Raw genomic sequence first — 72089 nt, 5'->3', positions numbered from 1 at the left:
TGAATTATATTTAATTTGTTATTATATCCATGGGTGATGTATTTTCCTTGAAATAGATAGGCCAAATTTAGAAATTTGACTTAGCATTATCATAATCTAATGATAAAGGGGTATGTGTTTGATTCAGTCCTAAATTAAAATTATATATTAATAAAAGTAGGAAAATTGTCAATGGATAGGAAAATTGTAATATACACTTTATTAAAAAAAAACATATGCATTTTTTTAAAAAACTACATTATAATTATTCATAATAATTTTCTAACGTTCATAACAAAATTATAATACCACTTTGGTAACTATTTCAATTAAGGAAATTATTATTTCTAATAATCTCAACCATTTTAGGGGGCTTACATAGACATATATGAAGTAATGAGAGAATTAGAAAAGAAAAAAAAATTGAAGTAGAAGAAAATAATGTGGAGCAATTAAGAAAAACATATTTACAAAATAAGTGTAGCTGAAATGAAAATGTTTAGATGGATAGGTGGGGACTGAATCAAGAAAAAATAAGAAGAAGAAAGAAGAAAAATGCAAATAAGTTTTTTAAGTGTACAAGAAAAAATAAAATAAGAAATGAAACTATTAGAAAGAAGAAAGAAGAGAGAAGTTTTTTGGGTGAATAAGAAGAAGAAAGAAGTTGGGAACATAAAATGCAAATAAGTTTTTTACGTTGAAATGGCAAATAAGTTGAAAATCTGATAAGTTGTTAGGTGGTGCAAGTCTCTTGTGTATATAGTGCAAGTTGTTTGGTGCAAGTCTTTCATGTGTATCAGACTTGTACCAAAAAGGATTCCACCTGTTGTCCAGTTATTTTAAGACTCCCACTTATTTGCAATTTCCTCTAAAAAAAATTTAGGCCTTGTTTGGTTTGTGTTTCTCAAAAAATTTTGAGAAAAATTCTCTACAAATAAATTTTCAAAAGTAATCAAACCAAACAAATTTTTTCAAATTTTTTTTCCAAAACTTGTTTGGTTTACAAATTTTCCAAACAAATCTCTCTCTCATACACATCAAATCAATCACTTTTTCCAAAACTCTCTCTCAAAATAATTTTTCAAAACATCTTTTGAAAAAAAACCAAACCAAACAAAATTTCGTACTTTTTATCTCAAAACATGTTTCTCAAATACAAACGTGTTTCTTTTAGAATCTTCATGTTTCTTTTACCTCAAAACATGTTTCTTTTAGAATCTTCATCTGATTGGACGTGAGCATATCTATGCTTGATTCTTAAACATTTCCTTTTTCTTGTACTATACTTCTCACAATTACAATGAGCTTATTTTTGTTTCTAACATTTTTATGATCCACAATAGCAACTAAAGGTTGTAATCAATTTGGCAGACTTCTGAATTTGGAAATCAATTTTACCGGACTTACTTCGTGACGATAGAGCAAGAAATTTTTGCTGTCTTAACAGACATTTCATAAACCTGGGTTCAAGTTGCATGTCTTGGTGTTGCAGCACTTGTTCTGCCTGGTAGTTAATCTTGTTTTCCCTTCTCCTTTCACTATTTACTTAGAAACAAGTTCATTACATTTTTTTACCCCAAATAGAGTTAATTGGAGTTAGGGTGTGTTTCTAGGTGGAGTCTGGTTCGTTGACAAAACCTTTGTGGGATTTAACAACTGTTCCTTATCCATATCCAAACAATGCAATGTTAGAATTATGATTGTTGCTGATATATCTGATGCTTCTCAGGAATCTTGAGGCTTTAACTTTGGGAAAAGGACAAATAGGGGAAACTTTTTTTCAAGCCCTAACAGATTGCCAACTGTTGAAGGGTCTGGTTATCCATGATGCTACCCTTGGTAATGGTATTCAAGAGACACCTATATACCATGATAGACTGAGACAACTTCAAATTGTGAAATGCCGAGTGCTCCGTATTTCTGTCAGGTGGTACAGTTGTAAATAATTGGAAAAAGTTTCATACATAGTAATCTGTTCAGAATTTGTGCTAAAGTTTCTTGTTTTGCAGGTGCCCCCAACTCGAAACCTTGTCTTTAAAGCGCTGTAGTATGGCTCATGCTGTGCTCAACTGCCCTCTTTTGCATGATCTTGATATAGCCTCTTTCCCTAAGTTTTCAAATGCTGCAATTCATTCGGCACCAACATCTTGCCCACTTTTGGAGTCTTTAGATATGTCCAATTGTTCATGTGTGAATGATGAAACACTATGCAAAATCGCCCTTACTTGTGGTAATCTCCATGTTCTTAATGCTTCGAACTGCCCAAACATCTCTCTTAAGGTCAGTGTTTTAGCTTTTCACCATGCTTGTTCTGGTGATGTTTGAAAATGCTTCCATTTGTTGACTTGATGTTTTGCTTTTCTTGGAAGTCTGTAAGACTGCCCATGTTGATAGTTCTCAAGCTTCACAGTTGCGAGGGCATTACTTCTGCTTCCATGGCAGCAATATCTCATAGTTATATGTTGGAGGTTTGAAGCCTCTTATCTCAGAAGTTGGCATTGCCTAGACTTGATTCAATGTACGAATAGTCTAAAACTAATGAAATCAATTTTATTGAGAAGTAGGTCTTGGAGCTTGCAATTGCAGTTTATTGGCGTAGGTGTCCTTGGATCTCCCATGCCTGCAGAATATAAGACTTGTCCATTGTCGCAAGTAAATTATGCTACTCCGATCTCAAAGTCTTGTAGGGGAACTATTTTGGTGGTACTTGTTAGTTAGTGCGACTAACGTTATAATATTGCTTGCAGGTTTGTTGTTTTAAATATACGAAGTATCATGTTGTCATTTGTTACAGTGTCAAATTGCCCTTCACTCCAACGAATTAACATCACATCTTATTTGGTGAAAAATGCACACGTAATTCTAACACCATTTTCTCTTAAGATATCACTTATTTGGTGAGCTTTGTAGGTAACCCAATTTGTAAGTGGACTGTTTGAGTCAAGAAATGATCTTTCCACATTTAAAAATCACATATAAGACTTCCTTGTGCAGTCAAAGGAGTTCTCAGCATAGGTAAACACCAGCATAACTTATTTCCATTGCTTAATTTTCTTAGAAATGCAGCTATTCTCATTGTTGATTGAGATGTTTAATTATCCATGTGGGATTTGATGACTAACAAAAAAAAAATGTTGTATTTGACGTTGTTGGGAGTTAGAGCCGGATTTTGGTCTAGGCAAACTAGTTCTTTAAGAAACTTAGAATTCGAGGTGTTGACGCCCCAAAATCACCAAATGGTGTCGGATTAGCACGAAACTTGGCACACATGACCGCCTAGGAAAGAGAGACTTGTGGAAGAAGACGGACTCAAATTGAGTTCTCAGTTTGAGAATTAGAGCCGGATTTCGGTCTAGGCAAACTAGTTCCTTAAGAAACCTTGAATTCGAGCTGTTGACGCCCCAAAATCACCAAATAGTGTCGGATTAGCACGAAACTTGGCACACATGACCGCCTAGGCATGAGAGACTTGTGGAAGAAAACAGGACTCAAATCGGATTCCTAGTTTGGGAGTTAGAGTCGAATTTCACTCTAGGCAAACTAGTTCCTCAAGAAATTTAGAATTTGAGGTGTTGATGTCCCAAAATCACCAAACAACGTAGGATTAGCATGAAACTTGGCACACACGACCGCTTAGGCATGAGAGACTTGGGGGAGAAGATGGGACTCAAATCGGGTTCCCGATTTGGGAGTTATAGTCGGATTTCACTCTAGACAAACTAGTTCCCTAAGAAACTTGAATTCAAGGTGTTGACGCCCCAAAATCACCAATCGGCATCGAATTAGCACAAAACTTGGTTCACACGACCGCCTAGGCACGAAAGACTTGTGGGAGAAGACGGGACTCGAATCGGGTTCCTAGTTTGGGAGTCAGAGCCAGATTTCACTCTAGACAAACTAGTTCCATAAAAAATTTGAATTCGAGGTGTTGACGCCCCAAAATCACCAAAAGGCGTCGGATTAACATGAAACTTGGCACACACGACCGCCTAGGCACGAGAGACTTGTGGGAGAATACGGGGCTCGAATCGGGTTCCCGGTTTGGGAGTTAGAACTAGATTTCGCTCTAGGCAAACTAGTTCCTTAAGAAACTTGAATTCGAGGTGTTGACACCCCAAAATCACAAAACAGCGTCGGAATAGCACGAAACTTGGCACACACGACCGCCTAGGCACGAGAGCCTTGTGAGAGAAGACAGGGCTCGAATCGGGTTCCTAGTTTGGGAGTTAGAGCTGGATTTCGCTCTAGGCAAACTAGTTCCTTAAGAAACTTAAATTCAATGTGTTGACGCCCCAAAATCACCAAACGGCGTCGGAATAGCACGAAACTTGGCACACACGACCATTTAGGCATGAGAGACTTGTGGGAGAACACAGGACTCGAATTGGGTTCCCGGTTTGGGAGTTAGAGCCGGATTTCGCTCTAAGCAAACTAGTTCCTTAAGAAACTTGAATTCGAGATGTTAACGCTCCAAAATCACCAAACGGCATCAAAATAGCACAAAACTTGGCACACACGACCGCCTAGGCATGAGAGACTTGTGGGAGAAGACGGGACTCGAATCGGGTTCCCGATTTTGGAGTTAGAGCCAGATTTCACTCTAGGCAAACTAATTTCTTAAAAAACTTGAATTGGAGGTGTTGACACCCCAAAATTACCAAATGGCGTCAGAATAGCATGAAACTTGGCACACACGACCGCCTAGGCACGAGAGACTTGTGGGAGAAGACAGGACTCGAATCGGATTTCCGGTTTGGGAGTTAGAGCCGGATTTCACTCTAGGTAAATTAGTTTCTTAAGAAACTTGAATTCGAGGTGCTGACACCCCAAAATCACCAAAAGATGTCGGAATAGCACGAAACTTGGCACACACGACCGCCTAGGCATGAAAGACTTGTGAGAGAAGACGGGACTCGAATCGGGTTCCTGGTTTGGGAGTTGGAGCTGGATTTCTATTTAGCCAAAATTATTTACTTAATTATCTTTGTAATTATATAGTAGTTATAATTTTTATTTTTTTTTATAATTAAAATATTAACATATAATTATATTGTCATTAATTATTTTTATTTTTTGTTTTCAGATATTTCCCGAGTAGGAGTTTGTTTCTTGTGGAGTGCAGTCGTGTGAAGAATGTGATTAACTTTTATTTTTGTTACCCACAGAAGAATCACGAGGAAAACTTTTGTTATTGATTTACATTATTTTGAATTGTGAACAATATTATATATTTAAACATTATATTTGTATTATGCAACATTATGTAGTGGGATAATTTTGTTGATGTGTTGTTATGAATGCAAGAATATTTTTATTATTGATGAATTGTTACTTTTATACTGAAATTTTTATATTATTATGTAATTATTGGTTTTTTTTTAGTTATTTTTCATTTAATACAAGTAATTTTCATATTTTTAATAATTTTTTTTTTCGACGGCACCACGCTATCTCAAAAAACATTAGAACTAAAAGTATTTTGTTAAAACAAAAAACCTTTTGTGACGGCATTTTTTACCATCTCAAATAATCTTTAGCGACGCCATGTTTTGCTGTCTCAAATAATCTTTAACGACGGCAGGTATCCCATCGCAATAAAAACCCTTTAGCGACGACATTTTTGATAGTTAATCTAAAAATAAAAAAGATAAAACTACTGAGTAAGGCTTTCAATGGCAAGATCTCTAAAACCTTAAAGCTATATGAAATTTTTTTTTTTATTTATTTATTTAAAATATTTGTTAAGTGTTTTTATATTTTTCTTATCTTCTTTATCCTCTTTGATTGATTTGCAATTTACCAACTCATGATTCACTATATTAGGATCACACAACACAAATTTTAAACTACACTCACTACAATAAATTACACTTTTGGCGACCAAATTTGGCTACTAAAATTAATTTAGTCACCAAAAGTCAGCCCTTTGGTGACTAAAATTTGATTTGGTCGGCAATGTTTCATGTTTTAGCTACTAAAATTTTTTAGTAGCCGCATATTACTTATTAGCGACTAAAACATAATTAGTAGCTAAAAAATGACCCAATTAGCGACTAAAAAATAGTTAGTGGCTAAAAATAGCCCAATAGGCGACTAAAATACAATTAGTAGCTAAAAAGTTACTCAATAGGCGACTAAAAATTACTTAGTCGCTAAAAGATTACCCTATAGGCGACTAAAAAAATTTTGGTCCCTAAATGTATAATCTTTAGCTACTAAAAATAATTTAGTCGATATTAATATACTTTTAGCGACTAAATTTTAGTTGGCGATTATAATCAAAAAATTTTAAAATTAGACTTCAGATTTTTGGAGGGAAAATTAATTGGCTACTAAAGTCGATAGTCGGGAAAAACATCTTTATATATTATTGGCGACTACAAAAATTGGTCGGGAAAGAAAATAAACTAAAATACACTTCCACACGCTCAAACTCTCTCATACGTTGTCTGTCTCTCACTCTGTGACTCTCTCTCTCTCTTTCTCACTCTCTCACGCCTCTAACCTCCGCCAGCTCTCTCCCTCGCTTTTGTCCCCATCGTCGTCGGATACGGGAGCATCACCGCTATCGCACATGAGCACCACCATTAGAGCATTGCCCCAGGTATGTCCTCTCTCTATTTTGCCCTCTCTCTATCTTTCGGTCTCTCTTCCCCTAATTTCAGCCTCTAGGGTTTTCTTCTTCCATTTGCATACCTTCACACATACCTGACCCCAAATCGATGGGGTTTCTTCTTCTAGGGTTTTCTACTCTGTTTTGATCTTAGGATTGTGGGTTTGATGGCTGCATTTGTTCTTGTTTATCATTTAGATTTTTTTTTAATTTTTTTTTAATGCTTCTGTTGTATACAACGCGAATCCATTGGAAGATTATTCGAGCAATCTCATTTTTTCGTCACGCCAGATTTTGAAGTGAATGTTTTCTTTTTTGTATTTTGATTCATTGTTGAATTTATGCTTTTCTTCGTAACTACGATGGCTCAGAAGCAATTTGAAACAATGCCACTCTTAGTCCAGAACACCATATGGGTATCTCTCAAAAGACATAAATCCATATGGGTTCTTCTATTTTCTCAATATCTTTGTATGTGCAGTTCAAATTAACGGTTTGGATTTGATTCTTAGCTTTGACTCTGCTTTTTAGTAGTTATTCATTCTGTTTTAACGTGATTTTTATTGGATTGGTTTGAAATGGTGTTTTCTCTGTTTGTGTTGGTGTGTATACATAGTGTGTATATATAAATCTGTAGTATGTATGATTTAAAATCTGTTTGTATGTATAAAATCTGTTTATGTGTATATATAAATTTGGTTGTATAATTCTGTTTGTATATATATAAATATGTTTATATATATGAATTTTGTGTATAATAAAAGAGTGCGAAATAAATTAAGAGAAGTATACAAATAGAGAAGAAAAGCCATAGGGGTATTATGGTCATTTTAAGCCTGTCGTTAACAGAGTTTGAGTTACAATTTAATTCAAAATTACAAGAGAGTTCTCCGTATATTTTTAAATCATAAGGTATAAAACGTTTCAATCATAAGGATAAAATGTTGCAGACCTTAATACAAAGGGGTAAAGTAAGTTTAGTTTACAAAATAAAGGTAAAGGGTGAGTGTTCACACGTGAATTTCATTCATTATTTCTATTCTGTGATACATTCTATAATTTACTTATAATATAAAAACTTAAAAAAAGCTCTTCATTCCTTCTCAGAAAAGTGCATACTATTTGTAAGCATTTTCCAAGGGAAATGTTGCAGACAAAGTAGTATTTGGCCAAGTTTATCTAACTTGGCCGGACCCAAGCCAAGACACAACTTCTCACATAGATAACCCTCCTGCTCTTTATTTTTATCATGCTAACTTGTATAATCGGCAGTGGCGCCCTTGTATCGCATGCTTTTGAATTGGAGTCCGAAGTACAAGCATTGTTCTATAGTGCACCAGCAGTTATCGCATTCCGTATCCCACAAAGGCTGCTCTACAGGTTTGGCATTCTAGCCATTTCATTTGTATATATAGGTATACCTAGTAAGTTATCATCCTCTTATCACTCAAGCTGTTAGTTTTTTTAGAACCATTTGATCCCTCGTCATCCATAATCAAGATAAAGTTAGTTAAGCATCAAAAACTTGTAAACTCACTTTATTTTAGTAAATTAACAAATGTTGAATTCTACAGTAGGAATAACCAACACGCATAACCAAAAATTATAATTAAAATGTTGTCATGACGAAAATTAATCCTACCGAAAGAATAAGAAGAAAATAGCATAAGTGTTATCTAGTCGGTCTCTCAACTTTGGTGGGAAATAAGTATGGAGGATAAACTAGAACTTCAATTCTTCAATTTGTGAACTATAGCAGATTGCCTTTTAAATCTGATTGGGTAAGAGAAATTGTAGGTAAATGGGAATTAAAAAGATATAAAATATCCCTTATTGAATAGTTCAACCATATTTTGATGCTTGTTTTATTCAACTCAGCTTAAACTCGACTTGAGAGGTCGATAATTTTATGAGACTAACCAAGAAACCAAGCTCTATTTGCTTGGTTTTTTATGGGCTTGAGTAGAATCTTACTTAAGATCATTCATGCAATAAACTAGTAAACCTCAATCTTCATTTTATATCTCACCAAATTTTCTAATCAAGGTTGAGCAACCCATTACTTGGTTCAGCTAGTATTGTTTTCATTGAACAATTTTGAACAGTCTAAAAAAGGATAACCCTGTGATTCTATGTCCCACTTCAATGCTAACGGATCAGGACTTGAATCATGGATTGTCTTGTAAACACTCTTGAGAATGCAGTGCTCTCATAATATTGAGAATGCAGTTCATTGTCTACTTGTTGTTTGACTCCTCGTAATCTTAAGGGGAGTTGCTTGGATATATGATGCTTCTAATGCAGACTCTTGTGGTTTATAGAAGGGGATGGGTAGGTTGTACATTGTACAGCTGATGTTGTTCATCTGAGTTTGACTAGCTTATACTAAGTTAGAAACTGATGGATAATTTGAAATTATTAATTTGTTCTTCTAAATGAATTCAGTATAAGATGACATGAATCTTCTGTTCTCTTTTTATGGCTTGTTGGCTTTGACAAAAAATATTTTTTCTTCCTTTTTATTTTTATTTTTTTGTATTGGCCTCTGTTTATTTCTTATGGGTACTGTGACAATGTTCCAAACCTTTATAGTTTATCATATAATTTTTCGTTGTTATTGTCGAAGTTGCCTCACAAATGGGGAGAATAAAGAGGCATGGCAGAGAGAGTTTTTGGGGTTGCTAAACTTATAATATTGTTGTCATGCTATTTGGTTGACAGTGAGTTAGTGTCCCATTGGATTTCATTAACACTAAGATGCAGAATATAAAGTTATACTGTGATTTCACAAGCTTTTTTGGATGATAATTCTATTTTTGTCCCTCTTTAACTCCTTAAGCCTGTAGGCCGTTTCATCTCATCTATAGTGGTAAGTGTTCATACCAAGCTCACACTTGTAGTACAATTATTTGTTTCCTCACTGAGATGGTTTTAGAAAAGATTTCATGCTGGATCTTAGACCAATATGGGAATTTTTCAGAAGCTTTTAATGTTGGCGGGCTATTTTAGTAATTACAATTAATTGATTTTTTTTTTTTTAAGTAGCTATTAGGTTTGTTGTTGATTTTGGGTCAATAAGGAAGGAACTTAACGAGATTGACTTGTGGACATTTGATGTTTGAAGGGGACCACACTTTGCAATCCGGTATTTAGGTCAACTGGCTGTCATTGTGATTTTGTTGTGTGTTTTGCCCTTTCTTACACAACATGTTGTTAAGTTTCAGATAATTTTCATAATTCCTCAAACCTATGCCTCAAATATTATTTAAAGAAAAAGGGAGCCAGACTTTGTTGCATATTCTCAAGTTTGCCAAACTTTTACTATTTTGACTTTGTGGCCACAAAAATGTAGCACTGTAGGGAACATTTTCTTGGGCATATTTTCTATTACTGTTCTTCATTTCTATACTTCAAAAAAACCTGGAGCTTACATTTAGGCTTTTTATTATAGGAAAAAATGGGCTTAAACTTGCAGAATATCTACATGTTTTTTTAGAGATATGTTCTAATAATTTAGAAGCTAATCAATTTTGGTTTTTGCCTTAAGTCTTGATTTGCTTGCTCTTAAATGTACTCTCTTCCTGCCTCACTCACTCAGTAACTATCTATCTATAATACAGAAGTAGTCTTTTGGACTTGCAGAATTTTTTATAAATATTATATATGAATTACTGTGCTTCGTTTGTGGAGTTTAAAAAAAAAACATGATCATCTTTATATATGCTTTTTTAATGTTTGTGTTTTGTGGATACTCTCTCAATCAATTTCTTCTTTTTTGTCATCCAGGTACTCTCTTTATATAAATCTATACCACATAGATTACATATACGAAGGTAAGTTTCTTTGCTCCTCATAAATCTGTCTTCATTTATTTATTCTAAGTATTTGATATAGATTCAGGTCATTATTTTCATTTGTCTTGAGATCCTTGATTGACCTCTGATCTATGCATTAGCAAATTGGGTCTTCATTTATTTGTTCTAAGAACTTTTATTTGATATAGATTTAGGTTGTTCTTTTCATTAGTCATGAGACCTTTGATTTGAAACTCTGATCTATGCTTAGGAAATTTGGGAATTCATTCATTTGTTCTGAGCAACTTCTATTGGATATAATAATTATTAGGACAAATCTACAATGTGTGTGCACCCCTAAAAAGGGTATATCGTAAGAAGATTTACAATTTTTTGTTGTGAAAATTATTAATATTTGTGGTGATTGATGCCAGTTTGTGGTGATTTAGAGTTGAAAATGTCATAAATGTAATCAGAAAAAGGCGTTCGGGGGGTGAAAATGCAAAACAGCCACCGAACCCCTGCTTTAACGTAACGGGAAGCTTCTCGGTGGGAAATGTGACATGTAGGGATAGACGGTACGTAAATAGGACACCTACGTTGGGAGTTAGAGTTGAAAATGTCATTAATTTTAGTCGACAAAAAGGGGTTCGAGGGGCGAAAATACAAAACAGTCCCCGAGACACTGTTTTTTTTTGTAATGGGAAGCTTCCCGAGTCCAAATATGACATGTAAGGATAGACGGTACGTAAATAGGACACCTACGTTGAGAGTTAGAGTTAAAAATGTCATAAATTTAATCGGAAAAAGGCGGTCAGGGGGCGAAAATGCAAAACAACCCCCGAACCTCTGGTTTAACATAACGGGAAGCTTCCCGATACCAAATATGACATGTAGGGATAGATGGTACGTAAATAGGACACCTACGTTGGGAGTTAGAGTTGAAAATGTCATTAATGTAGTCAACAAAAAGGGGTTCAGGGGGCGAAAATGCAAAACAGCATCATAGCCACTGTTTTTACATAACGGGAAGCTTCCCCGTGAAAAATGTGACATGTAAGGACAGACGGTACGTAAATAGGACACCTACGTTGAGAGTTAGAGTTGAAAATGTCATAAATTTAATCGAAAAAAGGCGATCGGGGGGCAAAAATGCAAAACAGCCCCGAAACAATTGTTTTTACGTAACGGGAAGCTTCCCGGGTCCAAATGTGACATGTAGGGATGGGCGGTACGTAAATAGGACACCTAGGTTGGGAGTTAGAGTTGAAAATATCATAACAATAGTCGAAAAAATCGTGTGGGTGGCAACAATTTGTTTATGTGGTAGAACATGAAATGCCCATGTCATGGGTAACTATTTTGGTACTACCATCTTAAACTATAGTTTGTTTAACTCTTTCTTTATTAGTTTATGTACGGTTATATTTTGGGGAAATTGTTTACTGCTTTTGTTGACTGTGGCCCCTTTAATTGCCATAAACATAACTTTTGGCATTCATTCATAGAATCGATGTTCGTCTACCATTCCGTGTTTGGGTGTCTTTCATTAGTTAATAGCTATTACTCTCCTTGTCTTTTCATGTTTGAAATTAATACAGTTGTTATATGTCGTCTAGAAGTGCCTTTATAGGCACCAAACTAATGACATTTTTTTTTATTTGCAGATGGTTTTGGACATACAAATATGGATATGATTTTTTTTTGACAAGTACGGAAGGGCATTGTTTTTATACGTCTACCCGTATATATAGTGGTTTGTACAAATTACTTTTTTGGTGTGGTAAATATCAGCTAATTTGGCATGGTAGAATTTAGCATATATGCTAATTTAGGTTGTGGTACATATGTCCTTTTTGTTAATTAATTTGGTTAGTCCCTAGTTATGTATGGAATTAAATTATTGACGTTGGATTATACTTGGTTCGTATGAAATTTGTATTATATATAGAATTGGACGTTCAATATTAATTTTTTGGATGGTTGGAACTGAAATGTGTGCACGTTGTTGAATGCTTGAATGGTTGATAATATATTTAGCGTTGATGGATTATATTATTTATACAGGGTACAGGTTGTACTAATAATATTATGGATGCAGGTTGTTTAGCAACAATTTTTTTATAAACAAAAAAAAAAAGTATTTGGCCACCAAATATTTTGGTAGCCAAATACGTGATCAAATGTTCTGGCGACTAATAATTTAGTAGCAAAAACATAACCACAAAAGTGTTTGTGACCAAACAGTTAGTAGCTAAACAAATTGAGAATGAGAGAATTTCACTATTGGCCACTACATTTTTTAGTCACGGAAAAAAAGCGTATCATTTAGCAACTAAAACATTTGGTGGCAAAAAGTAACAAAGTGAAACTTAAGAGATTTTTGGCTACGACCAATTTTAGTCGCCAAAAGTTACCACGACAAAAATGACATGGTCGCTAAAAATATGTATTCTATTGGTGACCAAAATATTTAGTCTCTAATAGTTGGTTAAAATTTTCATGTAGAACTTTTAGTGACTAAAAAATTAGTGGCCGAAATGTCACGTTTGCCGACTAAGTACAGATTCGTAGCCAAATGTTCACTTTTGGTGACTAATTCCTTCGTAGCAAAAAAGTAACACCTTCCCCGACCACACGAATATTAGTAGCCAAAAGTCACATTCGACGACTAATTGTTTTAGTGGCGAAAAGCTAACATTTGTTGACTAACGGAAATTTAGTAGGCAAATGTAACGCTTTCGGCGACCAAATAAAGTTTAGTCGCCAATACTATCGCCGACAGGTTATAGGTGACTAACTTGGCGACAGAACTTTTTAGTCACTAAATCCTTTCAGCGACCAAATTTCGGATGTTTGGCGACCAATATTTTGGTAACTAAAAGTGACATTTCTTGTAGTGACTACAATCTTGGTGTCACGACACAACCCCGATACTTGGGTTGGATTCGCAACTAGCTAAATTCTTTAATTCTAAAGCTAACAAGTTTTTAATTTTAGATTTAACAAATTAAATAACGTAGCAAGATAAAATAAATAAATAAAAAGTGCATATAAATGTCTAAGGTATACATGAGAACCCTTATTGATGTAACATGACCTAGTTAATAATTACAAGTAAACACCAAAAAAGAAAGAAGAACAAAAAAAACGATATTCAACTCAAGTCAAGATCTCGATTTGAGGGGTAAAACAATTCCTCCTTAGGTTTCTTCACCTGAAAAGCGGTTTAACAGCTATAAGCACATGACAGAGTGATGAATGTTATACTAAGAGTATAAGGGTACACAAATCACCATGGATAATTATTTAGGCTAAATAGTGAAATTGTTTGGTTTGAATAAATCAATTATTTTAAATAGTAGACATATAATATAGAAATTATATAAACGAAATAACCATAATCACAGTACAGAGCAGAACAGAGGGTCAATGGATCCATAATAGATAGAGGGTCACAAAGTGACTAATCAGAGGGTCAATGATTTTTTAAGTTCCCCAAGGCGTGAGATTGTCAGAGAGTTACTAAAGTAACTAATCAGAGAGTCAGTGATTATTTAAGTCTCCCAAGACATGGTACCTATGTGGTAGTATTTACAAAATAATTATTCCAAAACATATTTAATAAACAGTTTTATCCATGGGTTTCTATGTTTAAGCGAATAGGGTTCATAAAATAAATAACATAATTGTGATGCTAATTTTAAAAAAAAAATGATTTGCATAAAATAATTCATAAAATAATAAAATAATTTTATGATTATTCAAAGTATAATATAACTCACCTTAGGGGTTGTTTAGGGTGTCCTAAATAAGTGCACTTTTTGTCTTTTTGGACTAAAAAGTTGAGAAAAAAAATATGAATATTTGGGTTAACTTTTTGACTTTTTACGAAAAAATGTGTATTAAAAAATTGCATAAATAAGTGTGTAAGAGAAGTTAGTGGATTCAGCCGTACATGTTGGGCAGGCTAGTAGGTTGGTTATGAGATGGGAAATGATTGCCTCCTTTTCGGGCTTGAATTAGACGGCGTTGTTCGGCCCGTTGAGGCCCACCACAGGTCCCGTTTTGCTAATCGGAACCGTTCAATGTGTAGAACTCGTCGAGTGCTATATGTTTGTAAAAAATCACATTGATTGGATATCGATAGCTATCTGATTGTGTTAGTTTTTCTTGTCAACTGTTAACTATAACACTATCCATTTTTTATACAAAACTGATTTGATCATGTAGTTAGCGATTTTCGATCCATGTGATTTTTTGTAGACATATAGTTCTAGACGAGTTCTACATACTGAACGGTTCGGATTATCAAAATGGGACCTGTGGTGGGCCCCCATGGGCCCAACATTTCTTTCCAACTTAGTGATTTTATATATGTAATTCTTTTTTTTTTCCTCTCACAGTACTAAAGGGTCAATTCAGCCCCGAAAATTGTGTAAAATTTGCTTGATTAAAATATTATGTATATTAATTTTTTAATATTTTTAATTTGTGAATACTAATAACCTTTTTTCTTTTTTGGTAACTTCTTGATTTTTTTGAAACACCCAAAACCAGGCCTTAGTATTGAATCTCCCTCTTTTTTTTTTCTTTTTTTTTTTCCTCCCTTCCCGTTTTCCATTTCCATTTTCTTCGCTTACCAACTTTCTTCTCCTTTTATCTTTGTTTTGATTGCCAACGTTTACTACACTATTTATACTCAAGCTCATTGCTGGTGTGTCATATATCAATTCCGCATGATTTCTCAATCAATTTGCCATCTTCGGGAGTGATTTAGAGCTCTAATAGTAGAGCTCTAATCAGAGCTCTACTAACATGGAAAAGAAAAAAAAAAAAAAGAAAAAAAAAAACTAAAACAAAAATACAGACTAAAACATCACATCACATGGTGGGGCCCACCATTAAAGCTCTTTCTAGAGCTCTCAATCATTTTTTCTTCCATCTTTTTGATTAGCTCCCTCTTATTTCCATGTGTACAACCTAGGCGACTACCTATGGTCTAGGTGCTTGCATAATTTAACCTTGGTAATTTTGCTATTTTATACAATATTTTAATACATAATTTTTCGTAAACCTTCATCCACAGGCATTCATGCAGGTAATCATTTAAGCAGTTAGCCTCATGGAAAGCATGCTATCATGGCAGTCACTTACATACATGCAAGATGCTAAAGCGTAAAAGCTTACCTAGTACTCCGAGCCAAAATAAAAGCTAGTTAGTAATCATGCATGATCCTAGCTATGTTAAGATGGCTAATGCAACACATGCAAAATGCAACTAAAAATAGGCTCGGCTAATCTAAGATAGCATATGAGATGTAACTTGATAACATGCAGTTGAACACATATTCAAGTAAATGTATTGAATATAATGCGGTTTGTATGATGCGCCGAGCCCGGTGCATGCAAAACAGATGAATGAATGCAAACATGCATAGCATAAGGATGCTAATCTAAACATGCCCTAAAACTAACCATCAAAAGCTTATAAGTAAAAAGGAGAAAGACATGGGGTTGGAAGACATTCACACACACTTACGCACACTTATTACAAAATTCGCCCTCTCGACGGAAGGTCCGAATGAATAATACAAGCTAGCTACGCCAAGCTAAGCAACTACTCTAATTTAAGCTAATTTGGACTAGTTATTACAACACCGACTTGAAAATTAGCTATGCTAAGCTAATTAAGAATTTACAATGATGAATTAATTTAGCTAACACATTAACTAATCAATTACAAATTAACTAACTATACAAAGCAGTTAAAACAGCCTCGAGAAGAGGGGTATATGCATGCTTAGTCGGCTTCGCTCGGAAATCCAATGCCATGCCTCATGTTGCCTCTGTTTGCACACTTTTGTTCTTCTGAAAATTATGCAAACTTCTATGGTGCTTCTGATCCACCTTAGGAACCATCTGAGGGGTGGTCTGCCAAGAGGAAAGGCCATCAGCCAAGTGAAATGGTCATCGGCCAAATTTCATGGTTATCGGCCAATTTTTTATAGCCGATCGGCAGACTAAGTGGTCGATCGACCACTTCTTCCTGCAAACTTCTCCTTTTGCTGCAACAGAGCACTCACAGAGGCATGGCAGTGTATTTGCAAGAAAATGTGTGTGCAACCACACTCCTTATCATGTCTAAGGCTCAAATGTGTGTAGTGATTGGCTCTCAAGCCATCAATCACGCATTTCGATGCATGATGGCCAAAGAGGCCGAGTTGCACAAATCAATATCACATGAATGCACAAAAATACACAAATGCCTTAACCTTTATCATGCATGATCAAGAGGGTCGGCGACCGAGAATTGAGGCACGTTTCATCACTTCAAGTATGAAACGTCCCTCGTTTCTCATGTTTGGCTTAACACCCAAACCAAACACAATGCAATGCATGCACAACTTAACAAAGCTAATGGCATGCAAACAATGTAATGTAACATGAGCATGCAAGCACCATGCAATGCAAGTCAAGCATGCAACAACAATACAACGGAACAAGCATGCAACAACATGCTATCTAATCAACATGCTAAACATCATGAACATGCAACAACATGCAAATAATAATGTCATGCAACAATATGCAAACAACAATGCAATGGCAAGGACCATGTAATGCAACACTTAGTGGACTTAAATCGCATATGGACAGACCTAAGAGGGTCCAAAGCAGTGGCCAAAATGTTGAAATGATGGCATGAAATGCAAGACAATGCATGCACATGCTCTAGCCCACCAACTAAGCATAAAAGCATAACTCTCAAAAGTGCTCAAGGAGTGACAAATGTAAGAGTGTAGTAACACTATAAGCACTGAAATAATGTATGAAATGATGCCAAATCATTCGATCAATACAAGCATGGCATGCTAGGGTCCTTAAAGCATAAAGCTACCAAAAAGGACTACAAATGAGGCATGCAATACATGGTACAAAGGCATGAACCAATCATGGATAGAGTTCAAATAGGTCTAAACAAAGACCAAAATATGCTAAGATTGAGGCACAAATGCCTAGGCATGCATGCATACACACTAAGCCACAAACAAGGTAACAAATACACAACCCTTAGAGACACTCAAAGGGTGAATGAAATGGGAACATGAAAATGCTACATGCTCTGAAATGTCATGTGGAATGATGCAAAATCATGTACATGATACAAATGAAGCATGCTATGGTGCCCTAAAGCTTAAGGCTAGCAAGGCATTTGCACTACAACTATGCAAAACATGAAGCATATGGCAAGGTCAACCCAAAATAGTCCTAGAACATGTTAAAATGAGTCTAAAACATGCATGGAAGGAAGCCAAAATATTGTAGCATGAAGGGCATAAGGTATGATGGATGCAAGGCAAATAAAGTGGACTACACTACACCTATCAAGACCAAGCATGAGATGGCTTCGCCAAAAAAAATCAGAGCTTAAGCATGCTAAAACATGACCAAAAGCTTCTTAGAGTTAAGCCAAAATCATGCTAGAATGACATGTTAAAGCATGATACACATTAGGCTAATTCATGGAATTGCACTACAAGTACATGGAGCATGCAAGGGCCAACAAAACCAAACATTAACAGAGGTATGACATGGCAAAACATCACAAAAAATATGCTGAAATAGAATCAAATCATGCTAGAAAGGCATGATACTTCATGAAGCATACAAGACTAGTTTGTGAGAAATACACTACAAGTGTATAAACCATGCAAGGAGTGAGTCCACCAATCAAAATCGAAGTTATAACATGTCAAAATAACACCAAAAACATACTTGAACTAAGCTAATTCAAACCCCAAAAGCATGCTACTTTGTAAGGCTAACAAGGCTAGCAAAGAGGATTTACACTACAAGTGCAATAAGCATGCAAAAGGTGACCAAGACAGCCAAAAATAGAGTTATGGAAGGTCTAATAAGTCACAAAAATGAGCCTAAACAAAGCCATAAAGAAGTAAGAACACATGCTCATTTGGTTGGCCATCAACACTAACAAGCAAGACAAGAGAAGAGGGGACCACCCTCTTCTATTTGGGCCCTCAAAACAGGGTTTTTACCACTGAAAATCCTCTAGATTTCAGTGGTTCTAAGACCAAAAAGAAGTTGTTTGAAAAGTTTGAAAGTTAGCTCACAAGGCCTTACAAGCCAAGGAGCAAAAGGGAGGACAACCCCCTAGCCAACCATGGCACAAACCAAGACTTTTAAGACTGAAAAACAGAGGAAAAACAGATATTTTTGTAGTTCAACAGCACCCCAAAAAACAGCCCCAAAGTAGTTAAAAACTATGGCAAAGCTAGTATGCAAAACAAGCTAAAAGGGGTGAATGGTTACCTTTGGAGCACAGCAGCAAAATGGCCTCTTTCTTGGCTCAAATAACCTTCTATCAACCCAAAAATAAGCTCCAAGGGACCTCAGCCCATAGATATGCAACCTTGATGAAGGATGCCTAGACAAACTAGAAGTATTTCTCTACTTCTAGGCACTTCTATGCACAAAAGGGTAAGAGAGAGAGCAAACTAGAGAGAAAGAGGCAGAGGCAGAGATTTAGCTCTAGAAATTGTAGAGAGAGAGAGAGAGAGAGTTTAGTGTGAGAAGCTCCCAAACTTGTTCAAGAAGTTCTAACCCTTCAAAAATATGAGATATAGGTTCATATATAGCAACTCAAGAGCTTTTGTTTGAAAATATCTAAGTTGGGACAGCTGGAGCATACTGGAAACAGCTAGAGATGAAATATCTTCAAAAAATCTGAGTTTGGATCACTCTTGGCTGATTGGCCATCTTTGGTGCCGATCTGCTACTTTTTTGGCCGATCGGCCACAAAAATCTACTTTTCAGGCCCAACTTTAAATGGGCATAACTCCTTCATATGAACTCCTTTTCTGGTCATTCTTATGTCCAAATTGAATTCCCAGAAGTAAGCTTTCCAATGGTGGAAACCTTGCATAAAAATTCTAAATGTGTAAAAATTTATGCCTCTTTTAGTGAAGACTGTTCAGTTTCAGTCCAACCGAAATGATGCCCAACTTCAACCAATCATATCTCCCCTATCCGGACTCAGTTTTAGGAGATTCGTGAGTGAAAAATGAAGCCCCGGAAGTAAGATTTTCAATGGTGGTGGCCTCATAGCTTAAATCCAAGTGCATAGACAGATAGACCTGATTTAGCGAGGACCGCTCGACTTTCTCTTAGCAATTCATACCCAACTTCTTCCTCAACTAGGTTTCTTCCCTCCACTCCTCTTTTCTTCAACTCCAAACCTCTAAACAAGGTATTTTGAAAGATTTTTCAAAGATTTCATCTCTCTTTCATTAATTTCCACTTTGTCCTTGCTCGGTTTACTGAAAAGCGCAACATTTGACAAAATGCGAGCCTTGGAACATCGTAGAAACCTTTTTCAAAATATTTTGAAAGAAAGGAGTTTAAGATCTAAAATCTTGTTGGTCCAAAAATGAGGTGTGAGGTTTGGATTTGACTCTCTCCTTGCCTGAGAAATCGAACTTTTGCACTGCACACATTTCATCACCAAGTAAACCATCAGTAACACCCAAGTCTTAAAGGCGATCAAAAATGGGATGTCTACAGTAGTATTTACAAATAATTATTCCAAAACACATTTAATAAACAGTTTTATCCATGAGTTTCTATTTTTAAGTGAATAGGGTTCATAAAATAAATAACATAATTGTGATACTAATTTTAAAAAAAATGATTTGCATAAAATAATTCATAAAATAATAAAATAATTTTATGATTATTCAAAGTATAATATAACTCACCTTAGTATTGAATCTCCCTCTTTTCTTTTTTCTTTTTTTTTCCCCTCCCTTCCCGTTTTCCATTTCCATTTTCTTCGCTTACCAACTTTCTTCCCCTTTTATCTTTGTTCTAATTGCCAACGATTACTACGCTATTTATACTCGAGCTCATCACCGGTGTGTCATATATCAATTCCACGTGGTTTCTCAATCAATTTGCCATCTTCAACAGTGATTTAGACCTCTAATAGTAGACCTCTAATCAGAGCTCTACTGACGTGGAAAAGAAAGAAAAAAAAAACTAAAACAAAAACACAGACCAAAACATCACATCACATCACGTGGTGGGGCCCACCATTAGAGCTCTTTCTAGAGCTCCTTTTCTAGAGCTCTCAATCATTTTTCTACTATCTTTTTGATTAGCTCCCTCTTATTTCCATGAGTACAACCTGGGCTACTACCTATGGTCTAGGTGCTTGCATAATTTAACCTTGGCCCATATGCCAAAGTTATTACGTTGTCACCTTTTTTTTTTCTTCCACTACACAATGACCCCTAGTGTAAATTAAATTATACTTTAGCACATACCATCATAAAATTAAATATTTTATTTTACTAGTACTACCATTATTATTATTATTAGTTATGGTATTAATTAAATATTTAGGGTGTCATATTTCTCTCATTCTAAATAGAAGTTTGTCTTCAAATTTTTCGTACCTTAGTTTTCGAAAAGGTGTGGATATCGAGCCTATATTTGATTCTCAGTTTCCCACATAGCTTCTTGGACACGATGATTCCACCATAAGATTTTTAGCAGAAATATAGTCTTGTTTCAGAGAATCTGATCACGACGGTCGAGGATCTGTACTGGTTGTTTTTCATAAGACAGATTGTCTTGAACTTCTAGGTTTTCATGATCAATGACATGTTTTGAGTCTTGAAGATATCGTCGGAGCATCGACACATGAAATACAATGTGAACATTGGACAATTCTGGTGGAAGGGCAAGACTGTATGCGACAGGGCCAACCATTTCCAATATTTCAAATGGTTTGATGTAACGTGGATTCAATTTTCCTCGTTTTTCAAATTGAATGACTCCCCTTATTGGTGAGACCTTTAAGAAAACATGTTCTCCTACTTAAAACTCCAAGTCCCATCTTCATGTATCCGTATAGCTTTTCTGACAGCTTTGGGCAGTGTGAATTCGCTGTTGGATGAGTTGAATTTTGTCACTAGTTATCTGCACAATTTCTGGACCTAATAACTTTTGGTCTCCTACCTCTGTCCGACATATAGGCGATCGACATTTCCTCTCATATAGCGCTTTTATACAATGTCATTCTGATGCTTGTTTGGTAACTGTTGTTATAAGCGAATTCTACTAATGGCATATGCTCGTCCCAATTACCTTGAATATCCAATACGCATACCCGCAATATGTCCTCTAATGTTTGGATCGTTCTTTCGGATTGTCCATCGGTTTGCGGGTGATAAGTGGTGTTAAACTTTAGTGTTGTTCCCAAAGCTGCCTATAACTTGTACCAGAATTGAGATACGAAACGAGGGTCTGGATCTGAAACAATTGATACCGGGACACCATGCAGTCGAATGATCTCCGTGATATATAAAGTGACAAATTTGTTAAGAGAGTACGTGACTCTGACGGGTAGGAAATGTGTTGATTTCGTTAATACTATGACCGATATTGCATCGTTCTTTGAGGCTAATTGTGGTAATCCAATAACGAAATCCATAATAATGTGTTCCCATTTCCATTCAAGAATAGGGAGTGGTTGTAGCAGTTTTGCAGGTCTCTGATGCTCTGTCTTAACTCGTTGACATTAGAAGCATTTAGAAACATGATTTGCTATGTCTCTCTTCATTCCCGTCCACCAATAATGCTCTTTTAGATCGTGGTACATTTTCCTATTTTCAAGATGAGCTGCGAATCTTGAGCTATGGGCTTCCATCAATATATTCTTTTTGATTTCTAGAATGTCAAGTACACAAATTTGGTTTCGAAACTTTAGTATCCCACTATCTATGTTGAAATCGGAATTGGGCATGCTTCTTTGCTCATCGTACATTTTCTTTAAAAACTTGCCCTCACATTGATGCACCCTAATTTCATTAATTATCGTAGGTTCCATGACTATATTAGTGACAAACCCATCAGCCCTGTGTGGGGTCAACTCCAAGTCTAGTTTTCCTAAGTCTTCAATAAGTGATTTCTTGTCAGTAAGGAAGTATGCCAAGCTTTGGGTGGTCTTCCGACTCAGTGCATCTACTACCTCGTTAGCCTTGCCTGGGTGGTGTTGAATCTTCACGTCATGATCTTTCATAAACTCTAACTACCATCATTGCCTCATGTTTAGTTCATTCTGTGTGAATAGATATTTAAGATTCTTGTAATTGGTATAAATTTCGCATGTTACTTCGTAAAGTTAATGGCGCCAAATTTTAAGAGCGAAAATCACCGCAACCAATTCCAGATTATGAGTCGGGTAGTTCTTCTCATGAGTCTTTAGTTAACGTGAGGTGTATGCAATAACTTTCCCATTTTGCATAAGTATACAACCCAATCCATTATATGATGCTTCGCTATAGATTACAAATCCATCCATTCCAGTAGGGAGTGCCAAAATGGGCACTGTCACAAGTCTACTTTTCAACTCCTGGAAGCAACGTTCTCATTTGTCAGTCCACTCGAACGGTGTGTTCTTCTAGGTTAATTGAATCAATGGTGACGCAATTTTCAAAAAATCTTGAATGAAATGTCAATAATATCCTAGTAATCCCAAGAAACTCTGAACTTCGGATACATTAGTGGGTCGTGGCCAATCCGTAATAACTGCAACCTTTTGTGGATCGACAAAGGCGCCGTTATTATCAATGACATGGCCGAGCAAGTATATACTAGTGATCCAGAATTTTCATTTCTTCAACTTGGCATAAATTTAGTGATCACGTAATGTCTACACAACTGATCGTAAGTGTTGTTCATGGTCCTCCTATGTTTTAGAATATACGAGAATGTCATCAATGAAGACAGTAACGAACTCATCGAGGCAAGGTTTGAACACCCGATTTGTGAGGTCCATAAAGGCCACTGGAGCATTGCTGACGCCAAATGGCATGACAAGGAACTCGTAGTGTCCATAACGTGTTCTGAACGCAGTTTTCTCAATGCTTCCACCTTCGACCTTCACTTGATGGTAGCCAGACCTCAAGTCGATCTTCGAGAATACTTGAGCGCCTTGAAGTTGATCAAATAAGTCATCGATTCGCGGCAAAGGGTACCGATTCTTGATGGTAACCTTGTTCAATTCTCGATAATCGATACATAATCTCATCGTACTATCTTTTTTCTTTACGAATAGTACCGAAGCTCCCTATGGGGAGGTACTTGGTCATATGAAGCCCTTGTCAAACAATTCCTGGAGTTGCATTTTCAACTTTTCAATTGCACAATTGACATGCAATAAGAGGTTTTTGATATTGGTTGCATACCGGGTTGAGTTTTAATGGTGAACTCGACTTCTCGGTCAACTAAAGTACTAGGTAAGTATTTAGGAAAGACGTTAGGAAACTCCCGAACTACAAGTATTGAATCGAGTATTGGGTTTACTTATTGAGTGTCGACCACATAACAAATATAACCACAACAACCTTTTCTCAACAGTCATTGGGTTATCGTGGAGGATATTAAACTTGAAGGGGTAGAAATTCTGGTTCCTTCAAAGATAAGCTAGCGTTTGTCGAGTAACAAGTGAAACACTTTTTTGGTTGTACAATCAATAGAGGCATGGTTGGCAGTAAGCCAATCTATTTTTAAGATTATATCAAAACTACTAATCAGATTTACATATAAGGTTTCATCTTTTAGGGATATAGCATAGGATTTATGTACTTCTGTACTAAGTACGGAACCACCAGATGGAAAAGACACAGATAATGTATATCCAAGGGGTTTAAATATTGATGTCAATTTGGAAGTAAAGTGTGGAGAAACAAAAGAATGAGTTGATTTAGAATCAATGACAATATGAGCTGAATGTTCACATATTATGGGTGTTAATTTTTGACCACACAACCAAACGTGGAACTCAGCTGGAGAGTACTGACAGAATAGATTAAACTCAACAACCTGTAACAAGAAGACAAAAATACCGTCGTGGTTTGCTACCCGAGAGCACCCCAACGATCAAGTCAGTAATCAATATCTCTCAAAAATAGCAAATTGTGCTTAAACTTACAAGAAAGAAGTTACCTCAGACCCACGATCCCTTTCGAAGCCTTGCTTCAATGGACATACTCAATACTCATCCTAGACCCTCATCTAGATAGAGATAAACTCTTCTTGAGCCTTATTTTTATCTAAACTGAGATCCTCCTCTATTCTGGGACTCTTATCCCTTATTTGCTTATCTCAGATTCTGACATCTCCGCAGATAACCTCGGTCTAGCCGAGATCATCTCAGCAACATGAGCTAGCCACGTGGCACCTTTTTATGTTTTTTAGTAAAAAAAAAAAGTATTAAGATTATTTGTTTTAATTTATAATTTTATTACTTATATTTTTATTTAAATATAATTTTAATATATTTATGACGTCACGGTTCGATTCCGATTCAACCTGACGGTTGAACTGGTGACCCGTCCACCCAATCCTTTTTTTAGTTCACTCACTGCTCCGGTTTTCAAAACATTGATTGGAGTATTACTTTATTGGAGTGTTACATTAGAATGTTACGTTTTTGTTCAAAATGTGAAATTTGTTCCAAAAGGAGAGAAATCCAAAACCTTTATAATGCAGATTGTCTAAATGTATAATTTATTTAAATATAAACATGTAAGTGACTATCATTTTGTGTAATTTTTACTTGAATGAGACCTTTGGATTTATAAAAAAAAATGAGGGACTAAACAGTTCACAAGATCACATTTTGATATTTATTAGTGTTTCACCTAAAAAAAATTACTACTTTTAACTTTAAGAAGATGGTAATACTTTGCAATTATAATAATATAAATAAATATATATATATATATATATATATATATATGGATATGGAACTTCATGATTAGATGATGATATAATATATCAATAATGATATAGTACAACCGTTGTAATAAATATTTGGAAAATATTATGGTAGATATCTCTCAAAGAGTATGTACCGTATATATTTTATAATTAAAAAAAAATAACATGACTTTATACTTTTTAAATCATAACTAATAAAATAAAAAATTGTCATAAGTAAACATAACATGAATCATAACTAAAATAATATAATGATTAAAGAAGAAAATTGTTTATAAGAAGACATGAAAATGACATATTATAAGGTGTATACGGTATACCTTTTTAGAATTTCCCTAAATATTTTGTCCTCAAAATTTGGATATCAATTTTTTTTTTTTTTTGAATTAAATTTTTTTTTTTTTGTCCCTATTGTGCTGAGCGTGCAGTGCCCTATAGTGGGGTTCATTTTAGATCCACTTATGTAATTTAAGTCCTTGTTTAGTTTTTATTTTAGGGTTAAAAAAAATATAAAAAGACAAAATAAATTATATATAAATCAATAAGATAAAACATCATATTCAAATTATAATTATTATATTTTTTTCTCACAATAGTCAAAAAAGCCCAAAAATAAAAATTAAAGGCAAAATTTTCAGAACACTTTTTAAAATTCATAACCAAACACACAATACAAAACTCAATTGAAAACTATTTTCAAAACTCTTTTGATAATATAGTATTGAAGATAGTTAGTAATGAGATTGTTAAATTATTTTTATAAAAAATCTAAAAAAAATAATTTCTATATTTAAAAAATATCTAAATTAAATATTTTTTTTCTAAATAACATGTTGTAATTGAAAAAAATAATAATAATAAAAATAAAAATTCACTGTTCTAGTCGACCGGGCCCAATCCACTGTTTTCTTTTTTTTGGTTACAAAGGAAATAACAGTCTGCTCTTTTCAAAATTCAAAAATACATTTCAAAACACTTTTCAAAATTTATAACTAAACAAATTTCTCTTTTCAAAATTCAACTCATAATTTTACATTCAAATCACAATTCTAAAAAGAAAATCACAATTTCAAAACTAAACCAAACCTAACCTTTAACTTTCTAACTAAAATTTTAAGTTGCTAGGCCTTAGTAGTCATATGATAAAATTATATTTCTTTTAAAAGAAAAAATAAATTATTTTTAAAATCATATTTGATGTTAATGTTTTTTAAAAATAAATATATTCTGATTATTTAGGTACCAATCAAAACACGTTCATCAGTATTCCTTGATAAATATGTATAGAGTGATCCGCACGCACGCAGGTGGAGTCAGAAAATTAAATTAGAAACGGCATTTTTTAATTATAACTTTAACTCTCTTTTTTCATAATTAATAATAAAAAGATAATAACAATTTTTGAATTAGTGTTAAGTATAAAACCTTAAATAAATTATTACAAAAGTATTACACATAAAATTTTAATATTAATTTCGACTAAAATCGAAAAGAAAATATTGCGTATAACTAATATATTATGGATAATATAAAAATAGTCATATATTTAAGTCTTAAAATAAATTATATAATAGTAAGATAAATCAAATTTTTACAAAATTTGAATAAAAATTTCATATAATAGTGATATCACGTCATTATTGACATATAATATCACCAACCAGTAGTAAAGTAACATATGAAGGGTGAACTCCACATGCAAATATAACTAACACTCTTAATAATTTTTACATATATATATATAGTGATATTAATTATATTTACATATCAATAATGATGAATATTATCTTTATATTGAGATTTTTTCATAAAATTTTTATACATAAAAATATAATTTATTGTAGTCACTTCATTTTCAATAAAACAATCATTATTGTTTTCATAAATTTAAAAATACCCTGGACATTTTATTCTAAATATTATTTTTATTTAAAATTTTATTTATATACATATGTTAAAAAAACAAAATCAAAAATATTGAGGCGGCACGTGACCCTGGGCCCTATGTGTCTCTGTCACTGAGTACACGTATAGGCCCCGTTTATTTTGGGAGATAGAATGGAGGAGATTGATAGTAAGAGGATTAATAGTGAGGGAATTGTTAGTGAGGGGATTAATAGTGAGGGGATTGATAGTGAGGGGTTTAATAGTGAGGAATTGTTAAATTATTTTTATATAAAATAATAAAACAAATAAAAAATATAAAAATTAAATATTAATATTTAAAAAAAATTCCCAATATATAAAAAATAAAAAATATATAAAAATTTCTAATCCCCTCACTATTTTTCTAATACCATCTCTACCTCCTTCTTACCAATCCTCCTTCCTCCCCCTTACTAGTCCCAAGGGATTACTAGTCTCCTCCCTATCTCTCAAAACAAACACCTCATTCTTAATCCCCTCCTTACTATCAAATCCAATCCCCTCCCTATAACCCCAAACAAACGGGCCATAAGGACTGATTATTTACTTAGTTTTGGAATATTGTTTCAAATTATTTATTAGTTGACATTTGTGGAGTTATTTTCTAACAATACAACAAAATGTATTAGATTTTATTATTTTAACCAATTAATTTAAAATTAGAACACCAAGTGACATTGCCTTCAGAGTAAAAAAATAATTTCTTCCAATAGAACTTATTAACGTGTCGTTTGGTAATATTTACGTTTTCAATTTTTTGTTTATATTTATAAAAATTTTAAAAATTCAAATAAAAACTTGTTTGGTAAATTTTTGATTTATAAGTCAATGCTCTCAATTTATAAATTTGGCCAAAAAATATAAACTCAAAAAATGAGTTTATGTTTTGAGTTTTCAATTTTTTTTTTTTTTACCACCTAACACTAGCTACCACCCGCCACCATTCCACCACCGTCTTCCGCCACCACCACCCACCACTGGCCACCACGACCCATTTGCCAGCCACCACGACCCACCACCCACTCGCTACCATAACCTATTCCTTGCCGCCACCACCACGACCCACCACCCACCTGCCACCCACTCGGTACCACCGCCCATCCCTCGCCGCCACCACCACCACCCACCACCCACCTGCCACCCACTCGCCACCACCCACCACCCGCCACTACCATCCACAGCCTGCCACCACCACTCACCACCTACCATCCACCACCAGCCACCCGCCACCACCAACCACCTACCACAACCACCCACCACTACCACCACCATCACCCACCCGCCACCCAACTGCTACCACCACCCACCACCCGCCGCCACCACCACCACCCACTCACTATCACCTGCCACCACCACTCACCACCCACCTGCCACCACCACCCGCCACCACCACCATCACCATCACCCACCACCCACCTGTCACCACTGCCCATCACCCGCCACCACCACCACCACCACCACCACCACCACCACCACCACTACCCACTCGCTACCACCTACCACCCGCCACCGTCACCCATCTACCCATCACCACCACCTGCCACCCACCACCCACCGTCACCACTTTCCACCACCGTCTTCCGCCACCGCCACCACCACCACCCATCCACCCTCCACTTGCCACCACTTTCCACCACCCACCCACCGCCACTTTCCATTTCTCACTCTTTTTTATATTTTTAAAATTTTTTAAACATTTTGTCTAAACCAAACGCGTTTGTAGTTTATATTTTTCTAAAAATAAACAAAAAATAAACAAAAACAAGTTTATAAAATTTTTGTAAATATAAACTGAAAACGTAAACGTTACCAAATAGGTCACCAAACGTCACCTAAGCGTTTGCAATGATGTCACTTTCACTTTCACTTAAATTCGTTTGGGAAAAGATTTTTTTTAGTCAAAAAAAATAAAGGGATGGCTTGAAAAGTTGGTTAAAAGTTAATTTTTTAGTTTTTTTCATTTTGTTTTATCCTTTTATATATAAAAAAATGTGAGAGGTGGTATGATCCAAAATGGATTAAAAGTAAAAAGCTAACCTTTAGCTAGCTTCCCAAATTGTTCCAAAATGTCAAAGAATAAGTATGTTTGGCATGTATTTAAAAATCTTGACTTGGGAATGGCATGTCTCTAATTGAAATTTCAACTGGACAAAATAATTGAGATATCTAATCAGTAAGAATCATTAAACGAAAAACCCTTACCGGTTAGAGTCTTTGAAAAAATTTAATTGGGCCATACTTTCATATACTCTTATCGGTAAGAATTTTTCATTTAATGACTCTTACCGGTTAGAGATCTCAACTGTTTGGCTCATTTTAACTTTCAACTAGAGATAAATCAAATCATTTTGACTTATGCCAATGTAAAAAGACAAATGGAGTTTTATATCAACTTTTTCCATACAACTAAAAAAACGGAAGTGATTGAGGGCCCGAAATGGGGGAGCCCGAATGCCCCGAAATTCCATTTCAAGTAAAAAAAAAAAAAAAGGAAAAAAAAAAGAAAAAAAGAAAACAGTTTCCAAAATTGGAAATTAGGGATATTAGGGGCAACTTTTTTAGGGTTACAAATCATTTTCCCTAAAAAAAATGGTAAAATGAGAATTTCATACTTTTTAAAAAAAAATTAAATAAAGTATCACATCAACTTTTCATAATTTTTTACACAACTAAAAATGTCACTATAAAAATTATCGTCAAACATATGGCTTGGTTGGGTTTTCTAAAAATATTTTTCAAAAAAATTTACTTTTTTATTTTTTGTATTTTTTACTGAATTTTTTAATATTTTAAATAATTTTTTTTTAATTTTTAGATACACCTAACATAAATACACTTAAAAAGTATAATTTTCATAGAAAAAATCTTTAAAAAATTCACTAAATACCAAAAATATAAAAAAATAAAAATAAAAAATTTAGTATATTTTTCATATTTTTTTGTATTTATTATTTTTTAAAATATTTTTTCACAAATATTTTACTTTTTAGATATATCAAAGTAAGGTGTATTTAAAAAAGTAAAAAAAAAATGCTTAAAATTTTAAAAATATTTACTAAAAAAAACTCAATTTTTAAAAAAACTGAATTCAAAAAACTGAAACCAAACACACTAATTAATTTTTTTCAATTCATAAAAAAATCAAAAAATTAAAAAATACTAAAAAAAGGCTCCTCATTACATCCTTTTGCTCTCTTCTACCAAAGCAGAAATCGTTCCCCCACAAAATAAATAAATAAATAAATAATAATAATAATAATAATAATAATAATAATAATAATAATAATAATAATAATAATAATTTGCTAAGGCTAAGCTAAGAGCCCAATCAAATATTCATCAGATTATTTACTATTGTTACATTTTTTTTTTCTTTATCATTTAGCAAGAAAAAACATATGAGGACTGGCATGAACTGCAAATTATTTTTTGAAAAAATTAGTAAAACATTTCTCTTTAATTTTGGATAATAAAAGAGGTCTAATATATATTTTTTTTAATTAGTTAAGGTCCCCTAATAATATTATTAGAAAATTTTCTTTATGAAAAACTGAAAATTTTTATGTGAAAATGTTGAGGGACCTCAACTATTATGAAAATATTGCATATCCTTTATCTTATAAAATTTCAATATCAGAGACTTTAAACTAAAAATCTCTTATTTTTTAAATTATTTTTTTGTCTTCTTTGTGTAGATTTTAAAAGTATTTCAAAAAAATTTCATTTTAGGTTGTACTATATTAAAAGGTTATAAAAATAAAAAAATTGAAAAAAAATCTACTTAAGATAAATTTTTTTAAAATAAAATGTTTTTTTCCTAAAATTTTCATGTCTTTAATAAAGTTGTAACTATACTTCTCGCATCATTCTATACTAAACAGAGCTGAAACATAAAAATAAAAATAAAAATTTAATACAATTTAAAAAATAAAGACAATTTTTTTAGTTGTTGCCAAACTAAATTAAAATATTTTGAGTCAATGTTACTATTGAGTTAAAATATATATTTTTTCTTTTTAAAAAATTAAAATTAAAAAAACCAACTAAAATTTTGAATTAGTTATTTTTATTTTTTAGTAATTTTTTTATTTAAATAAAAAAAATATATATGTTCACGTTTTAAAAGTTGAGTCAAAAGAATTGTCTAAAAGGATGCAACATTCCTCAGAAGGAAGAATTCATGGAAAATGTTATGAATTTTAAATAATTTATTAAATTTTTTATTATGGGTTATTCAGGATGAATTATATAAGTGTACTTTTTAATTTTTTAGATAAAAAATTAAAGGAAAAAAATATGATTATTCGATATAACTTTTTAATTTTTTACGAAAAAATATGTATTGAAATATTATATAAAAATAACAAAATTACCAAATTACCCCTAATGTCCCAAGACGTGTACTGCAGTGATTGTTTAAAAGGCCAATTAGCTGCTTTGCTTTGAAGTTGTGTGGTGGATTGGACGATGTTGTTCGGTCTGTGGTGCCCGCCCACGAGTCTCGTTTTAATAATTTGAACAGTTCAATATGTAGAATTCATCGAGTACTATATGTTTGTAAAAAATCAAGTTGATCGGATATCGATAGTTATCTCATCGGATCAATTTTTTATCAACTGTTAATTTGAGTCCATTTTTTTTATACAAAATAATTTGATTATCGATATCCGATCAACATGATTTTTTACATACATATACTATTCGACGAATTCTATACATTGAATAGTTCAGATTATCAAAACGAGACCCGTGATGAGCCCTTATGGGCTGAACAACACTGTCCTGCGTAACTTTTTTGTACATTGCCTGTGTATATTTGTACTATCACTTCACAGTGTACTATTATCATTATAGTGGCCACAGTTGGCTTCTACTTTTTTCGTGTGTAAATTTGTTGTTTTTATATATATTTTTTTGAATAGTGATAATTTTTTGATTTTTCTAATAATTTTTTGACTTTTTATCTTTTATAGATTATGCCAAACAAGGGATAAATCTTTCACATGCATGTAAGATCCATACAAACCCACATATATGTAGATCTTATACCATGTGAGAGATTTAATAAAAATTTTGATAAATTATTTGAAATTCCTAATATCAATCACTATTTATTTGTCCGAATTTTCTCTCTTGTGGGGCCCACGCAAAGACAATAATATTCGTAGGGCCACCTGCCAGTTAAACGTGTGCAAGCCACCGATTTATTTGTTTAGCCAATATCAGGCTACTTTAGTCCATTATTTTATTTGAATTATAATTATTATTTTTTAAATATTAGTTTTTTATTTTTTATTTTATTGTTTTAAAATATTAGTATATTTTTAAAAGTTAAAAAATAAAATAATATAAATTTATTATTTTGTTATTCTTTTAAATTTATTAACACTACAAAAAGTACAATCATGATCATTGATATTACCAAAAAAAAATATTATCAAAAGATAATTTTAAAAAATTAATATTTTTAAAATGTAATAATTGTACTATAAAAAAAATTAAATTTCCTAAAAGATACTATTATTTTGGGATGGAGGCAATATTTTATTTAGATCACATTACTTTTTATTTGGGTTGCATTATCTCTTTTTATCATCACTTCAATCTCAACTTATATTTTATATTTTTTCAAAAAAAATCAAAAAGTATATTAATTTGGCACTTCTCAAACAACCCCTTAATATCACCGCACTATATTAATAATTTCCTCACTTAATTTCACTGTACTCTTAATCATATCTAACTTAATTCACCAAATAAACCAGGCCTAATAGTTTTGCTACATCACTTTCTTTTACTCCCAAGTACACCTATAATGAAGTACGGTGTAGAGTAGGGGTGGGCGCGGGTCGGTTGCGGCCACAGAACCTCCAATCCGCCATCCGTCCGCCAGATTGGCGGATTGGAGAAAACCAATCCGCATCTGTCCGCTAATCCGGCGGATGTGGATTGAGCGGATTGGCGGTTTGGCGGATGGATGCGAATCGGTTTGGCGGTTTAAAATTTTATAAATTTTCAACATAATTCAACTTGTACACTTCCTCAAAAAAAAAAGAAAAAAAAGAAAAAAAAAAAGGTATTACAGTCAATGACTTAAAAAAGTATTCCAATCACTGTATGTCTTATCTAAAGAAAGAAAGTTTAAAACTTTAGAATATCACGATCACTGCATGCCTCATCCACATATTACAATCACAGCATGATTTATCCACATGAAGTATTACAATCTGTGATTCTTAAAATATAATAACAATTCAAACCACCAAAACTATGAACAGAGCAGTAGTAGAGATTGTATGTCTCTGTATTGTTACATCTATATATGTTTTTGAAAACAAAAACCAACCAGCATATATGATATTTTCTATTTATTATTTTTAGAGTTAGATTTAAAAACCAAAAAATATAGATAAATAATACGTTTATTTTTTTCAATTCAAAAAATATATTCAAATTGAAAACTTTTTTTTAACAGAATATTTAAACTCTTTTTCAATTGAAAACACAAACATAATATTTAAACAAATTGAAAACACAAAGTCTTATAAATTACTAGGGGATGCTTGCGGTTTGGCGGTTTGGCGGTTCGGTTGCGGCCAAAGAAATCTCAAATCCGCCATCCGTCCGCCAAATTGGCGGATTGGAGAAAATCAATCCACAACCGTCCGCTCGTCATCACGCATCCGTCCAAAATGCGGCGGATCGGTTCGGTTCGGTCGGTTTTGGCGGATCGGTATATCCGCTGCTCACCCCTAGTGTAGAGTCTCACATAATTGAGTATGTGATAAATTAAAAATTGACACTTATCATTTCACATCATTAAGAGTAAAATTGTGAGGATTTTCTTAGGAGTCTCAAATATTTTTCATAATACTAATCAACGTTTCAATTAAGGGAAAATACTAATAAGTGGTATTGTCAAAAAATTATTATAAATTAATAAAAAAAAATATACTATATTTTTAATTATTAATTCTTATATACCTATTTATAATTTTTTGTAAAAGCATTCAGTGTGTTTGGTTTGAATTTTTTGAATTAAGTTTTTTGAAAACTCAGTTTTTTGGTTTTCGTGTTCTTTTGTTTTTAGTGAATATTTTTAAAATTTTAAATATTTTTTTTTACTTTTTTAGATGCACTTTACTTAGATGTATCTAAAAAGTAAAAAATTTGTGAAAAAATATTTTAAAAATTTAATAAATACATAAAAATGTACTGAATTCTCGCATTTTTTTATATTTTTGGTATTTAGTGAATTTTTAAAAGGTTTTTTTCACATTTTTTTTGCTTTTTAGGTATATTTATGTTAGGTATGTCTAAAAAGTAAAAAAAAAAAAATTGCTTAAAATATTAAAAAAATTCAGTAAAAACAAAAAAATACAGAAAACAAGAAAGTAGAATTTTCTGAAAAGTGTTTTTGAAAAAACACAACCAAGCAAGCTAATTGAAATTTGAGGAAATTACAATTCAGTTAACTTTTGAAAAAATATTTATAAACAAATGAAAAATTTTAAATTTTAATTATTAATATTTATAAAATTTATCACTGATATGTAATTATTTTTCTAAATTTATACTGAATAGTAGTAATTTTCCCTTGGAAACTTCCCCTTTCAATTAAACCATTCCAGTGCAGGACTTGGGTGCCCTAACCTTTCCCCAGAATGTACTCTTTGGTTTGGAATTTACGGAGGCGAATGACGTGAAATTACTTATCTTTGTTCCTCAAGAATGCTACAAACTCAAAAAATAATAAATAATAAATAAGAAAATATCAAGAACTTTCAAGATTCACTCTAGAAGTGACCTTTCAACAATAATTTTAAATATATACCATTAATTTATCATTTTGGGTAAATTTTTGAAATTTTTTCTATTATCAGAAATTTACAGGTTGAATGGTTCGAATATTAAAATAAGACATATGATGGGCCTTAGGAGCTTGAACAATTGTTGCAAATTCATATTTAAATTGAAGAGAAGCCCAATCTTTTTTGAAAATTACAGTGTGTTTGGTTTGAGTTTTTTGGATTAAGTTTTTTGAAAACTGACTTTTTTGATTTTCGTATTTTTTTGTTTTTAGTAAATATTTTTTAAATTTTAAACATTTTTTTATTTTTTTTGATGCACCTTACTTAGATGTATCTAAAAATTAAAAAATTTGTGAAAAAATATTTTAAAAAATTAATAAATACATAAAAATACAAAAAATGTACTGAATTCTTGTATTTTTTTTTATATTTTTGGTATTTTGTGAATTTTTTTTAAAAAAAATTTACAAGTTTTTTTACTTTTTAGATGTATTTATGTTAGGTGTATCTAAAAAGTAAAAAAATTACTTAAAATATTAAAAAAATTCAGTAAAAACAAAAAAATATGAAAAATAAGAAAGTAAAATTTTCTGAAAAGTGTTTTTTGAAAAGTGGAAACAAGCAAGGTGTGTTCACTACTATTAGAGCCTCCGTGTATATCGTTCATGAGAAAAATTATAATTTTTTTTTTTGAAAATTAGTATAAAAAAGGATTAGGCTGATCTCAAGTATAAATATGAGCAAGAATTGTTCGACCTTGTGAGGCCCACTATATGTCTTGTTTTAATAATTCTAATAGTTCATTTTTCATTTTGTAGAGACTCCGTGTATATTATTCATAAAAATAAAAAAATAAAAAAAAATTAGAAAAATTGTAATTCGATGTATGTTTTCAAAAAAAAAAAATTCAAATCAATGGTAAACTTTAACAACTTTAATAATTAAAGATAGAATTTTTTCATAAATTTATAAATATTTTGGAAAAAAAAACCCTAATTTGCAATTTTTTTAAAAATAATTAAGTCGATCTATTAATTTTTTAAAAATTTTATACTTTTAAAGGTACATAAATTAAATGAATATAAAAAGTAATTTTTTTAATTAAAATATTTAAAAATTTTATTAAAAATAAAAAAAAGATAAATTGATATTTTCAAAACTATTTTTAAAAATTTCAAAATCAGTCAATAATGCGATGTTTCATTCTTTTTTTTGTTTCTTTTTTTCTTTCCCTGCCAGCTTAAATTAGTGGTCTGTATTATTACTGTTTCATAAAAGTACTACAACAGACTACCATGACACACAAGATTTACTTTCTTAGGGTCGTTTGATAATGACTTTTTTAGCTGATTTTTTAGTTTTTTATTTTTATTTTTTTAGCCTAAGATTTTTTTGTTTATTTGGTTTTATTGTTTGGCTTTTTTGACTTTTTAGCTCCAGAATGACAAATTTTTTATTGATTTTATTGATTTTTTCACTTTTTAATTTTTTTGACTTTTATTATTATTATTATTATTATTATTATTATTATTATTATTATTATTATTATCTTTTTATGGTTATTTAATCTGAGTTTGCCAAACAAGGGCGAAAGAGATTTGATTTGGGAATCCAACGCTAAGGGGGCCACTCCCTTGAACAAATCCAACATTATTAATATCTAATTCACGTATCATATGACAAGCAACAAGATTACAGCCACAAAACCAATGACATAATTAATTACATAAAACGTTTCAAACATGGTAGGACCATCATAAATGATATTGTTTCAATCAGATTTCTCTATCTATGTTTTACGTGATGGTTCTATTATTGATTCTATGCCTGTAGGCTTATTATATGATAAATGAAATTGTATATTTTATGATGGATTTCATTATGTAATATGTATAATAAAATTATTTTATGTGGTTGATTAAATGATTGGTTTTGGTTTCATAATCTTATAGATATGATAAAAATGAATAAATATTGGATTAACATATCACATGGTAGTATCATCATTCAATAAATAATCTTGATTTGCATTAGAAACTACAACAATATTAAGGGTTCGTTTGCGAAGTGAGTTAGCTTTTTGACTTTTTGATTATTTTAGCTTGAGACTAAAAAGCCTCATTTAGGAAGGATTTTTTGACTTTTTTAACTTTTATGAGAGAAAGAATGTAATGATTATGAGTTGGATGTGATATTTTATTTTATTAGACTGAAAAATCTATTTTTTGTGACTATTTTAGCCAAAAAAAATCCCAACCTCAACTTCCCAAACAGAGGCTAAATTAATGGGAGACAATACTTGTCCACTTAATCCCTCTGTAACTTTTTATTAATTTTGTGTAGTGTCACCAATACACTTAATATTTTGTAGGGTAAGAAGAGATTGTCATAGTATCACTCTTTGAGTTTGCTTGTTTGGACAAATTATAACATATGATTGAGATTATTAATATATGAGACTGACATTCTATTATTTAAGTTGCAATCATTGTTATCAAGCTTAAATTTGAACATACATTCTAATTGATAAAATTAAATAACTTGTTTAATTGTACAACTAATAATGGGAAATGAATATATAATTCAAATTATATATTTTCATCTATTACAGAACAAACATTAGCAATAAAGAATTATTCATCCCATTAATCCAACTAAAATAATCAATTCAACACTAATTTCATATTTTACTAATCAAATAGTAACGCTGTGTATTACATACATCGACCCTCCAGTCATCAACATTCTACATAATTTCCTCTCCATATTCCTCTGTGTCTGAAAATGGATTTGCTTCCTCTACTTCAAGCAACCGGAACCCTTGTAGCCTTACTTCTCCTCTCCAAAATATGGATATCCAAAAACACCACCACAAACACACACTTTATCCAAGCCCCACAACCAAAGGGTGCATGGCCGATCCTCGGCCACCTCCACCTCCTCGGCGGCCAAATCCCACTCTTCCGAACCCTAGCGGCCATGGCCGACCAACACGGTCCCATCTTCAGAATCCGACTCGGGTTCCGCCAAGCAGTCGTGGTGAGCAGCAAACAAACAGTCACCGAATGCTTCACTGTCAACGACCGAGCTTTCATGTCTCGCCCCCAAACCGCTGCTCTCAAATACATGGGCTACAATGGCGCCTTTTCCGCGCTCGGACCTTCCGATGACTACTGGCGCCAGCTTCGTAAGGTTACCACCCATGAGCTCCTCTCTAACCGCCATTTGGAGTCGTTTAAGCATGTGCGAGCCCTGGAGATGGACTTGTCCATCAAAGAGCTCTATTCACTCTCCATCAAAAATGGTACTTTCATAAACAACCCGTTTAAATTCGGCAATTTTAGATTAAAAAAATAAGGGGTAAATTATAATTAGGTTTGTTTATAATTTGAAAAATTCTACGGTGTGCATCCACTTAATCATATATTGACGTAATTTTATCATAAAATTTTGTAACATTAATTATAAAAGGCATAATTTTATCACAAATTGATTTAATAAAAAATGTCATAACTAAGTCACTGATTTTTGTTATATGAATCACACAATTTTGAATATTTCATTATGTTAATTTGTAATAAAATTACATCTTTTAAAACTAATGTTACAAAATTTTATAATAAAATTACATTAATTTTAATAAAGTGCATATGGTATGCATTCCCTAGGGTGCACACCATAGGCTCTCTTATATAAATAATTAATTTGACAATATATCACCGAACTTTGTTTTTCACCAAACAAGATATATTCTTTCCGAATTCCAAATATATATATATATATATATATAAAAGTGATTATCTGGTAACAAAAGAGAAACTTCAATCTTTTCTTTCATTTTCTAATTTTACGTAGTTATTTATTTCTTTTCTCTGATATGTCTCCAAAACAGAGTGCAAGGTGAAAGTGAGTGAATGGTTTAGGCGAGTGACGATGAACATGATGCTAAGGGCGATCGTGGGGAAGAGATACAGCTTCGGTGACAGCGAGAGAGACAAGGAGGCAAGGCAGTTCGCGAGAACGATGGAAGAGTTCATGTATTTGAGTGGTGTTTCTGAGTGTTCGGATGTGATTCCCGGGATTGAATGGTTGGATTTGCAGGGTAATGTGAAGGCTATGAAGAAGAATGGTAAAGAGATGGATTATTTCGTGAGTATGTGGCTAGAAGAACATGTGCAGAGCAGGAGAGAAAGGAAGGTGAAGAAAGATGAAAGAGACTTCATGGATGTGTTGTTGTCTTGCTTCCCTGAAGATGGTGATGGGTTGGTGTTTGGACACAAGAGTCAGGACATCATCAAGGCGACCGCTCTGGTACACTAAAATTCCTTACTTTCACTAACACTCCATTTGGATCATCAATTTAGAGAAAAAATAAAGAGATAAATTTAGAGAAAAAATAAAGAGATAAGAGATAAGAGATAAGAGATAAGAGATAAGAGATAAGAGATAAGAGATAAGAGATAAGAGATAATAAATTTATGATCTAAATATTTAATGTTTGTTTTACATTTTTTTCACTCCTTTTCAATTTTTAAATCACTGAATATCTAAATTTATGATTACAAAACAATATAAAAAATATATTTGACCCTTTGGTTAAGGCTCACCAGTGAGATTGTTACTTTCTCAGCATATAAGTTAAAAAATTGTTTGATTAATCAAAAATATTTAAAAGGACAAAAGTAGAGAACTCATGAAATTGTTACTTTCTCAGCATATGAGTTAAAAAGTTGTTGGATTAATAAAAAATGTTTAAAAGGACCAAAAGTAGAATTTTAATGAGAACTTTATTTATGTAGCAGTGGGCCTTACTCATGAATGATTTAATATATTCCTTCCGTCCCAAAATAATGATCCCTTTTAGGGAATTAAACTTTTTTTAGTAGTACAATTATTGTATTTGAAAAAAGTTAATTTTCTAAAATTATCCTTTTGATAGTACATTTTTTGAGAATATCAATGTCATAATTGTACTTTTTATATTGTTTATTAATTTAAAAGAAGGGCAAAATAGGAAATTTATATTATTTTTGTATTTGATTTTTGAAGAGGGACTAATATTTTGGGACAATAAAAAATGGAATAAGGGACTAATATTTTGGGACGGAGGGAGTATGTTTTGTTTTGTTTTTTTTACTCCATGTCACATCATTAGAGCTATTATTAGAACTTCAAATTTAGAGTTATGAATCATTGCTCTTGATTAATAATAACTAACGGCTAATAAATAAATTAATTGTGATATGTATGTTGAAAGCCTTGTTTGGGCTAAAATAATCAATAAAGACAAAATAAGCTAAAATAGTCAACAAGATAAAATGTCACATTTAACCCATTATTATTTTATTTTTCTCTTACAACTATCAAATTAACTATATAAAAAAAAATCAACTATTTTTCCGAACCCAACTTTTTAAACCAAATTAAAATAGTTAAAAAGCTAAAAAGCCAACTAAAATAGTCAGCTTCCTAAACGAGACCAGAGTAGTAAGATATAGGTTCAAATTTTATTGACTTCTTCGTGTAACTTTTTTTTTTTAAGACAAAAAAAAATATACCACGTGGCATCAGGAGAAGGCTTACACACCAAATCCAATCTTCACTTAATAATAGTACTAGTAGGTGGCACACACGATGCGTATACAATTCAAATAAATAAGAATAAAAATTAATAATAAAGAAAATAATTGTAATATGTATGTTGTCCAAGTAGTCTAAGATTTATTAATGAAACTTACGGTCTTGAGTTAAAACCTTATAAACCTCTTTCTATAACTCTTTTTTTTTTTTAAGATTGCAAAAAATATGTCACGTGACATGAGAAGAAGGCTTTGACACCAAATTCAGCCTTCACTTGTAGATAGATAAAAGATGGACATAGATATCAATAAATGAATACTCCATAGTTACGGCAATAATGGAGTGAGACTTTTTGGTAGTATATTGCAAAACAAATCCTTCGACTGTAGTTTTTAAAATTGTGTTTCAATTATCAATTTGAGTAAAAATTTAAAAAGAAAGTAAAAAAATAAATTAAATGTAATTATATCTCATTTACATTTCACTAATTTTTTTTTTTTATATATAAAGTTTTTAAAATTCTCCTTAAATCTTTAAATCTATAATCCAAATGTAGCGTAAGGGTCAAGCTAGTGGTAAACTCATCATAACAGAGGCTTACTGATTTTCTTCATGTGGGAAATAATTAGTCCTTTCTTTAATAAGAAGATGTGGTGTGATCCATTATTATGCAGGGAGATTAGAAGTATGAAACATATCTTTTTATTATTGACATTAGGATGTTTTAGAAAGATGGTTAAAATTATTTTTTAATTTTTTTTTTAACCTTTTTCCGAGAGAGAAAAGTTGATTAAAAGTTAAAAAAATAGGCTATTATTGAAGGAGGGGATCATTCTAATTCATGTCATCTGTCCGTGTCATTTCATATACTATCGCAAACTCACGCGCTTGTTTGTGGGTGATTTTTCTAAGAAAAATTACAATTCAATATAAGTTTTTGAAAATAATTTCAGAACAGTGATTGAGCGATTGAGCGCTCGGTGATGGTGCATATTGTACTCGTTCAGAAGTTTCAGAGTCTCGGCTGCGAGCCTTGCCTCCGGACTTCCGGGCTCTTTCGTGTCTTGTCTCGGTTTGCGAACCAAGCTCCGTTTTCTCTGTTTTCTCTTCCCGAAGGGAGGGAGAGGTCTCGTAGATCATCTCTCAGTGGCCGTAGGCTACGTTTCGTGGTCGTAGGCTATTTTTCCCGTTTGGAGCCCAGTTTCCAATTTTTTTTTTTCGGAGCCGTTGGCCGTGTGCCTCGGTTCGGGACCACTTAACCACCTCCGTTTGCTCCGATTTTTGGCATACATCTTATTTTCTCCCTTTTGAGGGACACTGTGGCTTGAAAAACCAACTTCGAGGTCGGACACCACTTCCGGTGCCTAACAGTCAGTTTTCGGGGCCTCGGGCTGCGCGTTTCGGCCCCCGAACCTTCATTTTGCATCGGTTTGGGTTTATTTTTGGCAGGGACCTCTGTTTCATTGGTAAGAAGGTCGTAGAAGGGTGGGAGGCCAACAATTGTTCAGACAACCAGTTTTATTCCTCCATCGCCCTCCGTCGCCCGTTTCTTCTCACTTAAAAGCCAATGTTGACCACCCTAAGGCCACTTTTTCTTGCCCCAAACCACATATTTGTGTTGAACACACCTGGGAGGCCACCAATATCACATGGCCGGCCAGTAATTCTTTCTGACCCTTTTGAACCCCTCATAAAAGTGGCATTTTCTCTCTCCTGGTTCACTTTCTCCAGTTTTTGGACTACATGGTTGTGTTGTGCACACATGAGAGACTCCTTTTTTGGTATGGCCGGCCATTAATTCTCATTGAGCCTTTTGACCCTTGGCCAGTCGGCCATGGGGAGAGTCGGCCGGCCACCTGCAACCTCAATAACCAGTCGGCCTTGCTCCTTGCTGCAGGTACAGTTCAAATATACATTATGTTTTCCCCCAGATTTTGTATCCGAGAGGCTGCATTTTGGGGGGAAACTTGAATTGTTTTCCCCCCCATTTTTCCCCTTCTTTTCCACCCTTCTTTGTCTATATAACAGCAGCTCCAGCTCTGTTCTGAGGGTTACAAAAATTTCCCCTAAGCCTCTTGCATTGATCCTTCCTCTTCTCCTCTTCCAACCCTCAAAACCTCTCAAGTCCTACACCCCCTTTCTACTCCACCACCTAGCACCACACCACCACCTCCATTCCAGCCACTTGGAGCTTCTTTCCAGAGCTGAGGAGCACCATTTCTTGTGCCAAGAGGTTGTCAAAGATTGGTCTACAAGGATGAGCCTCTTTTCCCCTCTTTTGAGTTCATTTTTGCATGCTTTCTTAGCCATTCTTGCTTACACTTTTGGGCTTCAACCCTAACTGAAAATAGTATTTTTTTGAGCTCTTTTTCATGTTTGTTTAAGGGCCTCTCACTGTTTGAGGCTTCCTTTTTGCACTTGCTTCTTTACCTCTCTTGTATGCCTATTTCTTGTGAAGTATTTTTGGCCTACGTGTAAACTGTTTTGAGCTCTGTCATAAACTGTAAAGTGGATTATTTTGAACCCTTCTTCAACATTGTTGAAGGGCTCTTCACTTTTTGAGGCTTCCATTTGTCACTTGCCTTTATATCCCTCTTTTGGCCTTATTTTTGCATGATTTGTTAGCCCCTTGTGCTTATTTTTTTAGGCTTTGGTCCGAAATTTAAATAGCCTTATTTTGACCCCCTCTTCATGTTTTATCAAGGGACTTTTTCTGTTTGAGGCTTCCCTTTTACACTTTGTGTTTAAACATCTTTTTAGGCCTTATTTTGCATGGTATTTTAAGCTTACTTATTCACTGTTTTGGGCTCGGTTGTAAACTGTAAAGTGCTTCATTTTGATCCCCTATTCAACTTTGTTGAAGGGCTCTTAGCCATTTAGGGCCATCAGCTGCCACTTGCTTCATTACCTCTCTTACGGGGCCATTTTTGCATGCTAGCTTAGTCCTATTTGTGTTCATTGTTTGGCCTTGCTTAAAACTGTAAATATTCTTGTTTTGGGACTTCCTTGAATCTGTCTTCATGCTTCATGATCAAATAGTGCATGCTTTGTATAGCTATAAGTCATTCCATGCGCCTAGTTTCGAGTTTCGGGTCTCATTTCATGCATCGGGTGCCATGTTTCCATGTTTCGGGGCTGTTTTACATCGTATTTCAGTACTGAAATTTGCATTCTTGTATGCCATATTCCATGCCTTGCCATGTCCTGTTAGAGTGGCATTTTGTGCCTTAGGATCGGTCCTCGGTTTGCGTGCATGTGTGCACGCATTTCGAGTGTCTCATTTTCATCTAATGGCCTCTTATGCGAGTGTGGCTGAGGTCCACTTGTGTTAGTGTAAATCCATTTATGCATTGTGTATGCCATTTCATTTCATAGCATTGTGTATGCTAGGTTGTATGTTAGCGCATTGTGTATGCCACGTTACCTCGTGCATCGTGTATGCCATTTCATAGCATTGTGCATGCTAGGTTGTATATTAGTTGCATTCATGCATGTCATGCATATTGCATCATGTTTGGGATAGGAGTTAGCCCGAGCACGGGAAACGAGGGACGTTTCGTACTTCGAGTGACGGAACGTGTCTCAATTCCCAGTCACCGAAACTCCGGATTATCCATGATGGAGTTTAGGTTTTGTTGTGTTTATATGTGCATTCATTTCATATTGAGTCATGCAATTCGACTTCTCGGCCATCATGCATCGAGATACGTGATTGGTGGCACGAGGATCGAGGCATGCATACATTTGTGAAAATACATTGCCATGCCCCTTTCCTGCTCTCTGTTGCAGCAAATCAAGAATCAACAGTCTTCCGGGGCTTAGCGCGCTTTCCAAAAAAATATTGCAAAACAGAGGCTAATTGGGGCATCACAGTGGATTTTCGCGCAAAGGCGACCCGGACATGCATCATTCATCATCTGAAGAAGAGTCAAGGCAGTCCCTGGCTTGCATGCCAGTTTATTGTTTTCTTAGTTAATTTGGTAATTAATTAGGATTTTTGTACATATTTGGACTGTATTATTTATTTGGACTGTACTATTTATTTGGGACTGTATATCATTTATTCGGACCCTCTGTGCGAGGGCATAATTGTAATAAGTGTGCGTGTGTGTGATGCATGTCTTCCAACCCCACGTCTTTTTCCCTTTTATTTACCAGCTTATGATGGTTAGATTAGGGCATGTTTCAATTAGCATACAGTATGATAGCATGTTGCATTCATTCATCTGTTTTGCATGCACCGGGCTCGGCGCATCATACTAACTGCATTGTATTTTCAATTCCAAGTTGAATACATGTTAGCTGTAGCATTTCATATGCCATGTTTAGAATAGCCGAGCCTGCTATAGTTGCATTTTTGAATGTGTTGCATTAGGCATTTTTGTATAGTTAGGATCATGCATGGATTTCTAAGTAGCTTCTGTTTTGGCTTGAGTACTCGGTAAGTTTTATGCTTTAGCATCCTTGCATGTGTGTGAGTGACTGCCATGATAGCATGCTTACCATGAGGCTAATTGCTTATGTGATATAACTGCCTGAATGCCTGTGGGTGAAGGTTAGGTTACTTGGATTAGAATAATTCATCAAATGTGTGTTTTAAGCCCACTAGATAGTGGCAAAATCATGTTTTCTAAGCCCACCCGAGGGTGGCAAATCCACGTCTTAGCCTACTTGCGAGTAGCACCATCAAACCATTTTCAAATAAACAAACATGAAATGTTTTGCTCCAATTCAGGCGACCCATTCTATACTTGTATGTCGTGCGCATCACATAGTAAATCTAGACTAATAACCGGAATAAGAACGCATAAAGTTTCCAAAACTAGATATCATGGTTAGTAGAGGCCAATCTTTGATCGGGCGAGCGGGGGTGCTCACGAAGTGACCTTCCCCAATCGTACCCAAGTTCCCGAGCCGAGGCAACTTTGGTGATGACGGACACGTGGCCTTAGGCAACGAGTCAGGGTTTCCTAAATTTCCAAAAATAAAATATTTAGGTGGCGACTCAGTATCTGGCAAAGCAGTCCATCTTTGGCACTTCATTTCAAAAATCTGTTTCTCAAAACGATTTGCCGGATTTGGACTCTTTGGTTCAGATTAAGAACCGTGACAATTTGAGAGTCCGAGCTGTAGTAACCCCAAATGAACAGACCGGGACTCACCCTCCTGGGGCGTTCGGGGACGTCTACACCATGCTGTCACAATGGATAGTCACAGGGTCTGAAGTGTGTGTGACAACATCCAAATGCTGAAGGAATCTCCTCAACCAAACGGCTTCCTGAACGGCAGATGAACAAGCCACAAACTCAGCCTCCATAGTCGATAAGGCGATACAGGATTGCTTCTTACTGCTCCAAGAAATAGCCCCATCGCTAAGCATGAAAGCATATCCTAAGTAGACTTACGCTCATCTAAGTCTCCTCGCCAGTCAGCGTCATAATAACCAACTAGATGTAGATCTGAACTTTGGTAGCAAAGTGTGTAATCTGCAGTCCCTCTAAGATATCGTAATATCCTCTTAACTGCTTTCCAATGAGCTGGTCCTGGGTTGGAATGGTAACAACTCACCAATCCGACTGCACAACAAATGTCAGGGCGTGTACACATCATAGCATACATCAAGCTTCCAACAGCATTTGCATAGGGGACACGGGCCATCTTTTCATTCTTTTCTTGAGTCTTAGGACCCATATCAAGGCTTAGGCTCTCGCCTTTTGCAACAGGAGTGTCAATGGGTTTGCAGTTCTGCATCCGGAATCGCTCTAGGATAGTCTTAATGTAAGTCTCTTGAGACAAACCAAGAAGTCTCCTAAAGCGATCCCTAAGGATCTTAACACCGAGCACATAGTTTGCCTCACCCATGTCCTTCATCTCTAATGTAGAGAACAACCACATTTTAGTGGCGACAATCATCTCCTTGTCATTTCCAGCCAATAATATGTCATCAACATATAATGACAATATCAGAAAAATGTCCTTGGACCGCTTAACGTACACACAGTGATCTTCATCAATCATCATAAACCCATTAGAAACAATGGCTCAATGAAATCTCAGATTCCACTGTCTGGATGATTGCTTTAAGCCATAAATAGATCGTTGAAGCTTGCAAACTTTGCGCTCCTGACCTACTGCCACAAAGCCTTCTGGTTGATCCATATAGATCTCTTCATCCAATTTTCCATTGAGAAATCTAGTCTTAACATCCATCTGATATAGCTCTAAGTCCAACTAAGCTACTATGGCCAGGATTAGGCGAATAGAGGCAAACCTTACAACTGGTGAAAAAGTTTCCTCATAGTCCACACCCTTTCGTTGGGTGTAACCTTTCGCCACTAGGCGAGCCTTATACCTTTCTATGGAACCATCCGCCTTGCGCTTGATTTTGAAAACCCATTTGTTCCCAATAGTCTTGCGCCCTAGCGGCAAATCAACCAAGTTCCAGACATGATTTTTCTTCATAGACTCTATTTCTTCATCCATTGTAGTACTCCATTCTTTACTAGCAGGGGATGAGTGAGCCTCTTTGAGATTCTTAGGCTTCATCTCATCACTCGGAGCAATCATGAATACTTCCCCTTCAACCTCAAAACGACGACAGGGTATAGCTCCACGTTTGATTCTACGTAGTTGAGAATCCTAAGATTCCTCATCCATTGGATCTAATCCATGGATAGGTAGATCGCTCCCACTGTCCCTAGGAGCTTGAGGAATTATCTCCTCATTCTCTACTAGGCTACTAGGTGCGCCTTCAAGTAGATCCTCCATCTCATAGAGTTCTACTTCCCTAGTTACCTCACCTCTGCTGGGGAAATCCTCCTCTAAGAAATCCATATCTTGTGACTCAATTTCGGTCACATTTCCATCCGGATGCTCCCCAACAAACACATAGCCCTTAGAATGCTCACTATAACGAATGAAAATACACTTCTTTCCTCTAGGGCCCAACTTCCCAAACTTATGAGAAGCGTTGTGTATGTAAGCTGCCGAACCCCAAGGCCGCAAATTGCCCAAATCAGGCTTTTTGCCAGTCCACATCTTATATGCAGTGGAAGGAACTGATTTGGAGGGCACACGGTTAAGGACGTAGGTAGCAATCAACAAAGCATCTCCCCAATAAGAAATGAGAAGATTAGCTTACGCCATTATTGATCTAACCATGTCAAGCAATGTGAGATTCCTTCTCTCCGCTACACCATTTTGCTGCGGAGTCCTAGGAATTGTCAATTGCCTGATGACTCCTTTTTCCTCACAGAGCACTTTAAATTGCTCAGATAGATACTCACGTCCTCGGTCAGTCTTTAGAGCCTTAATGCTCTTGTCTAATTGATTCTCAACCTCATTAACATACCGTCTAAAGCAATCCAATGCTTCTGACTTGTGAGAAATCAAATAGACATGACCAAAACGCGTGCAATCATCTATAAATGTGATGAAATAAGGGGCTCCATGCCTTGCCCTCACATTCATTGATCCACATATATCAGAATGAACAAGTTGCAATGGGATAGATGCCCATATGGCTTTCCAAAATGGTTTCCTTGTTGCCTTACCAGCAAGACAGTGCTCACAAGTAGGCAAAGTGACTCTAGCGAGTGGGCCTAAAAGACCTTCTCTAGCCAATCTAGTCATCCCGTCTTGCCCTATGTGGCCTAATCTAGCATGCCATCTCATAGAATCATTACCACAAAAAGATGCAATATTCGAAATAGAGCCATTGGCATTTTTATTAAAACTAGAATCATCCACATCCAAAACTAAAAAACCATCTGAAAGATAACCAAAACCATAAAAAATTGTTCCCAAATAAATGCAAACACCATTATTCTCAAAACAGAAGCTAAAACCGAGGCTCATCATGCTAATAACTGAAACTAAGTTTCGCCGAATATCCGGAGCATAAAGAACATCATGAAGATACAAGGTGCGCCCTTGTCGCATTTCCAGCTTGTATGTGCCAATGCCAAGCACCTACACACTAGTCTCGTTCCCCATGTAAACTTTTCTGCTCCCAACTGGTACTCGGCGATACTCAATGAACCTTACTCTGTCCCTCGCGATGTGGTCTGTTGCTCCGGAGTCTACAACCAAAAAATGAGGAGAATGAGCAATTAATGCTTGACTAGACACAAAGTATTGAATGCGAAAAATTAAGTAAGGGAGTACCTTCTTCTGCTCAGGACAATCCCGAGCGAAGTGTCTTTCTTTGTTACAGTTAAAGCATGTCAATTTAGCCTTTACCTTCTTGTCCCTACGCTTGAAATTTCTAGCGCCATTGGCCTTTAGCGCAATTGCTGCTTGCTTCTTAGGGACACCTTTTGCTTTTCTATGTTTGAACTGAGAAGTCCTACGTGAGCTCGACTCAACCACCATAGCAGAACCATCAGACTTAGTTGCCTCAAGGTGCTCAGCCTCTTGCTCCAAATGACGCGATATGTCTTCGAATGTTTTCACACTCTCATTATGCATCATGTTCTGCTTCATCTGTTCCCAAGAATTTGGCAGAGAGCGAATCACAGCTTGTACTTGTTGCTCTTGAGTCAAATTGTGCCCAACAGTCGCAAGCTCACGTATCATGGCTGACATGACCCTTAAATGCTGCTTCATCGAGTGATGCGCCCTTTTTTGATAAGAGTCAAATGTCATAGTCAGCCCACGTAGCTTTGCCAATGAGGTAATACCAAACTTTTGTTTGAGAGCTTCCCACATCTCAAATGCAGTCGGGCAATGCTCAAACTCACTAATCAAGTCGTTGTGCATGCTGCTCAACATAGTAAAGCGCGCACACCGATCTTTGTTACGCCAAGTCTGAAAGACTTCAAGATCACGACGATGTTGAGCTGTATTGCCCTGCTCTAGCTCAACCATCACTTGTTCAAGTATGGTCAATACTTCTTGCTCATTGAGGAGGTATTGGCTCTTACGGCGCCATATATCATAATTGTCGCCATCCAATTTCTCTCCCTTCGTTAAGTCTGCCACCACTGTCTTAGCAGCCATTTCTACATACAGAGTAAACAAATGTGCAGGGGATATTAATGATAGCAACACAAAAAATTATTTTGCAGCAAAAAAAAAAATAAATTAAATAATGATAATTTTACACATGTCTCAAGATCGAAAATTTGCTATGCTTGTAATCATCTCTTGCGCCTCTAGTGATAATTATCAAAATTTAATTTAATTCCATGCGCAAAAAAAAAAAAAAAAAAATCAATCTCCCACTACTTATGGCATATAAAAGCATGATAAATTTCATACAATAGCATCTTAATGTAAATTTACAAATAACTCATGCTATATTCATTTAATAATGGAATTCAAATAAATAAATAAATAACTAATCATGCTTCTTTAATTGCAACATATTACAAACCCATTAAATATGCTGTATTCAATATTTAGATTATGCCACAATAAAAAGTACATCATTCTGAAATTTTCTGGAATTTTTTCTGAAATTTTCTGAAATTCTAAATAACTAATAAACACATATAAAATTAGAAATAAAAAATTCCAGAATCTGATAAACTGGAAAAATTATACCAGTAAATAGTAAAACATTTCAGAAGTCTACAACAAAAATTTCAACCCCAGAAAAATATTTATGCAAAAACAGAAGCATTTTAAAGCATAAATAATGAATTATTATCACAGAAAAAATACATTTTATTTTCATAAAAATTTCACAATTTTACAGAACATGAAAAATTTAATTTTGAGTCTAACAGTACTAACCACGCATAAAACAAATCTATAACGAATTAATTATGACCATTTAACGCGATTCAGAATTAAAAACAAAACAAACAGCATCAGCAGCCAAGCCAGCCAAGCCGGCGGAGGAAAAACGGCACGGCTCAGCGCGCGTGGCTCAGCACACGGCTCGGCGCGCGACTCAGCGCGCGGCGCGCGTGTGTAGCACGGAGGGCGCGCACGTGGACAACGCCACTGATGCGCGCGTGGAGGCGCGTCGGAAGCGCGTCTGGCGCGTATCAGTGCGTGTAAGCAGCTCACGGCGTCAGGTGGCGCGTGCGGACCACGCACTGCCTTCCAGGATGTTTTTTGGTCCAATTTTTGTACTGTCGGACTCCATTTTTCAAAATAAAACCATTTATGGTATTAAAAAAGACATTAATGAACATAAAAAATAGGTATTTATGCTCTTAATCTAATGAGAGTAGACATTTTCCTCCTTTATAAACATTCATGAATATAATGTGTACATAGATATATAAAAATATACACATGATTAAAGAAAACACGAAAATACCCATTCATGCTCTGATACCAATGTAAATCAAAGGTAAACGCAGCGGATGAAAAATTATGGTCATACCTTTATCTGCAGAGTCTGAATTGAAGGATCTCGTGGGTAAATCACGTACTTCCTGAATCTGATCAATCAACCCAGCAATGGAGTGATATTACAGAATGAATATCACTCACACAAGTCACAGTGCAAAATGGCTCTTGATCGTTGTATTTTGGGAAAGAGTCAGTATATGGGTAAAACATACGACATACGTTATTATTCTCTTAATCACCCATATCCCATATTATATCAGATATATTGGATAATAATAAATCTATCCATATCAGTTGATATGATAGATATAGATATCCTGAGTGGTTATCCAAATAGGTTTTGAATTCAAATTCAAACTTATTTGGATAAGGTTCAAAAAGTTCAAAGAAGGGTCAAGCCACATGGGCGCCCAATTTCTAACAGAGGGCATATACATAGTATCCATAAGATACAACAACACACCCATACTTCACACTTTAAAAAACCCTTACACATTGAAACAATTCAAAAATCGAAATAACAAATAGACATTGGCAGTGAAAGCACCAAATTAAAAAAATGAAAACCAAATAACAACAGCAGCGCATGCGTGGTTGTTACCAGAACCAAGAATGAAGCCGTGTGGTCAGCCGAAAAACGCAAAAAAACAGGGACAAAAACACACCAATATTCGCTACTGATTTTGCAAAACAATGGACTAAAATCAGCCTGTAACTTCACATTAGATACACAACACACTCAAAGACCATCAAATAAAATCAACAACATCAACTGACAACCCAAAAACATCAATAACATTGCAACCAAATAACATCACATGACATCAAATAACATCAATTGACAACCACATAACAACAACAACATTGCACTGAAAGTAACAAAAAATCACAAACATCGCATACTGGTCAGCCAAGAAACGCCAAACACAGCGACAGTAAAACTATATGTCAACACCGAGTTTTCTTATGCACCAATGGAACAATCCAATGAACAAAACATGTTTCCAAACCCTTACAGACATTAACATTACCAAACCCCCAAACCAACACACCGAACACCCCCCCCCCCAAAAAAAATTTAGGAAACAAAAAAGGGTATTATTGTATCCTGCAAAATGCCCAAAATTAACTAAGCAACATTACCAAAAAAAAGGGGACAAATGGCGCATAAGAAAACTCTTAGGACTAAATGGTTCAACTTTCCACAAAATAGGATTTATGGGTAAAATTTTCAACTATTTACATATACATCAAGTAATATTATCCGTTAATAATTTTTTATTAATTTTTTAAAATAAATAGGGTTTATTACACTTTATACCCTTAAACTATCATCAAATTGTCTACTTAATTCCTGAATTATCGATTGAGTCTATTAAATGTCTAAAATATATAAATCAAAATCTATTTAGTCACTCAACTATCGATTGAATTCATTAATTTAATTTATTTACCCAAGAAATAAAGTATTTAATTTAAACCTATTAATCTCTGAAATAATTACAAAAATAAAATTTAAACTCATAAGTATTATAAATTAGTAAAAGACTCTGTCTAATTAAAATTTTATTTCAAAAAAAAAACTTAAATTTTTATTGTATTTGAAAAGTGGGCGTCAATTATTATGATGAATTTCATTTATAAGTTTAAGGATAATTATCTATAGTATTTTCTTACTTATCTTCTATGGTTATGTACTTGCCTATATCTAGTATTATATGTCATATTTTGTTTATAATTTATAATTTTTTGTTTTTAAGTTTTTCACTAAGTTTTTATTTTTATTTCTATATTTCTTAATTAATGTATTATTTTGTTTTATTATTATTTGTAGCGAAGTGTTATTATTTAGATTATTTAATTCTTCTTTTTCAGCATATCTAATATTCATATAATTAGCAAGACTAATAAACTAGACTCTAATATTAATTTAAACACAAAACAAAATAAAATTTTAAGATTTTTCTATAATAAAATCTTAATTGGGTATGATCTTTTAGTAATTTATAATACTTGTGAGTATATATTTTATTTTTGTAATCTTTTCAAGGACTAAATAAGTTTGACTTAAATATTTTAGGGACTTAATAGATTTAATCGATAGTTTAGAACCTAAATAGACTTTGATTTATATACTTTAGGGACTTACTAGATTTAATCAATAGTTCAGGGACTAAGTAGACAATTTGATGATAGTTTACAAGTAAAAAGTGTAATAAACCTAAATAAATATGATCACACACTTATCTTTACATTAATACACAAGTAAGTCTATGTGCACAGAAATCAAATATAAAATAAGATACAACCCTTTCACAAGAGGTGAGATTCACATGTGTGCACATATGGGCCCTCACCCCTTATAAGAGAGTTGTGTCTCATTATGTGTTTGATTTCTATTGTGTGACCCACACGTAACTTTCAAATGACAAAATGTGATACTTTTATTAATGAGGATGCTAGCCTTAATTAATGTATCTGTCAATTATACAATGTTTTGAAATTCAAACCGTTGAGCAAATCGAAAAAGTGACCGAGTTAAGAGTTGCTAGTTCAATCGTCAGGTTAATCAAAATTGAACTGTGATATTATAATTATACAAATAAATAATATATTTTAAAATATATATTTTAATGTTATATATATACACCAATATTAAGAATTGATTTTTAATTTTATCATTTTAATTTTTTTTATACTTTAGTTGCTTAAAAAAAGTAACATTGATTCGTAAGGGTAAAAAATGAATGAATAAATGAAATATATCATGCAATATTTCATAACAAGGAGTCTAGTCCAAGTGGTGGGATGCTTCAAAGGACCTGTAGGTTTCAGGTGGGTTCATGCAAACCGTTACTAGTTCGAACGAACACCCGGTTTAACCGTGATTTTTACCGATTGCTTGAAAATAAGGTGATTTTGAGCTTGAAGTGGGTCTAAGGGGTTTATTCAGCCCCAAATTTAGATTGATCGACGAATCAACTGGTCGAACTAGTTGGTCCAGTCTGGTTTTAAAAACATTACAATAACATACACTCCACTAACAAGGGGGATTTGGGATTTGGGGGTGGGTGCTATGATAGCACTCATATTATCACACCCCATGCAAGGATGGATCAAATAGGGGGCAGATGGGGGCAATACTTTCGCACCCCATAGTAATTCTAAATTCGTCCCTAACCCCATGAGGTTTGTTCTGATTATATTTTAATGATCCGACCATTTCATATTATAAGGTTCGTTAAGTATATTTTTCTTGTAAAAAATATAATTAATCAGATAAGTATAACTCTATGATTAAACTGAATAATAATCATAAGAATTCATCAAAATCTTACTAACCGTTTATCTTTTCTAAACATGAATGTGATCTTATTGTGAGTTACAGATGTCTAATTAATTTAAATTTTTTCATAGATAATGAACCCTACATTATAAATACTTCAAATCATTAAAATAAATTTAGGATATGCCCTCACAACTTCACAACACGGTGCTACCAACCCCAGGTTGTAAAACAAGGGGTATGACATTTTGTAAGGGGTAAGGCTCCGAGTTGAAAGCTCCAGCTGAGTTACTGTGGTCCTACTTTGATTGTTTAAATTATTTTTAAAGCATATTAAATAGATAATTTATATAAAAAATAAAATTAATTGAATGTTGATACGATAATTATGATTTTAATAATAATTGATTATTTTAAGATAAATATGATCTAGTTAAGGAATTACTCGGGTTTCGTGTGGCAACTTGATTTTTTCGATTAAAATAGTTAAAAAATCAAAAAATCACTTTAAAAAATCCAACATCTCAATAATTTACAATTTTCGATACAACTAAACAAAGTTATTCCTAAATATATATTTACTTTTTTTACTTTGTGAAAAAATTTAAAAAATCACTAAAAAAACCAATCCACAAAAGAGGCCTCATACGTGACCAACATAATTTAGCATGAATAATTTGCTCAGCAAACTCTAAAACCCAAAAGTTCATACTACTGAGTTGAGCTCAAACTAAACCCACAAACACCTCAACGGACGCAAATTTTATAGGACAGCTATGCTTTTCAATAATGTTACGTAAATAGAAAAATCATTATATATCTCAAATTTATTATAAGTATGACTCTATATATGTTTTAAATTGCATATTCTTTTCAATTGACAATTATATATTTTTGTTTTTGTTTTTTCATAGTCCCTTATCATAGGAGGCTCTGATACCGCAACTGTCGCCTTATCCTGGGCAATTTCCCTACTTCTAAACCATCCCACAACCCTCAAAGCAGCACAAGAAGAAATAGACATGTATGTTGGACATGGAAATGTAAGATGGTTAGATGAATCAGACACCAAGAACTTAGTCTACCTCCAAGCCATCATCAAAGAAACACTACGACTTTACCCTCCAGGACCCTTATCTATACCACGCGAGTCCATTCAAGACTGCCATGTCTCTGGCTACTATGTCCCCGAAGGCACTCGTTTGATAGTCAACATTTGGAAGCTCCACCGTGACCCTTACATATGGACTAATCCTGATGAGTTCAGACCAGAAAGGTTTCTTGCGTGGCAAGCAAAAGAGGATTTAATAGGGCAACAATTTGAGCTCCTTCCTTTTGGCGCTGGCAGGAGGTCGTGCCCTGGAAGCACCTTAGCGTATAAAATAATGCATTTGATACTCGCTCGGCTGCTTCAAGGGTTCAACCTAGAAATGTTGTCGAGGAATGGAAAAGTGGATATGAGTGAGGGGTTGGGGATTGTACTAACTAAGGCAACTCCATTGAAAGTGTTGCTCACCCCACGCTTATCGAGTGAGTTTTATGATCAACCATAGATAGATCTTCTTAGTGTGTAGTGTGTATTATGCATATGTAATGCATGATAAATAGGGGTGTATACAAGGTCACCTCTACGTTTTACGACTCTTGTACCAATAAAGTGGACCCATATTTAGAATATTGTTTTTGGATTAAGTCCACCAAACTAGAATATAGTACCAATCTATGGTAAGAATTAAAGTGTGTGGTAGAGATTGAATGCATGTATTGTTCGCATTTGTAAAATGAATCTCGATTGCATATTAATGTTTAGTATTACCGTATTTTTGAGTCATTTACGATATTTGAGTGACATGAATTTTGAGGGAAATAAAATGTGATTTTGAGTCATCATGAATTCAGCCTTTGAAATGAATGAGAATAAAAAAAATGATTCTTCATTATTAACTTCAGCAAAAATTTTTATTCCCCAACAAATTATTTGATTCTCTTACTTTTCCATAGATTTTTCTAGAAACATTAATTATTTAAGAGCAAAAATAAAATGGAACTAACAAGACTTAAAATTTTGCCATTATTGGAGGAGGGGATTATTCTAAATCATGTCATCTGTCTCTGTCATTATATATATATATATATATATAAGTCGCAAACTCATGCGCTTGTTGGTGGGTGATTTTTCTGAGAAAAATTAATTCAGGCCTCGGTTGGAAACAAGTTATTTTAGTAATGTTTTAGTTTTTTAAGAAAAGATATGTAAAAAAGTAAAGAGAGTAATGTGACAACTTATAGTGACTTTTTAATTTTTTGACTAAAGTATGTAATTGCCAAACGAGGCCTCAATATAAGTTTTTGAAAATAATTTCAAAACAATAACAAATTTTATGAATCTTAATAATTAAAGTCCTAACTTTTTTTAAAATAAATTTATAATTATTTTGTAAAAATCCCATTTAATTGTAATTTCTCCATTTTTCTATACCTCTTAACAAATCTAAGGGGGCAGGTTGACCTCTCTAACCGGGGTCATAGATCAGGGCTACTCTATACTTCTTAATCTTGATATGATTCAATTCGAGTCTCATTGAGCTGCATTAAAGTGTTTTATTGTTATTATTATTATTTTTTAAAATTTTAAACTAAGCTCCATTAAAGGTTGGACCCAAATTATTTACATATACATCAAGTAATATTGTGCATAAATAATTTTTTATTAATTTTTTAAAATAAATAGGGTTTATTACACTTTATACCTCTAAACTATCATCAAATTATCTACTTAATCTCTAGATTATCGATTAAGTCTATTAAATCCCTAAAATATATAAATCAAAATCTATTTAGTCACTCAACTATCGATTAAATTTATTAATTTAATTTATTCACCCAAAAAATAAAGTATTTAATTTAAACCTATTTAATTTCTGAAATGATTAGAAAAATAAAATTTAAACTCATAAGTATTATAAATTAGTAAAAGACCTTGTCTAATCAAAATTTTATTTCAAAAAAACCTTAAATTTTTATTGTATTTGAAAAGTGGGCGTCAATTATTATGATAAATTTCATTCATAAGTTTAAAGATAGTTATCTATAGTATTTTCATACTTATCTTCTACAATGGTTACGTACTTGCCTATATCTAGTATTATATGTCATATTTCGTTTATAATTTATAATTTTTTATTTTTAAGTTTTTCACTAATTTTTGTTATTATATATATTTCTTAATTAATGTATTATTTTGTTCTATTATTATTTGTAGCGAATTGTTATTCTTTAGACTATTTAATTCTTCTTTTTCAATATATCTAATATTCATATAATTTAATTGGCAAGACTGATAAATTAGACTTATTCATATAATTTAATTGGCAAGACTGATAAATTAGACTCTAATATTAATTTAAACACAAAACAAAATATAATACTTTTAAAAAACAAAATAAAAATTTAAGATTTTTATAATAAAATCGTAATTGGGTATTATCTTTTAGTAATTTATAATACTTATGAGCATATATTTTATTTTTGTAATCCTTTTAAGAACTAAATAAGTTTGACTTAAATATTTTAAGGACTTAATAGATTTAATTGATAGTTTATAGACTAAATAAACTTTAATTTATATACTTCAGAGACTAAGTAGATTTAATTGATAGTTCAGGGACTAAGTAGACAATTTGACGATAGTTTAAAGGTAAAAAGTGTAATAAACCTAATTGGATATGATTACACACTTATTTTTATATTAATACACGAGTAAGTCTATATGCATAGAAATCAAATATAAAATAGGACACAACCCTCTCACAAGAGGTGAGATTCACATGTGTGCACATATGGGTCCTCACCTCTTATGAGAGAGTCATGTCTCATTATGTGTTTGATTTCTATTGTGTGACTCACACGTAACTTTCAAATGACAAAATGTAATACTTTTATTAATGAGGATGCTAGCCTTAATTAATGTATGTGTCAATAACACAATGTTTTGAAATTTGAGCAGTTGAGCGAATCGAAAAAATGACCAAGTTAAATATCACTAGTTCAATCGTCGGGTAATCAGAATTGAACCGTGATATTATAATTATATAATAATTATATTTAGAAATACAAATAAATAATATATTTTTGAAAATATATTTTAATGTTATATATATACACCAATATTAAGAATTGATTTTTAATTTAACCATTTTAATTTTTTTTATACTTTAGTTGCTTAAAAAAGGTAACATTGATTTGTAAGAGTAAAAAATGAACAAATAAATTAAATATATCATGCAATATTTCATAACAAGTGGTGGGATGCTTCAAAGGACCTGCACGTTTCAGGTTCAATTATTTCCAGCCCGCTCCGGTTCATGCAAACCGCTACTAGTTCGAACGAACAGCCGGTTCAATCGTGATTTTTACCGATTGTTTGAAAATAAGGCGATTTTGGGCTTGAATTGCGTTTAAGGGTTCATCCAGACAGAAATTTAGACCGATCGACGAATCAATTAGTTGAACCAGCCAATCCGGTTTGATTTTGAAAACATTACAATAACATACACCCCACTAGCAATGGGTATTTGGGGGTCGGTGCTATGATAGCACTCATGGTGTCACACCCCATGCAAGGATGGATCTAATGGAGTGCAGATGGGGGCAATTTATATTAAATTTTTTAAAATTATAAGGATTTACACTCTCAAATATTCTTTCACATCCCATACTAATTCTAGATTCGTCCCTGACCCTGTGAGGTTTGTTCCGATCATATTTTAATGATCCGAACCTTTCATATTATAATGTTCGTTAAGTATATTTTTCATGTAAAAAATAAAATTAACCGGACAAGTACAACTCCATGATTAAACTGAATAATAATCATAAGAATTTATCAAAATCTTGCTAACCGTTTATTTTTTCTAAACATGAACGTAGTTTTATTGTGAGTTACAGATGTCTAATTAACTTAAAATTTTTTATAAATTATCTAATCAATAAATCCTATATTATGAAAGAAATCATTAAAATAAATTTAGGACATGTCCTCGCAAGTTCACAACACAGTGCTACCAAACCCAGGTTGTAAAATGAGGGGGAATGACATTTTGCAAGGGGTGAGGCTCCAGAGTTGAAGCTCTAGCTGAGCTACTGTGGTCCTACTTTGATTATTTAAATTATTTTTTTTAAGCATATTAAATAGATAATTTATACACTACAATAAAAAACACTTTTGGCGACTAAATTTTTAATCGCCAAAAGTCCGTTTTTAGTCGCCGAAAATCGAAATTTTACTTTTCCCAACAAAATTTTTTAGTCGCCACATTTGTCACGTATAGGTGGTCGGCGGAGGTATTGGCGACTAAAACTTTTTTAGTCGCCAAAATAAAAGTCTTTAGCGACCAAAATTTTAATTGCCAATAATGTTTTACACTTTTGAAAATCATACATTTACCGACTAATAATTTAGTCGCCAATACTCACTCAATCGCCGACTACACTGTTTAGTGGCCAAAATAAAGACTTTTGGCGACTAATAATTTTAGTCGCCAAAGGTGTCGTCGAAAAAAAAACACCCCACTTTTTTTTTTGCTTTTCTTGAGTTTCGAACCCCAACCTTCCCACATTCCGAACCTTTTTGCAACACACTCCCTCCAATATGCCACTACAACATCACATGAATATATATGCAATATATATTATTTATATAGTATATTAACCGATATTAATACAAAATAATATATATAAATATAATTTTTTTAATTCAATATAATTTATGTAAAAAATAAATTATTTACTTAAAAAAAATTAGGCCACTTTTGGCGACTAAATTAAATTTTTAGTGGCCAATTCTATCATTTTTGGCTACTAATTATTATTTAGTCGCTAAAAAATTAAGTTCCACCTAGAAATAAGAGGTTTTGGCGACTAAACCTGTTTTTAGTCGCCAAAAACGTCCCCTTTTGGCTACTAAACTGAATTTTAGTCGGCAATGGACTGTTTTTAGCTACTAATTTCTTTTTGTAGCCAAAAAGCTTCACTTTCAGCGACTAAACTGTATTTAGTCGCCAAAACCATCACTTGTGGCTACTAAATCATTTTTAGTCGTCAAAAACCGTGACTTTTGGCTACTAAATCATTTTTACTCGCTAAAACCCCTACATTCGGCGACTAAACTGCCTTTTAGTCGCTAATACCCTCATATTTGGCGACTAAACTCTTTTAGTCGGCAAAAGTTATCAATTTTGGCGACTAATTCCATTTTAGTGGCCAATTGTACTACTTTCAGCGACGAAAAATGTAATTTTAGTCACCAAAAGTGCTTTTTGTTGTAGTGATATAAAAAATAAAATTAATTGAATGTCAATATGGTAATTATGATTTTAATAATAATTGATTGTTTTAAGATAAATATGATCTAATTAGGGAATTACTCAGGCTTCGTGTGGCAACTTGATTTTTGTGGTTAAAATAGTTAAAAAGTCAAAAAATCACTTTAAAAAATCTACCATTTCAATAATTCAAAATTTCCGATACAACTAAACAAAGTTATTCTTAAATATATTTACATTTTTTACTTCATAAAAAAAATTAAAAAATCACTAAAAAAGCCAATGCACATAAGATGCCTCATATTTGACCAACCTAATTTCGCATAAATAATTTACTTAGCAGACTCTAAAACCAAAAAGTTCATATTACTAAATTGAGCTCAAACTAAGCTCACAAACGCCTCAACGGATGCAAATTTTATGGGATAGCTATGTTTTTCAATAACGTTATGTACATAGAAAAATCATTATATATCTCAAATTTATTATGATGACTCTCTCTCTCTCTCTCTATATATATATATATATATATTTATATATTAAATTGCACACTCTTTTCAATTGACAATCATATTTTTTTTTATTTTTTCACAGTCCCTTATCATAGGAGGCTCTGATACCGCAACAGCCGCCTTATCCTGGGCAGTTTCCCTACTTCTAAACAATCCCACAACCCTCAAAGCAACACAACAAGAAATAGACATGTATGTTGGACATGGAAATATAAGATGGTTAGATGAATCAGACACCAAGAACTTAGTCTACCTCCAAGCCATCATCAAAGAAACACTACGACTTTACCCTCCAGGACCCTTATCTATACCACGCGAGTCCATTCAAGATTGCCATGTCTCTGGCTACTATGTCCCCAAAGGCACTCGTTTGATAGTCAACGTTTGGAAGCTCCACCGTGACCCTCACATATGGACTAACCCTGATGAGTTTAGGCCAGAGAGGTTTCTTGCATGGCAAGCAAAAGAGGATTTAATAGGGCAGCAATTTGAGCTCCTTCCTTTTGGCGCTGGCAGGAGGTCGTGCCCTGGAAGCACCTTAGCATATAAAATGATGCATTTGATACTCGCTCGACTACTTCAAGGGTTCGACCTAGAAACGTTGTCGAGGAATGGAAAAGTGGATATGAGTGAGGGGTTGGGGATTGTATTACCTAAGGCAACTCCATTGGAAGTGTTGCTCACCCCACGCTTATCGAGTGAGTTTTATGATCAACCAAAGATAGACTTTAGTGTGCAGTATGTATTATGCATATGTAATGCGTGGTAAATAATGGTGTATACAAGGTCACCTCTACGTTTTATGACTCTTGTACCAATAAAGTGGACCCATATTTAGAATATTGTTTTTGGATTAAGTCCACCAAACTAGAATATAGTACCAATCTATGGTTAGAATTAAAGTGTGTGGTAGAGATTGAATGCATGTATTGTTGGTGTTTGTAAAATGAATCTTGATTGCATATTAATGTTTCTCAGTAAAATTTCTAAATTTGTAGTATTAGTGTATTTTTGAGTCATTTACTATGTATGAGTGACATGAATTTTGAGGGAAATAAAATGCGATTTTGAGTCATCACGAATTCAGCCTTTGAAATGAATGAGAATAAAAAAATGATTCTTCATTATTTATTCCCTAACAAATTATTTGATTCTCTAACTTTTCCATAGATTTTCCGAGAAACATTAATTATTTAAGAGTAAAAATAAAATGGAACTAACTCAAGATTTAAAATTTTGTCAATTTTTTTTATATTTTCTTTTATAAAAGATTCATAACGAAAATAATGCTAAATGCAAAAATAACATTCATCTAAAAATTTTGTTACCAATAATGGCAATAACATTGTTTTGCTCCCTACTAAGGGCTGGTTTACGAAGTAGTTTTTTTGGTATTTTGTGATTAAAATATGAGGTAAAAATAAAGTGTTTGAGAATAAATTTTTGATTTTTTCACCCCCCGCCCCCCGCCCCCCAAAAAAAAAAAAACATTTTGAAAAGAAACTTTGACTTTTTTATACAATTTTTTGAATTTTAACTTCTTAATTTTTAATTAACTTTTGATTAAAATCTTTTTTTCCCCAAACACACCCTAAGTAACGAAGCAAAAGACGTTCCCAATTTTTTTTTTGGCTAAGGCTGGTAAGAGCGCAATCAAAATATTCATCAGATTATTTACTATTGTTACATTTTTTTCTTAGCAAGAAAAAACACATCTGGCATGAAGTACAGATCATTAGAATTTTTTAGTACTATTTTTTTGTCTCCTTTGCGAAGATTTAAAAAAAAAAAATTAAAATTAAAAAATAGGTAAATTATACTAACACCGCATGAGATTTCTGTTTCATACAAATCTCCCTTCACATTTTAAAAATAAAATTTACCCTATGTTAGATTAAAATGATATTTTTACCTCTTAGCCTTTATACATATAAAATAATAAAATAATACAAAAATTTTGTTCATGTCATTTTAAGAGAAATAACAATTATCTTCTTTGGTGTAACTCACATAAAAAAATAGAGTTTTTCTGCTTCTATTTTTTTATTTTTTATTTTTACTAAAATTTTAAAAATATTTTAAGCAATTTTCTTATTTTTTATATACACCTAATCTAGATATTCTTGAGAAGTATAATATTTTGTGATTTTTTTTAAATTCACCAAATACAAAAAAAATACAAAGATAAAAAAATGTAATACATTATCTTATTTTGTTGTATTCAATGAATTTTTTAAAAAAAATTTGTACAAATTTTATACTTTTTAAATATATCTAGATTAAATTAATCTAATCTAGATATAATGATGGAAATAAAAATGAAAATTATATTCATATATAAAAATTTATATAAAAAATATCATAAAAATGTTGTGATAGTAATATTTTTGAAAATATAAATCATGATTATGGATGTTTTGTTTTAAAGTATAAGACCACCATTAAGCTATATCATTATGTTTGAAAATTCTATATAAAATATATATTTATATATAATCACTCAATAAAAATATGTTTATATAAAATTTAATAATAGAAAGTTATAGAATGTAGTCATGATGATAGGAAGAAAAAATGATAAAAAAAAAGATAAGATGGTCATTTAAAAAATTTTAGGGTATGACATCGAAGGTAATTTGTAATGAGATTACAAATCTCAATGAGGAGATTATAATTTTTCAAATGTGATGATATTTGTATTAAACAGAAACCTTAGAGGGTGTTAGTGTAATTTACCCTTAAAAAATTTTACTTTTAAGTTCTACTATATTAAAATATTCTATAAATTAAAAAATTAAGAATAAATCACTAAAAATAAAATAAATATTTAAATATTTTATTTCTTTATTGAAGGGTTAATTTCTTACTTTTCATATCGTTGTCCACTAAACAAAGTTGGAAAAAAAATATTCATACAAATTTTTTTTGTTGTTGCCAAAATAAATACTTATTTGTACAAATTTAATGCATAAATCACTTATATTTTTATAATTTTATAATTATTTTTTTATTTTTCATTTTATTTTTTAATATTCTTCCGAAGAATAGCGACCATTCATTTGGCTGAATTGTCCCTCCTGTGGGGCCCACGCAAGACAACAATTATTTAGAGGGCCACTTCTGAGTTAAACATGTGGCATACACTCCATAGTGTATCAAATTATTCCTATCGTATTACCCTACTTAATTATCAACGCAGTACCCTTTTACAATAATAATAATAAATTATTTCTATTGAACCCTTCCAAAAGAACATCACGTTTCAATTAAGGCGTGTTTTGACAAGATAGAGTTTTCAAAAACACTTTTCCAAAAATATATATTTTTTATTTTTTTTGTATTTTTATTGATTTTTTAAAAATATTTTTAGTAATTTTTAGATATACCTAACATAAATATACTTAGGCCTCGTTTGGAAATATACTTTTTAAGTAATTTTTTGATTTTTTAATTAAAATATGATGTAAAAAAAATTAGTATGGTTGAGATGATTTTTTGATTTTTAACGAAAAGATGTACAAAAAGTAGAGAGAAAAAAGAATCTTTGACTTTTTGGCATAGGTTGTTGGCTTGTTGATTTTTTTTAATGACTTTTTGACTTTTTGACTAAAAAAGTCAATTGCCAAATGAGGCCGAAAATAAAAAAATTGTGAAAAAATCTTTTAAAAATTCACTAAATACCAAAAATACAAAAAAAAATGAGAATTCAGTACATTTTTTTGTATTTTTATTTATTTATTAATTTTTAAAATATTTTTTCACAAATTTATTACTTCTTAGATACATCTAAGTAAGGTGTATCTAAAAAAATAAAAAATAAAAAAGTTTAAAATTTAAAAAATATTCACTAAAAACAAAACAAAAAAAAATACAAAAAACTCAATTTTCAAAAACCTCAAACCAAACACATTATTATTTTTGATTTTCTAAAAAACTCATATATAAAAATATAAAAGAGCCGTGATCCATACACCCACTGGGGGTCGCGCCCCAGTGACGTGGCGCGCCCCCAGTGGCTGAAAACTTAAAAAAAAAAAAATAATAATAATAATTTTTTTTTTGGACCAATCCGGGGCCGACACCTCACTGGGGGTCGACCCCCAGTGGGGGTATGAAGCTTTTCTGAATATAAAAATGATATGATACAAACAAGTCAATAAAATAGCTCTTTTTTAGCTTTTTTATTTTCTAATTGCCGACACAGGCCTAAATCATTGCAGTGCAGGACTTGGGCCCCAAACCAGTCTTCGGCCCCTAGCTTTCTCCAGAATATACTCTTTAGTTTAGAATTTATATTTGTTCCTCAAGAATGCTTCAAACTCAACAAAAATAAATAAATAAATAAATAATAAATAATAAAAAAATAAAGAAATTTTAACTTTATGGTCAAAGATACACTCTAGAAGTGACCCTACAACAATAAATTTATACATACCATTGATTTATCATTTTGAGTAAATTTTTGAAAAAATTTCTAATATCGTAGATTTATTGTTTGTTCATTACTATATTAGTACTTAACAAAAATCAAAAATTTTCAAAAAAAGGTTTGACTCCTTTTAAATTTAAATATAAATTTGTGAGAATTGTTCGAGCCCGTGCAGCCCACTATAAGTCTGATTTTAATGATTCGAATCGTTTATTTTGTAGAACACTCATTGTATATTATATATGAAAAAAATTAAGAAATTACAATCCAATATACGTTTTAGAAAAATATTTCAAATCAGTAGTTAAATTTACCAACTTTAATAATTAAATATATAATTTTTTTTATAAATTTATAAATATTTTGTAAGAACACTTATGTGCAGTTTTTCCAAAACAATTAGATCAATCTAATAATTTTTTCAATATTTTCCCAAATTTTATACTTTAAGTGTATATAAATTAACTAAATAAAAAGATAAAAAAATTAATTAAAAATTTAAAAATATAAAATATAAATTAAAATTTTCTAAATTATTTTAAAAAATTCCAAAACCAAAAAAGTGATTGTTGTGTGTATGTGTAAGTTATACCATTCTATGCACTCCAAAAAAAAAAAAAAAAAAATCAAATAATAAATGTGTAGTTTATATTATTTTAATTATAATCCAAATCATATTAAAGTCTCGTTTGGGAATATATATTATTTTAATAATTTTTTACTTTTGTGCTTAAAATATGAAATAAAAAAAAATTAATATGTTTAAAACGGCTTTTTCGCAAAAAAAAAAGTGCAAAAAATATTGGAAAAATGATTTTTTTTGACTTTTTTATATAATTTGTTGACTTTTTAATATCTTTAGTGACATTTTGACTTTTAAACTAAAATACACACTTCCCAAACAAGGGCTAAGCTTAAATTACACTATTCGTTTAGTTTTCAAAAGAGAATATTACACAACTTGTTCTATACACTATTATTATGAATACTGAGACTAATCATGGAATCAGGCACACAATATACATAAATGGATAAAATTATTTTAAGATTTGTTAGTAGGTTCATTTTAAAAAAATTTATTTGTTCATGTATATTTTGTGTACCAATTTTTGTATTCATTGACTTATTATTTCACTACAAGAAAAGTGAGTTTAAAAGACGGAACTTTTTGCTACGGCACAACTTACCATCGCAAAAAATGTAATTTTTTGAGACGGCACAACTTGTCGTCCCCAAAAAATGTGACTTTTTGCGACGACACAACTTGCTGTCGTAAAAAATAGAGTATTTGCGACGGCAGAAAATGCTGTCTTGAAAAAGGAGAGTATTTGCGACGGCAGAAATTGCTGTCACAAAAAAAAAGAGTTTTTGCGACAGTACCAGCTGCAGTCACAAAAAAAAAAAAAAAGAGTTTTTTACGACTGTAATAGGTACTGTTGCAAAAAAAAAAAAGTAAAAAAAAATATATATATATATATATATTGTGGCTTTGAGACGACATCATATATATATAGTCACAAAATAGTTTAAATAAATGCAACGGTATTTTTCTGTCACAAAAAAAAAAAACGACGTCGTCTTACTCTTTTGAGCATTTCTCTTTTCACCCATTTTTTCATCTTTCTATCTCTCTGTCTCTGTCTCTCTTCTCTTTCTCTCTCTCACTTATCACTCTTCTTTGTCTGTCTGTCTGTCTCTTTCTCTATGTGTCTCTGCCTCTCTTCTCTTTCTCTCTCTCACTCATCACTCTATTTCTATCTCTCTTCTCTTTCTCTCTCTCACTCATCACTCTTCTGTTTCTCTCTCTCTCCCTCTCCCTCTCCCTCTCCCTCTCTTTCTCTCTGTGTCTCTCGCACATCTTTCTTCTCTTTATCTCTTTCATCTCTCTTCTCTCTTTGTCTCTCTTCTCTTTATCTCTCTCTGTCTCTCTCTCGTTTATCTCTTTTCGCTCTTTCTCTCTCTCGCTCTCTCTCTCTCTCTCTTTGTCTATCTCTTTTTATCCCTTTTTTCATCTTCATCTCTCTCTTCTCTTTCTCTCTTCTCTTTCTCTCTCTCACTCATCACTCTTCTCTCTTTGTCTATCTGTCTATCTGTCTCTCTCTCTCTCTCTGTGTGTCTCTTACTCATCTATCTCTTCTATCATCTCTTTTCTCTCTCTGTCTCTTTTGCTCATCTCTCTTTTCTCTATCTCTCTCATCTCTGTTCTCTTTCTGTCTCTCTCTCTCTCTCTCTCTCTCTCTCTCGTTCATTTCTCTTTTCTCTGTGTCTCTCTCATTCATTTCTCTTCTCTCTATCTCTCTTTCTGTCTGTCTCGTTCATCTCTCTTCTCTCTTTGTCTCTTTTTTTGTCTCTCACTCTCTATCTCTTTTTCTTTTCGTCTCTCTCCCTCTCTCTTCTCTTTCTCTCTCTCATTCATCACTCTTCTCTGTCTGTCTGTCTGTCTTTGTCTCTGTCTCTATCTCTCTCTTTCTCTCTTTGTCTCTCGCTCATCTCTCTTCTCTCTATCTCTCTCATCTCTCTTCTTTTTCTATCTCTCTCGCTCATCTTTCTTCTCTCTTTATCTCTCTCTGTCTCTCTTGCTCATCTTTTTTTCTCTCTCTATCTCTTTCTTTTTCTATGTCTTTTTCTTGATCATCTCTTTTCGCTCTTTTTCTCTCTCTCTTTGTCTATCTCTCGCTGATCTTTTGTTTCTCTCTCTGTGTCTGTCTATTTGTCTGTCTGTCTGTCTTTCTCCCTCCATTGTGTTCACCTTACTCACTCTCTTCCTCTCCTCTTCTTTATTTACTGGGCTCTCCACTACAAGAAAATGTACTTTTAGCGACCATTTTGTCTCTTTATCTCGCTCATCACTCTGTCTCTGTCTCTCTCTCTATCTCTCTTCTCTATCTATCTCTCACTCATCTCTCTCTCACCACTCATCTCCTCCACCACCTTCACCACTACTACAAATGTCATTCCACTACCACCATTATTACCACTGTTGCCACTCCACCTCTACGACTCTCATTACTACCATCATCGCTACCGCTCCACTACCACTGCTACCACTACTACTGCTACTACTACTACTACTACTATTACCTCTCCTCTAGCACCGCCACTCCATCTCCTTCCCCAACACCACCATCACCACCACCACCATTACCTCTTATCCACCACCTTCACCACTACTGCTGCTTCATCTCCTCTACTACAAAAAATTAGCTCTTAATTTTTAGTAACAAAAAAAAAAATGGGCCACAAAAACAATATTTTTCATTAAAATATTACCCCTACTTCTACCAAATAAAAAAAAAAATCATTAAAATAAAAATGAAACAAATTTCCCCATTTTTTCACTGACTCACCCGACCCGTCGCCCAAACTTAATTTCCTCCCTTTTTTTCCCTCTGTCTTTCCCCTATTTTTTTTCATTTCCTTTTAGGTTTGTAGAGCCCTAAGTTTCGAAACAACACTCTCTCTCTCTCTCTCACGGAGGCATGCGACGATCGGCGATTGACGATTGGCAACAGTGGTGGCTAGCGACGATCGGCGATTGGCGACAATGGCGGCGAGCAGCGATCGAATCATCGATTCGAAGGTATTATTCTCTTCTCTTGTATTCTCTTCTTCTTTGCTCTTCTCTTCCTTTCTCTTATCTTCTTGTTTTTGATTGGCGATCGGCGACAATGTGTCCTCAAGACACTGTTCTGTGTTTTTGTTATTTATTTATTTTTATTTTTTTCAGTAATTAGGGTTTCGGCTTCAATTTTGTTTCGTAAATATGTAATATGCAAATATACTTACTTCAATTTATAACTCCCAGTTGGTTTCTGTGATGTTTGTGTTTTCACATTTGATTATTTCTTGTTTTCGTATCTGATCTGTTTGGTAAGATGTTCCTAATGGTAAGATGAATCCTATCTAGACCCACTCCTCCCAATTTATTTATTAATTTATTTTTATTATTATGACTTTTGATTTTAAGGATTATAAATACTTACACTCAAAGTCATAAAAATTAAAAAAGTAAAATAAAATTCGGCTCCATTTGGATGCATGAATTTTAATAAAGGGTTTGAGATTGGATTTTATAGAAACAATATGAAGTTACTGATAGGTAGATTGAGAAAATAAAAGGAAAAATAAGCTAGATGTAAAATATAATTTATTTTATTAAATTCTTGTATATTTCTAATAACTATTTTTTTGTGTCATTTCAAATTTACCATAGGAAGTTTTCAAATTCACAATTCTTAAATTCTATATCTAGATTATCATTCGAATCTTCTCATATCAATGAGTATGACATTTATTCGGATATTCCTTTTCTATTTATTAAAATTTTCTTTTATATTATTTGTGTGTTTATTTAATTGCATATAATATTTCCCACATGGAAGTCACATTGATTACACCTAACCCTGAACACAAAGCCTAAGATCTGATCTTCCTTTGCAGTATAATAAAAAGAAAAAATAATTGAAGTTTCTATTGACAACTATCAATATTCTTTGATTGCTCCATCATATCTTGACAAGTTTAAGACATTGTTACAAGTATCTCTAACTTCATTAATCAATCAAAGTATTTATTAATTTTATTTAAGAAACAACATTTTTTTTAGCCCATCACACCATAATTTATTTGTCTTCTTGTAGTTCTTGACAGACAAAATTGTCTCTTACCATTTAGATTTATTTTGAGTATAACTCATATTATACAAAATTTAAATTCTATATGAATTTTTGAATTATATTTAATTTGTTATTATATCCATGGGTGATGTATTTTCCTTGAAATAGATAGGCCAAATTTAGAAATTTGACTTAGCATTATCATAATCTAATGATAAGGGGGTATGTGTTTGATTCAGTCCTAAATTAAAATTATATATTAATAAAAGTAGGAAAATTGTCAATGGATAGGAAAATTGTAATATACACTTTATTAAAAAATACATATGCATTTTTTAAAAAAACTACATTATAATTATTCATAATAATTTTCTAACGTTCATAACAAAATTATAATACCACTTTGGTAACTATTTCAATTAAGGAAATTATTATTTCTAATAATCTCAACCATTTTGAGGGACTTACGTAGACATAAATGAAGTAATGAGAGAATTAGAAAAGAAAAAAAAAAATTGAAGTAGAAGAAAATAATGTGGAGCAATTAAGAAAAACATATCTACAAAATAAGTGTAGCTAAAATGAAAATGTTTAGATGGATAGGTGGGGACTGAATCAAGAAGAAGAAAGAAGAAAAATGCAAATAAGTTTTTTAAGTGTACAAGAAAAAATAAAATAAGAAATGAAACTATTAGAAAGAAGAAAGAAGAGAGAAGTTTTTTGGGTGAATAAGAAGAAGAAAGAAGTTGGGAACATAAAATGCAAATAAGTTTTTTACATTGAAATGGCAAATAAGTTGAAAATCTGATAAGTTGTTAGGTGGTGCAAGTCTCTTGTGTATATAGTGCAAGTTGTTTGGTGCAAGTCTTTCATGTGTATCAGACTTGTACCAAAAAGGATTCCACCTGTTGTCCAGTTATTTTAAGACTCCCACTTATTTGCAATTTCCTCTAAAAAAAATTTAAGCCTTGTTTGGTTTGTGTTTCTCAAAATATTTAGAGAAAAATTCTCTACAAATAAGTTTTCAAAAGTAATCAAACCAAACAAATTTTTTCAAATTTTTTTTCCAAAACTTGTTTGGTTTACAAATTTTCCAAACAAATCTCTCTCTCATACACATCAAATCAATCACTTTTTCCAAAACTCTCTCTCAAAATAATTTTTCAAAACATCTTTTGAAAAAAAACCAAACCAAACAAAATTTCATACTTTTTATCTCAAAACATGTTTCTCAAATACAAACGTGTTTCTTTTAGAATCTTCATGTTTCTTTTATCTCAAAACATGTTTCTTTTAGAATCTTCATCTGATTGGACGTGAGCATATCTATGCTTGATTCTTAAACATTTCCTTTTTCTTGTACTATACTTCTCACAATTACAATGAGCTTATTTTTGTTTCTAACATTTTTATGATCCACAATAGCAACTAAAGGTTGTAATCAATTTGGCAGACTTCTGAATTTGGTAATCAATTTTACCGGACTTACTTCGTGACGATAGAGCAAGAAATTTTTGCTGTCTTAACAGACATTTCATAAACCTGGGTTCAAGTTGCATGTCTTGGTGTTGCAGCACTTGTTTTGCCGAGTAGTTAATCTTGTTTTCCCTTCTCCTTTCACTATTTACTTAGAAACAAGTTCATTACATTTTTTTACCCCAAATAGAGTTAATTGGAGTTAGGGTGTGTTTCTAGGTGGAGTCCGGTTCGTTGACAAAACCTTTGTGGGATGTAACAACTGTTCCTTATCCATATCCAAACAATGCAATGTTAGAATTATGATTGTTGCTGATATATCTGATGCTTCTCAGGAATCTTGAGGCTTTAACTTTGGGAAAAGGACAAATAGGGAAAACTTTTTTTCAAGCCCTAACAGATTGCCAACTGTTGAAGGGTCTGGTTATCCATGATGCTACCCTTGGTAATGGTATTCAAGAGACACCTATATACCATGATAGACTGAGACAACTTCAAATTGTGAAATTCCGAGTGCTCCGTATTTCTGTCAGGTGGTACAGTTGTAAATAATTGGAAAAAGTTTCATATATAGTAATCTGTTCAGAATTTGTGCTAAAGTTTCTTGTTTTGCAGGTGCCCCCAA

At 33.0% G+C, this 72089-nt stretch overlaps 1 protein-coding gene across 2 annotated transcripts; it reads left to right on the top strand.

The window, feature by feature from the left end:
• The first annotated feature begins 37586 nt into the window (after positions 1-37586).
• On the top strand, positions 37587-55937 carry LOC114311955 (xanthotoxin 5-hydroxylase CYP82C4). Of its 2 annotated transcripts, none has more exons than XM_028258119.2 (3): positions 37587-38238; positions 38827-39245; positions 55023-55937. In XM_028258119.2, exons 1-3 carry the CDS (start codon positions 37719-37721, stop codon positions 55659-55661), a joined length of 1578 nt encoding a protein of 525 aa, XP_028113920.2. In that variant the 5' UTR covers positions 37587-37718; the 3' UTR covers positions 55662-55937. The 2 variants fall into 2 exon arrangements, with proteins under 2 accessions (XP_028113920.2, XP_082775800.1); XM_082919674.1 differs by lacking the exon at positions 55023-55937 and adding an exon at positions 44304-44647 and having other exon boundaries at positions 37601-38238.
• Positions 55938-72089: the final 16152 nt, after the last annotated feature.

The sequence above is a fragment of the Camellia sinensis genome, chromosome 3, assembly GCF_055761805.1.
Source record: "Camellia sinensis isolate YWXY chromosome 3, ASM5576180v1, whole genome shotgun sequence".
In the NCBI taxonomy this organism is placed as follows: Eukaryota; Viridiplantae; Streptophyta; class Magnoliopsida; order Ericales; family Theaceae; genus Camellia; species Camellia sinensis.
The sequence above is the reverse complement of the archived record's forward strand: the minus strand, read 5'-3'. Positions and strand labels throughout refer to the sequence as shown.

Coding starts and splice junctions, on each gene's coding strand:
- LOC114311955 (XM_028258119.2), top strand. CDS start 37,719: ATGGATTTGCTTCCTCTACTTCAAGCAACCGGAACCCTTGTAGCCTTA. Junction 38,239..38,826: donor TTCACTCTCCATCAAAAATG/GTACTTTCATAA, acceptor TCTCCAAAACAG/AGTGCAAGGTGAAAGTGAGT. Junction 39,246..55,022: donor TCATCAAGGCGACCGCTCTG/GTACACTAAAAT, acceptor GTTTTTTCATAG/TCCCTTATCATAGGAGGCTC.